The sequence below is a fragment of the Lygodium microphyllum genome, chromosome 1, assembly GCF_053477565.2.
Source record: "Lygodium microphyllum isolate KBCC chromosome 1, Lygodium_microphyllum_v1.1.10, whole genome shotgun sequence".
NCBI lineage: Eukaryota > Viridiplantae > Streptophyta > Polypodiopsida > Schizaeales > Lygodiaceae > Lygodium > Lygodium microphyllum.
The window spans coordinates 49,376,518-49,448,606 of NC_141135.1; positions in this window are offsets into that span (position 1 = coordinate 49,376,518).

Genomic DNA, 72,089 nt, shown 5'->3' on the forward strand with positions numbered 1-72,089 from the left:
GAATCTTTGTTAATATTCCCTTCGACTACACTCAAATTGAGGGCCTTGACCTTGCCCCACCGATCTGTGGAAAGCTTGGCATTCCTGAGCTGAGAGCTTGCAGACTAGTTATTGGAGTGGATGATGGGCCTCCAAAGTTGGGGGTTCATTGCTTTCATAGTACTTGAAAAAGAAAAGATCATGCACTTTTGTGGGGGTGTGCCTACCTTATTGTGTTGCATTCATGTGCTCGTGATATGGAATTGGGAGTTGGGTCGCAGCCATGGGTAAACCTAGGCATTGTCCCACAATTAAGAAATTTTTGCAGGGGAGGTGATGTGGACGTGACTTAGGGAGATAGGTCACCAAAGGTGAGCATGAGCTCCCCTTGGTGTGTCTTTCCCTTGATGTGCCCTAAGTGTGCAACGGGGGAAAACGACTAGGGTACACCCTAGATGCAATGATGGTGACTCTTAGTGGAGAAATATGGCCCTTGTTTTTTTTTTTTTGGCTCTTTCTTTTCTTCTTCTTGATTATGAACTTTGAGGGGTAGTACAAAATTGAGGATATATTCCTCAGGCTCTTGAGTGTGAGATGGGTAGGTAGGGGACTTCAATGATTTACTAAGGAAGTTACTACTTAGCATATACCCTTTTTGGCCTATCCTAACATGGAGAGGAGTGGTGGACAAAAATGGATGGCTATAGTTAGTGAAACGATTATTGTTCATATCCTCGAGGAGGGCCAAGAAAAATTACGGGAGTAGAGTAGCATGCAACATCAGTCCACTCATGGCATAACTATGTATTCCCGCATTAATATAAAAAAACAGCGGCTGAAGATGGTATTCTTGCAGGTGCGGGGTGTTGCTTGAGGAGTGTCCTAAGTAATCTAATATAGTTACATGTTGTTACAAAGGCAGGGCCTAGGTAGGAAGAGAATTCACCTAAGAAGTGGGCCATGGAGTCCCCTAAATATTTTTCCGAGAAGGTGAGTGCTTCCTTAGGCTTTGAGGCATTGACATTGTAGATCTTAAGGAAGTAGTGTTGGCCATGGATGTTAGGATCAAAATCTACTCTATCCTTCTAGGATACAATAGGTAGGTTGGATCATTTTGCTTGAAGGATAGGGAGCCCTAAAACTGTCAAGATTGTGGGAGAGAAGGAAGGAGTCTCATTTGTAGCTTTCTTGCTTGCACAATGGGGGAATACACACACAGGTGGAGGCTGAAAACAATTTTCCTCTTCTTAGTTGTGTAAGCCAAAAGAACTCAAGTACATAGAAATAGAAGAACCCTATATATGGGTCTCAAACCAAACTCAACTAACTAAGGTGGCATACTAACTGAGCCACGAACTAGAGTAGATAAGGATAGCTGTCATCTAGCTATTATTCATGGGCGGTGTACCAACTGCATCTGCAGCTAACAAGTCGGTGACATAAATGCACAACGGTCACCCTGGCATATCACGAGTGGAGCTCGATATCTCAACACTCCCCCTCGAGCTCAATCCCAATTCCTGCACACCATGCAGGTCTCTGAACTTGCGCAGCTTCTCTGCGCCCAATGCCTTAATAAATATGTCAACTACCTGATCCTCTGTGCTGATATGAACTAGATCAACAAGACCTAGTAAAACCCTCTCCCGTACATAGTGATAATGTACCTCAATGTGCTTTGTTCTAGCATGATAGACTGGGTTATTTGCCAAGTGTATACTACTCATGTTGTCACAATAAATGACAACTGGCCCATCTGTAGGCTAATGCATATCATAAAGTAGCTTATGCAACCAAGCTACCTCACATGCAGCCATTGCTGCGCCCCTGTACTCAGCCTCCATGCTCGACAAGGCAACTGTAGGCTGTTCCTTGCTACTCCAAGTGACTGTAGCACTCCCAAAAGAGAACACATATCCACTGGTAGATCGTCTATCATAAATACTACCAACCCAATCAGCATCAGTGTATCCATGCAACTGTATCTGAACCCCAGTCTCATAAAGTAGTCCATACTGCAATGTGGACTTCACATACCTGAGTATACATTTGGATCCTGCATAAACTGACTTACCAATCCAACAACATAGCTCAAATCTAGCTTGGTAATAGTCATATAAATCAAACTTCCTACTATGCGTCTGTACATAGTAGGGTCTTCAAGAAGCTCACCTGCATCTGCGCTCAGCTTCACATTCTGCTCCAAAGGAACTGAAATAGGCTTATAGCCTATTGTCCCATATTTGGACAACATGTCCAATCCATATTACCTCTGCAAGAGCCGTATCCCACTTGGTGATCTAATCACCTCAATGCCCAAGAAATAACGCAGCTCTCCCAAATCCTTCATCTCAAACTTCTGCTTCAATAGCATTTTCACATGAAGGATATTTTCATCACTATCACCTGTCATAATCAAATCATCAACATAAATGACAAGTAGCATAATACCTTTCTCTGTTTTTCTCACATAAAGTGAGAAATCTGCCTTGGAAATCTAAAAGCCAATAGTGACAAGATACTGTCCTATCTTGTCATACCATGCTCTAGGTGCTTGCTTCAAGCCATACAAGGCTTTCTTCAACCTGCAAACAAACTCATGATGAACAACATGCACATAACTTGGTGGCTGCTCCATATAGACCTCTTCTTGCAAATCACCATGCAAGAAGACATTCTTTACATCCATCTGATGTAAAGACCATCCCTTTGATGCAGCCATAGCAATGACTGCTCTTACGGTTGCCATCCTTGCAAAACCGGACTGAATGTTTCTTCATAATCAATGCCATATGTTTGTGCATACCCCTTGACTACTAATCTTGCCTTGTATCTATTCACAGAACCATCTACATTGTGTTTCACCTTATAAACCCACTTACAACCAATTGCATTCTTATCTTTAGGCAAAGGTACCAAATCCCATGTAGCATTTGCTTCCAAGGCATCCATTTCTTCATCCATGGCTTTCTCCCATTTTTCTTTTCCCATAGCTTGCTCAAAAGAAGTGGGTTCTGGTTCCTGTATTACTTTGACCATATATGCATAGTGAATGGCTGTAAATCCATCATATTTCAGCCTACCCACAGGATACCTAGCTCTGGTAAACTTGCGCAAAGTAGGTTCACTCCCAGGTGCTCTCAAAACATCCATGGTCTTCCTTACTCTAGGTGTAACAATAGAAGGAATACCCAACTCATCATCAATGCTCTGTTCTGAGCCACTGGATTCACCATCCACATAAGAGTGACCTGCATTCACATCAAACATGGGCTGATCTACCTTCTCTTTTCCTTTTCGTGATACTTGCATACCACTATCTGCATTACTTTGAGAAGATTCTCCTGATCTCAATCTGCGTGTCCATGGCGAAGAATGTGAACCATGCTAGAGGACGCTCTAGGTCCAATAATATCTTGTGAATTCTGTGAATTCTGTGCAGTATTACCATTTTGTGCATCTACATTATCAATCACATTTACTGGTTTATACCAGCTACTCATCTCATCAAAAACAACATCTCTGCTCACTGTAAACTTACGAGTAGAAGGGTTATAGCATCTATACCCTTTTTGCTGCAGAGAATAACCAATATAGATACACTTCTCAGCTTTTGGATCCAACTTGGATCTCAACTCATCTGGCACATGAACATAGGCAATGCAACCAAAAATTTTCAAATGAGAAATATCTGGTTTTCTACCAGTATACCTCTCCTCTGGAGTCATGCTATGTATTGCTGCAGTGGGAGTCCTGTTCATTATGTAGACTGCTGTAGCAACTGCCTCAGCCCAGTAAGAATCTGGCAGGTCTTTTTCATTGAGCATGGCACAAGATACCTCTCCAATATGCCTGTTTTTTCTTTCTGCAATTCCATTTTGCTATGGGATATGACTACATGAATATTGCTGCTTTATGCCATGCTCCTGCAAGAACCTTGCAAACTCATTTGAGAGGTACTCTCCCCCTCTATCTGACCTTAGGCATTTTATTTGCAGGCCTGTTTCTTTTTCAACCATAGCTTTAAGAGTTTTGAAATGCCCAAAAACTTCACTTTTCTTTTTCATAAAATACACCCAAAATTTTCTGCCTATAGTCATCAATAAAAGTGACAAAATAATGACAGCCTCCAATAGATGTAGCTTTAGTAGTCCACACATCAGAGTGGATTAATTCCAATGGCTTCTTACTCTCTTGAACATGTCTAGGAAATGGTTTCCTTGCCTGTTTTCCAAATTGACAGGCTTCACATACCTTATGCATTTCTGCAACCTTGAATTTAGGCAATCTTGCAACAATATTTTGGGCTTGCATTGATTTAAGTCGCTGTACATTAACATGACCAATGTGTTTATGCCAGATATCAATATCTGCAACTACACCGGTCCCATGTGCAAACATTGCTGCACTCAATTCAGGCATGTCTATATCCAACGTAAACATTCTGCCCTTCTTCTTTCCTTTTGCTATCAAGCAACCTTTATTTTTCATATCCTCAACAAAGCATCCATGAGAATTAAATCTGACATGTAAGCCCTGCTCAACCATTTGACCAACAGAAACCAGGTTCTTGGTGATATTCGGGACATGAAATACATTCGACATGTATTTCTTTTTCCCATCCTGCATAGACAAAGGAATTTTTCCAATCTGCACAATAGGATGTGCAGTATCATTACCATCCCCACAAATCCTGGTTTTTCCATTTTCCTTGCATCCTGCATCCATTCTGCATGACTTGTCATGTGGTTTGATGCACTTGAGTCAACATACCACACATCGATGCTTTCTTCTACACTTGTCACAGAATTGGTTATGTGCTGCACCATAAACAAATGCTCATTTCTGTCATCACCCTGTCTACTAGAAGATGCATAATTCCCTTGTTGTAATTTTCCATTCATGATGTCAATCTGCTTTTTATAGCAGTCTTTAGCCATATGACCCATTTTACCACAGTAGTAGCATTCAACATTGCTGTTTGCATTTTGGCCTCTTTGCCATCCACCATGACCTCTTTGGCTCCCCCTGCCTCTAGAGTTACCACGTCCTCCCCCATAGGACTTGTTTTCTTGAGTTTGCTACATATTCTGATTTCTATCACGGCCTCCAGATTGGCCTCCTCTACCTCTACCTCTACCTCTTCCAGCATTTGAGTAGAAGACAACTTCTTTTGAAGTTCCTCCTGAAGAAGATGCACCACCATTTCTCTGCTCCTCAAAAATTAGAAGAGCAATCAACTCCTCAAAATTAGGAAATCTTTCACAGATGGAAATCGATGTTCAGAACTGTGCATAATCCTTTCCTAGACCATTCAAGGTCACAGAAACTAAATCATCATCTTCCACTGGCGACCCAATGGAAGCAAGTGCATTTGCAATCTTCTTCACCTTCATGTGGTAGTCATTGATGCTCATACTTTCTCTTTGCACATTGTGCAACTCTTGCTTGAGCTGCATTTTCCTGGCTTGCATATTTGTGCTATACATTTTTGACAAAGTATCCCATGTCTCCTTTGGCGTACTTGCATCCTGAATATGCACAATCATAGAGTCTGAAATACTGATAGACAGCCAGTACATAACTTTTCTGGCTCTCTCATGCCATGCTTTAAATGCCTGCATTTGTTGTTGATTGGGAACATCAGGAAGAATTGGTTCTTCTTCGTTTCCTGCAATGAATTCCCAATATCCTTTTCCCATAAGGAAATTCGTCATTCTAAACTTCCATGCTTGGAAGTTGTTCTTGTCAAGCTTTTCAGTGACAATCTATGAAAGAGAATCAGACGCCATTACAGAACACTGCAAAAAATTCTGTCACTGCAAAAAACACAGCTCCAGCCTCACAAGGGCAAATGTGCAAAACTGACGAAAGTGGTATTTGACCACACAGTCACTTCCTAGTGACGATTTTGCATCAACAGGAAACAAGGATGATTCTGTAACTCCCAATGTCTCTACGCACAAGCATACAATGCAATTTCTATGGTAACTTTTCACCGACTTGTAGAACAGTGGTCGCACAGCAAAAAACTGGGCCTTTTTCTGAGTGCGTGCGGAAAACTTCCGCCTCCAAAACGGGCCCCGAAAGGGCCTTGAATCGAAAAAACAGGGCGACCTAGGGCTAAAGCCCTCTCTCGCAGTATATAATGCCTCTTGCTACACCACGAAGGATGTCTCAATGTGAGACAATGCACTCTTGCACTTTCCGGTTGTGCTACTTACAGAGACTTGCTCCCAAAACAGAAAAATGAAAGCAACACTGGTCCTCTTACCAGAACACTGTGAACTTGGTTTGCTTTCTTGAGCTCCTTACCACGAACAAGGCTCTGATACCATGTCAAGATTGTGGGAGAGAAGGAAGGAGTCTCACTTGTAGCTTTCTTGCTTGCACAATGGGAGAATACACACATAGGTGGAGGCTGAAAACAGTTTTCCTCTTCTTAGTTGTGTAAGCCAAAAGAACTCAAGTACAAAGAAATAGAAGAACCCTATATATGGGTCTCAAACCAAACTCAACTAATAAGGTGGCATACTAACTGAGCCATGAACTAGAGTAGATAAGGATAGCTGTCATCTAGCTATTATTCATGGGCGGTGTACCAACTGCATCTGCAGCTAACAAGTCGGTGACATAAATGCACAATGGTCACCCTAGCATATCACGAGTGGAGCTCGATATCTCAATAAAAACAACATCCAAGCATCTACATTACCATTCCAGACTCTTCTCCTCCATTTAGGTTGGGATTCATAGCCTTTCACCATGTGGGATACCTCCTCAACCTTATTTTCCCAGTAATTTGGAGATTCCTTCCCCCATGCAGTTGGATTCTTCTCTCTCTTTCGGCAAGCCATTGGTCACCAAGCCTTCTTTCCATGGCAATCACTTCCTTTACTACTTCGGTTGATAGCACTCTACTCAGGGTTGTTGGGTATTGGAAACTAAAATCAAAGGGCTAGTAGTGGTTTTCTCACTGCTCCCACATTGATAGCTCTGTGTTTTAGTTCATGGATAAGCAGTCTTTCTTCGATGGGATAGGAGGCTCTTGGATCGCAGGCGGTTGCGCTTTTGCTCTTTTGCGTGCCTGTTCAAGAATTCTAGCTCTTTTCTTTTTAGCCTCGACTCTGTTGTGGTATCTTGTTCTTGTTGAGGGGGTTCTGGTTGTGGCAAGGGAGGTGGTGAGATTAACTCCTCATCTCATTCTGCCCTGATCTTGCTTTTGTTTCTTGTGGCTATTCCTTTTGGAGTCTTAATGCATTCACTTCCTGTGGCATCAAACCCACTCTTGGCAAATTTTCTCATTGGTCTTGCCAAGTCAAAGTGACTCTTGTTGCCTGGACTTGGGAGCACAGCCCTTGCCTTGTCACCTTGCGAGCTCTTTTCAACTTCCTTTTAAGCATATCAATTGCATCCTCCTCTTTAGAGAGTGTGATGTCCAATATTGTCTTGAGGAAGGTACATTGCTAGGTTTCTAGACTTGCCTTAGCAGCATCTACCTTGCTTTCTGCCAGTATTCTGCTTTCTTCCGCAAGGTCCAAGCGGCTTGCTAGGTCTTTCACTTTCTTCTCGCTCTTGGCCTCCCATTCCTTTGCCTTCTTTTTCATTTCTTCCAAGCCTTCACTTTGCCTTTGTGACAGGGCCACTATTATCAGCTCTTGGCCCTTCCATTTATGTGCCATTTCTTCTTTCTCCTTTGTTAGGCACTTGATCTCTCTCTCCAATCTTCTTTGTTCTTCTATCTCCCTTTTCACTCTATACTCCACTTCTTCCCTCTCTCCTTGATGTTCCTCTTTTTCTTGTGCTCTTTGTGCATCTAGTGCAGTGAGCTCTTCCATGTCCTTTTGGATCCTTCTCATCTGTTTTCGAGCTCTACTTACTGTAGGACCAAGAGCTTGTACTCCCTTTGCATTCCTACTAGCTCATGGTTCTCTTCTTCTAGTATTTCTTGCCAATATTCCTCCTTATCTTCCTTGGCCTTGAGCTCTGCTTTTAGCTCCTTGATTTCTTTTTATTGTATGGCCACTTGGCGTGCCTTTTCTAGTTGGAAAGCAGCTGAAATTTCTCTTTCAGCTTCTAGCTTTGCCATTGTGGCTTTCTTCTCCTCCTTTGCTCTTTCCAATTGAGTGTAAATCTCCTTGACATGCTCATCATGATCAGTGGGGGCTGCGGCCCTATAGTGGTGGTAACCTCGACTCTTTGTCGCTTGGGCCCTTGCTAGGATTTGGCATCCATGGCTGCCAGTCTTTTCATTCCTATCATTGGGGTCCTTGCACTAGAGTTGGGTATTGGGGTATGTTCTTTGTCTACTAAGAACTGCACCCATGCCATGAGGTTGTTGGCATCAACTATGGTTGGGGTGCCTTGTGTCACTGCACTGGTTGGGGTAGCTGGCAATATGGTGGGTGGGATCGGGTGGAGTGCAGCCTTTTCTCTTCCTTCTGGAACGGGCGGAGGCAAGTCCTCTGGCACTTGACCACCATTGGTCCCCGTCCTTTCTTGCCTTGGTGAGCTCATTGCTACCAATTCCTCGTGTTTGCATTGCTACTCAATGGACATGTGCACAGCTCATGCCACCAAGTCCTCTTCTTCCTTCCTCCACAACTCTTCGTCTTCTTCTTCTGCCTTCCTTCTCCTTTCCTCCTCTGCCCTTTTTGATTCTTTTGCAAGTGGAGCTTGATATCTCAACACTCCCCCTCGAGCTCAATCCCAATTACTGCACACCAAGTAGGTCTCTGAACTTGCGTAGCTTCTCTACGACCAATGCCTTCGTAAATATGTCAGCTACCTGATCCTCTGTGCTGACATAAACTCGATCAATAAGACCTAGTAAAACCCTCTCCCACATATAGTGATAATGCACCTCAATGTGCTTTGTTCTAGCATGATAGACTGGGTTATTTACCAAGTGTATACTACTCATGTTGTCACAATAAATGACAACTGGCCCATCTGTAGGCTGATGCATATCATAAAGTAGCTTATGCAACCAAGCTACCTCACATGCAGCCATTGCTGCACCCCTATACTCAGCCTCTGTGCTTGACAAGGCAACTGTAGGCTGTTTCTTGCTGCTCCAAGTGACTGCAACACTCCCAAAAGAGAACACATATCCACTGGTAGATCGTCTATCAGAAATACTACCAGCCCAATCATCATCAGTGTATCCATGCAACTGTATCTGAACCCCAGTCTCATAAAATAGTCCATACTGCAATGTGGACTTCACATACTTGAGTATGCATCTAGCCGCATCCAAATGCGGCTTCCTTGGAGCCTGCATAAATTGACTTACCAATCCAACATCATAGCTCAAATCTGGCTTGGTAATAGTCATATAAATCAAACTTCCTACTATGCGTCTGTACATAGTAGGGTCTTTGAGAAGCTCACCTGCATCTGCACTCAGCTTCACATTCTGCTCCAAAGGAACTGAAATAGGCTTATAGCCTGTCATCCCATATTTGGACAGCATGTCCAATCCATACTGCCTCTGCAAGAGCTGTATCCCACTTGGTGATCTAATCACCTCAATGCCCAAGAAATAACGCAACTCTCCCAAATCCTTCATCTCAAACTTCTGCTTCAATAGCATTTTCACATGAAGGATATCTTCATCACTGTCACCTGTCATAATCAAATCATCAACATAAATGACAAGCAGCATAATACATTTCTCTATTTTTCTCACATAAAGTGAGAAATCTGCCTTGGAAATCTGAAAGCCAATAGTGACAAGATACTGTCCTATCTTGTCAGACCATGCTCTAGGTGCTTGCTTCAAGCCATACAAGGCTTTCTTCAACCTGCAAATAAACTTAGGATGAACATCATGCACATAACTTGGTGGCTGCTCCATATAGACCTCTTCTTGCAAATCACCATGGAAGAAGGCATTCTTTACATCCATCTGATGTAAAGACCATTCCTTTGATGCAGCCATAGCAATGACTGCTCTTACGGTTTCCATCCTTGCAACGGGACTAAATGTTTCTTCATAATCAATGCCATATGTTTGTGCATACCCCTTGACTACTAATCTTGCCTTGTATCTATTTACAGAACCATCTGCATTATGTTTCACCTTATAAACCCACTTACAACGAATTGCATTCTTATCTTTAGGCAAAGGTACCAATTCCCATGTGGCATTTTCTTCCAAGGCATCCATTTCTTCATCCATGGCTTTCTCCCATTTTTCTTTTTCCATGGCTTGCTCAAAAGAAGTGGGTTCTGGTTCCTATATCACTTTGATCATATAAGCATAGTGAATGGCTGTAAATCCATCATATTTCAGCCTATCCACAGGATACCTAGCTCTGGTAGACCTACGCAAAGTAGGCTCACTTCCAGATGCTCTCAAAACATCCGTGGTCTTCCTTACTCCAGGTGTAACAATAGAAGGACTACCCAACTCATCATCAATGCTCTGTTCTGAGCCACTGGATTCACCATCCACATAAGAGTGACCTGCATTCACATCAAACATGGGCTGATCTACCTTCTCTTTTCCTTTTCATGATACCTGCATACCACTATTTGCATTGCTTTGAGAAGATTCTCCTGATCTCAATCTGCCTGTCCATGGCAAAGAATGTGAACCATTGCTAGAGGACACTCCAGCTCCACTAATATCTTGTGACTGCTGCTGTGAATTCTGTGCAGCATTACCATTTTGTGCATCTACATTATCAATCACATTTATTGGTTTATACCAGCTACTCATCTCATAAAAAACAACATCTCTACTCACTGTAAACTTACGAGTAGAAGGGTTATATCATATATACCCTTTTTGCTGTAGAGAGTAACCAATAAAGATGCACTTCTCAACTTTTGGATCCAACTTGGATCTCAACTCATCTGGCATATGAACATAGGCAATGCAACCAAAAATTTTTAAATGAGAAATATCTGGTTTCCTACCAGTATACCTCTCCTCTGGAGTCATGCCATATATTGCTGCAGTGGGAGTCTTGTTGATTATGTAGACTGTTGTAGCAACTGCCTCAGCCCAGTAAAAATCTGGCAAGTCTTTTTCGTTGAGCATGGCACGAGATACCTCTCCAATATGCATGTTTTTCCTTTCTACAATTCCATTTTGTTGTGGGGTATGATTGCATGAATATTGCTGCTTTATGCCATGCTCCTGCAAGAACCATGCAAACTCATTTGAGAGGTATTCTCCCTCTCCATCTGACCTTAGGCATTTTATTTGCAGGCATGTTTCCTTTTTAACCATAGCTTTAAGAGTTTTGAAATGCCCAAAAACTTCACTTTTCTTTTTCCTAAAATACACCCAAACTTTTCTGCCTATAGTCATCAATAAAAGTGACAAAATAATGACAGCCTCCAAGAGATGCAGCTTTAGTAGTCCACACATCAGAGTGGATTAATTCGAATGGCTTCTTACTCTCTTGAACATGTCTAGGAAATGGTTTCCTTGCCTGTTTTCCAAACTGACAGGCTTCACATACCTTATGCATTTCTGCAACCTTGAATTTAGGCAATCTTGCAACAATATTTTGGGCTTGCATTGATTTAAGTCGTTGTACATTAACATGACCAATGTGTTTATGCCGGATATCAATATCTGCAACTACACCGGTTCCATGTGCAAACATTTTTGCACTCAATTTAGGCATGTCTACATCCAACGTAAACATTCTGCATTTCTTTTTTCCTTTTGCTATCAAGCGACCTTTATTTTTCATATCCTCAACAAAGCATCCATGAGAATTAAATCTGACCTGCAAGCCCTGCTCAACCATTTGACCAATAGAAACCAGGTTCTTGGTGATATTCGGGACATGAAATACATTCGACATGTATTTCTTTTTCCCATCTTACATAGACAAAGGAATATTTCCAATCTGCACAATAGGATGTGCAGTATCATCACCAGTCTCCACAAATCCTGGTTTTTCCATTTTTCTTGCATCCTGCATCCATTCTGCATGACCTGTCATGTGGTTTGATGCACTTGAGTCAACATACTACACATCGTTGCTTTCTTCTACACTTGTCACAGAATTGGTCATGTGCTGCACCATAAACAAATGCTCATTTCTGTCATCACCCTGTCTACAAGAAGATGCATAATTCTCTTGTTGCAATTTTCCATTCATGATGTCATTCTGCTTTTTATAGCAGCCTTTAGCCATATGACCCATTTTACCACAATAGTAGCATTCAACATTGCTGTTTGCATTTTGGCCTCTTTGCCATCCACCACGACCTCTTTGGCTCCCCCTACCTCTAGAGTTACCATGTCCTCCTCCATAGGACTGGTTTTCTTGAGTTTGCTGCATATTCTGATTTCTACCACGGCCTCCAGATCGGCCTTCTCTACCTCTGCCTCTACCTCTTCCAGCATTTGAGTAGAAGATAGCTTCTTTTGAAGTTCCTCCTGAAGAAGATGCACCACCATTTCTCTGCTCCTCATAAATTAGAAGAGCAATCAACTCCTCAAAATCAAGAAATCTTTCACGGGCGGAAATCGATGTTCGGAACTGTGCATAATCCTTTCCTAGACCATTCAAGGTCACAGAAACTAAATCATCATCTTCCACTGGCGACCCAATGGAAGCAAGTGCATCTGCAATCTTCTTCACCTTCATGTGGTAGTCATTGATGCTCATACTTTCTCTTTGCACATTGTGCAACTCTTGCTTGAGCTGCATTTTCCTGGCTTGCGTATTTGTGCTATACATTTTTGACAAAGTATCCCATGTCTCCTTTGGCGTACTTGCATCCTGAATATGCACAATCATAGAGTCTGAAATACTGATAGACAGCCAGTACATAACTTTTCTGGCTCTCTCATGCCATGCTTTAAATGCCTGTATTTGTTGTTGATTGGGAACATCAGGAAGAACTGGTTCTTCTTCGTTTCTTGCAACGAATTCTCAATATCCTTTTCCCATAAGGAAATTCGTCATTCTAAACTTCCATGCTTGGAAGTTGTTCTTGTCAAGCTTTTCAGTGACAATCTATGAAAGAGAATCAGACGCCATTACAAAACACTGCAAAAAATTCTGTCACTATAGAACAGTGGTCGCACAGCATAATATAGGGCCTTTTCCTAAGTGTGCGCAGAAAACTTCCGCCTCAAAAACAAGCCCCGAAATGGCCTCAAATAAAAAAAATAGAGCAACCAAGGGCTAAAGCCCAGTCCCACAGCATATACTGCCCTCTTGCTACACTGCGAAGGGCGTCTCAATCTGAGACAATGCACTCTTGCACTTTCCGGCTGTGCTACCTGCAGAGACTTGCTCCCAAAACAGAAAAATGAAAGCAATACTAGTCCTCTTACCAGAACACCGCGAACTTGGTTTGCTTTCTTGAGCTCCTTACCACGAACAAGGCTTTGATACCATGTCAAGATTGTGGGAGAGAAGGAAGGGGTCTCACTTGTAGCTTTCTTGCTTGCACAATGGGGGAATACACACAAAGGTTGAGGCTGAAAATAGTTTTCCTCTTCTTAATTGTGTAAGAAAAAAGAACTCTAGTAGATAGAAATAGAAGAACCCTATATATGGGTCTCAAACCAAACTCAACTAACTAAGGTGGCATACTAACTGAGCCATGAACTAGAGTAGATAAGGATAGCTGTCATCTAGCTATTATTCATGGGCGCTGTACCAACCGCATCTGAGCTAACAAGTCGGTGACATAAATGCACAACGGTCACCCTGGCGTATCACGAGTGGAGCTCGATATCTCAACAAACACCCTATATGAGGTTGGAGCTACGTAAGTTGGGTGATAATCCGAGGTTTTTATTGCATGTCTCTGCTTAGTGTGAGTCTTGATTTGGTAACCTCTCTATTCCCATTGAAGGCGAAGAGCATACCATTTGCTCAAGAAGAGGGAACGACTTTTAGCAAGGTGCTGCAACTCTTCTACCTCGTGATTTGTGATTGAGACTGTGCTTTTGTTGTATGAGGTGATAAGGCGTTGTTATCTAAGCGGTGAATCAAAGTGACTAAGTCATCCCTTGTATTCTTGGCCAAATCCAAGGCCAAAGCAATCGCCGTTCATAAGAGGGGATTAAGGCTTGGGGTTTGACTAGTGGGCGCTAGACAGGTCTGTAGGAGCTGGTGTTTGCAACGTTGAGAGGTCTTATAAGTGCGGCTTTGCCTCTTGGACATTAGAGGTAGTTTGTGATGTTGAGTCTCTATTTTCAAGCATTTGAGAGGGCTTGGGGACATTAGTAGTGCTAGGTTGAGGCAATTTAGGGATAGCATGCTATGGTTTTGGCCGATAGATTAGTTGAGGCTCTGCAGACTTACTGGTCTTATGTTGGATGGTGGGCTTAGTAGCTTGAGCTATTGGTGGTTTTGGTTTAGGATTTATTATTAGATCTTGCATGGTCAAGCTTGAGGGTTGTGGTTGCAGGGTGCTGTTTGCAGTTGGCTTTAGGTACCCATATCCAGGTATTACCCTCATAGTAACCTTGTGCCTACAATATGATCTTAGGGACCCATCTTGATTTGATCATTCTTTTACGCCCATAATGCCTTCTCTACCTCCTAGGTATCGAGCAGGGGTTCCTAACATTGCGATGTCATGCTTGAGTACTTCGAGGTGGTGGTCTTTGATGTTTAGAGACCCATTTGAACTTGGGTTCATGGGTCTTGGTTCCTCTCGTGGTGGTGTGTTTCCATTGAGACTCATCAGTGGTGGATTGTGACAAGTCAACACCCCCTTTTTTAGACTTAGTTGCATGTGTCTCTATTGGTGGATTTGGGGTCTTTGATAGAGAGCCGCACTACCCTTGTTGAAAGCCATCACTATGTGTACATTGCCAATGGCAAGGTGGATGTGCTATGACTCATAATCAACATGAAAGTGGGTCTGTTTTTTAAACATGCCTCCTAGCAATGATTCCTTACCCACATATTTCGCATTTATAAACAAATAAAAGATTATAGGTATGCTCTCATGCTCAATAGAGACTCCAACATTGCATTTTCCCAAAAGTGCATGTGATGGACTTCTAAAAGGACTAAGCTTTGCGTTTGTGGGTTGTAGCTATGGTCGGCCGATTTGGGTCCAATGATAGTGGGTTAAAATGTTACAGTAAGCTCAATGCATCAAACGAGGTCGTGTTCTGAGTGGTGACCATTATATGCAAGTAGGCGGGTCCTACAAATTCTTTATCCTCATCTTCTATCTCTGTGAGGATGGAAACTCTGACATTGACAGGGGGTTCATGGAGTGGATGAGTTGGAGGATAGTACCTCTTGATGTGATTATCATTGAAAAAACCTATGCCCTTGCCGTCTAGGGTTTCCAGTTCCACATTACTTGTTTCGACTGATGGCATGGACTCTAAAAGGTCATAAGCCCTTGAAATTCATCTTTTGCTTATGCCCCTTTACCGAATACAGCAGTACAAGGTCACCTTGGTCAAAGTCTCATTGTTTCAGACATGCTTGTTGTCAAACCAGCTTTTCCTAGCCTTCTCGCAAAAAAAAGGGTGTTGAGGGCAAAGAGATATGAAGGTTGGAAGCTTCAAGGGTGGCTGCCCTAATTACCTAGCCTTCTCGCAAATCAATGCATGTGTTGCGAGAAGTCGAGTCTCGGATAAGTGCTCCAACTCAGCTAGATGATTTGTCCATGCTTCCCTTTCTTCCCATCTCTCATGAATGGCTACTTTTAGAATAGGGACAAAGAATTCTATTGGTAGAATAGCTTTTGTACCGTAGGTCAATCGGAAAGGATTCTATCCCACAACCATTTTATAGGTTGTACAATAGGCCCCATAGTGCTACCATCATTTTGTTGTCCCAGTCGTTGTGCGAGGCAGAGACAACCTTGGTCAGTACATTCACTAGAATCGTGGATTTTGCTTGACCATTTTCCTAAGCATAGTAGGGTGAGGACTTTTGATGTATGATTAGGAAGGTCGATAGGAGGTGGGCAATCACTTCATTGATGAAGTGCGTGCCTTAGTCACTTACTAGCTCGATGGGACAGTCAAATCGTGAGATCACTTGTTCCCAAAGAAACTTGGCCGTGGTTCTAGCGTCATTTCATTTATGAAGTGCGTGCCTTAGTCACTTACTAGCTCGGTGGGACAGTCAAATTGTGAGATCACTCGTTCCCAAAGAAACTTGGCCGTGGTTCTAGCGTCGTTCTTTCTAGTAGCTCGAGAACTTTGGCCCACTTTGTAAGGTAATCCATAGCAACTATGATATATATGGCTTGTGAGTATTGTGCTATTGGACTAATGGGCCCAATAAAGTCTATTCCCCATTTTTTGAATGGTTTTCTTGCAGTAATAGGGGTTAGCTCCATTTTGTCCTTTCGAATAGGTACCTTGGTCCGTTGGCACTCATCACAATGCTTCATGAATCTTGCTGCATCATGAAAAAGGGTGTGCCACCATAGTTGAGACTATAGCACCTTGTGGGTTGTCATGTCTCCACTGAAATGTCCTTCTGCAATTCCAATGTGTGTCTCTGTGAGCACATCATGCATCTCATGCTCGCACACACATCTATGCAAGAAGCCGTCTTTTCCTAGCTTATAGAGTTGACCAGCTATGAGTTGATATGGTTGTATCTTGAGGATGAGACGCCGAAGTCAAAGTGGGGTTTTTTGGGGTCGGGTGAAGCGGGGTTTTTGGGAAGAGGGAGAGAGGTGTACCTTGTTGTGGGAGAGTGGGATTTTTTGGGGTTGGGTGGAGTGGGTTTTTTATAAAAGAGAGTTGGGAGGAGAGAGGGATGTGTATATGATTGTGTGATTTCATGGCGAAGTGGAGGTTGGGTATAGGGATTGTACTGTGGTTTTTGGAAAAGAGGGTATGTGTATCATATCGTGGGGAAGTGTGGTTTTTTGGGGTTGGGTGAAGTGGGGTTTTGAGGGGGGATGAGGGGGGAGGGGAGATGACATGCCATGCCTTAGATGAGAGCTAACACACTGCTTGGATGCAAGGTTTCGGCCCCTTCTGGGGCCGAAACTTCCACGAACCGTACATCTTGGCTCGTGTAGACATGCCGCTTCACAGGATCAAACAAGTGATTGGAAGTCCAAAAACACTCCCTATTCAGCTCTTGAATCCCAAAGAAGAAAGAAGAGTGTGTACCGATTTTATTGATCCAATGGCCATTGCAAATTCGGTGAAAACCATGCTTGGGCCAAACGAAATGGACAAGATTTTGCAGTCTACATGGCGAGGTTAAAACTTGCATTGCCATCTGTACCCTCACAGAGATTAAAACATAACCTTGTATCCAAGCACCACATTACCTCTCACCCAAGGCACGAGTCTTCTCAATGGGTCTCTTAGGTAGTCCATGCTCCAACACCACTTGCCCAGTACGATGTTAAATTGGCTGTAAATAAATCTTTCTCTCGCTAGACAAGTTAAAGAGGTGTGCATCCGGCAAGTTGTCCATTATATCTTGTCCAATGGTTTCTCTAGTGGCTATGTGGGACATGTGATTAGTCATGCAGTGTTGTTTCCCTCTGTGTACCACCACTAAGAAGTAAAATTCAAGAAGCAAAAGCAACCATCAAGCTATGTATCCTATAGCACATGGTTTATTCATTAGATAGAGAATGCTTGATGATCAACAAAGAAAGTGAAGGGCATGTCCAAGAGATAATGCTAGAATTTCTTCACTACAAATACCATGGCTAGTCCTTCTCTTTTTGTGGTGGAGTAGTTCATCTCCATATCTGTGAGTTGTCTGCTAGCAAAGCTCACAAGATAATCTAAGTTGTGTTCACTAGACTGGTACAACACTCCCCCCACGGCAAACTTTGAAGCATCAATATGCACATGGATGGTTATGGTCCAGTTTGGGGCTTTTAAGATAAGTGCTATTGTTAGAGCCTTTTTCAACTCCTCGTATGCGCACTGGCGTTCTTTGGTCCACTCGAATACTATGAATAGTTTGTAAAGAGGTCTATCAATCAATACATAGTTTAGCAAAAACTGCCGATAGTATCCTGTATGGCCTAAAAAGCACTGAACTCCCCTATAATTAGTTGGGGGTGGAAGGTTAAAAATTACCATGACTTTTGAGAAGTCCATGGCAATGCCATTCTTTGACACCACATGCTCTAGAATGGAGCCATGCTTTACCCAAAACTAGCACTTAAAGGGGTTTAACGAGAGACAATATAATCGACATCATTCAAAGATAGCACGGAGCTTATCTAGGCGTTCTTGCGAGTTGGAATGGACACAAAGATCATCTACAAATACTTCTAGCTCAAACCTAACCATGTCCTTGAAAATGGCATACATGAGCCATTGAAACGTGGCTGGTGGATTAGTCAGCCCGAAGGGCATGACTACATAGGTAAGGACACCCCACTCAGTAGCAAATGTAGCCTTATACCTATTGGCAGGATGCACTTGCACCTGGTTGTATCCTGAGACTTGCACCTGGTTGTATCCTAAGAAGCCATCCAGAAAACTGTAGGCTTCTTTACCTGCCACTCTTTCTAGCATGTGCTTTGTGTGTATGGTAGTGGATAATTGTCTCTCTTCATGGCAGCATTAACCTTCTTACAATTGACACACACTTTGATCTTTCCATTCTTTTTCATAACAATGACAATGGGTGAAACCTAGTCTGTGTGCTCAATTTGTTAGATGAACCTAGCTTGCATTAGCTTGTCTATTTCCCCCTTCACAGCATGCATGTGTTTGGGATTCATAGGATATGGTCTATGTTTGAGTGCGTTACATCTGGCGTCATAGGGATGTTATGAGTCACTACACTTAGATCTATCCCTTCTAGCTCATCAAGGGACTAAGTGAATACATCTATGTACTCTCTTAAGAGAGCAATGAGACTTGCTTCCTCCTCCTTGGTCAAGTCATTAGCTATAAAGATAGGTCGGGGAGTTTCCCCTTCCTTGTCTAGATCAACCTCCTTGACTCTGACTAGTCCTTCTATTAGCTCACTTGCTTTTCCTTATCATTTGGCTCCTAGCCATATCACTACCCTATCTCCCTTCTTGAATTTTGTGAATGTCTTTGTTGATAGGTCTTGTGGTTTCTTCTGCTCTTTAGCTTCTAACTCCTGGGTTTGCTTCCTCCTTTCCTCCTTTAACTACTAGTGCCTTAGGTGGACTGGCAAGTCTCCTTTGGTGCGTTTGGCTATAGGGGGTTGGGGTACTTTAGGGTTGCTATTAGAGTTTATCTTTGATTCTAAGTCAAACTCTCCAACTTTGCTAGAAGAGGGAGTCTCTCAAGGCAGTCTTAATTCAGAGATGCTATCTTGCTCATAATTGATTGCTCCTATGTGCTCCAGCCAGGCATGATCACATTTTATTCTCATCATTCCACATTCAATCACAAAAGTATTCCCTTTCTGTGGCTTGGAGTTTGTTTGTATATACTCTATTACTTGTCCATCAGTGTCATACTCAATCATATCAATGTCCTCTCTGCTTTTGTCATTGTTGAAGGATTGGTAGTCCTCATATTTGTCATTTGAACCTCCCTGGTTTGATTGCTCATTGTCTCCTAGATCTAGATCCTCATTTCCATTGGTCACCAAAGCCCAATTGTACATTAATTTTAGATTGTGCACTTTGGTCCACTTTCACTCTGGTTTGTCCAAGAGATCCCTAAGAGGTTTCAAGTTAGCAACTGGATTGCCTTCTAGCTTGCCTATGAAATATTCAATGATCTCATGGAGTTCTCCTTTGTTATTTGGGACGTGGAACATGATAGGGGTTGGTCGTCCCATTAGGAGCTCTAGCCATCATGCATAAGGGTACCAAGTACTTGTTCTGGGACTCACTTCTTGTCTTGGCAGTGGCTTGTATTCCTCATTGTCTGAGAATGGCAGATTGATAGTGGCAAGCATGTGCATCCAATCTTGCTCATCCTCCGGACATGGGATGTACTTTGTCAATGGCTGGTATGGTTCCCTAACTGGAATATTTCCTTTCAATCGAGTAGAGATGGCCTGTAAGTCAACTGGTGTAGTTTTCCCAGTGTTCATCTCCACCCTCACAACTTCTTCAATTACCTAAGAAGACTAGAATGTTACCCGAGTCTTCTATGAATTGTGCATTTTGCCTAGCGAGATATTGTAGTCCACACCTTTCATGACAATGAAGTCCACTTGGAATTGCACTCTTGCAATCTTCAATGGTCGATTCTTCAACACTCCGAATGGTTTCACCCTCATTCCATTGGCTAGTGTGATGTTGAACCTAGCATTCTTGACAGGCGGGTTACCCCAAGCCTGGAGCACTGCATGGCTAAGCACACTTACGCCTGCCCCTATATCTACAATCCCCTTTCTCGTGGCATCTCCTAGTGTCAAGATTGGTAACATAGAATGCATCTCTGTGCCTTTCCTAGAAAGCATTAACATGTAAGGATTTGGGCACCGAATGCATCGTTAGACTCGGTATTTGCGTGATTGCATCGTTGTCATGCAAGTAGGCTGTTCCTAACTCTATAGGTCCTTTTACCCCCATTCCTTTAGCTCTTGCCATAGTGTCAGATTTTGCCAAAGCAAGTTTCCTAAGCTCAAAGTTGTAGGGGTGTTGACTAGTTTTATAGGAAGGTTGCTAGCCACTTGCCTCTCTCCTAACTCTGTGTTCCCTGGCCAATAGCCTTGACCAGTTTGCTGCCTTGTTATGCTCATGCTTTGCCTAAGAGGAGCTGCTTGAGGTGCAGTATTGTCTCTTATCCCTAGGTATGTTGGTGAAATTGGTGTGCTTGCACTAGAGAGGTCATCTAGATCATCCTCCAAGATAGGCTCAACATCTTTTAGGTGATATTGGGCTTCTCTTACCCACTCATTGACCTTGTCTATTGCCTCAAGTTGGCGCCTTGGGTTAGGATGTTCACTGACTGGTGCACTCCCCTTCTGTGCCATCTTTGGAGCGAATGTCTTTGCTTTTGCATCTGTAACTTTCTTGCCCTCAGGCAACATTGTAGCACTCTCAGTCTTGAGTGCTTCAGCCTTCTTCCTTCTTTCCAGATACAGCTCTTTTTCCCTATTGAGGAGGTGTCTAAGTTACTCGGTCTTGGCAGTGATATGCCAGCTTGTTTTGTTTGGGCTCGGGTCATCACATGCAATGAGATGGGCATAGCCTCTCCATCTAGTGTTTTGACTCCAAATAGCTCCAATGGTATGATTGTTGAGCTAGTGGTTGGTTTTTGATTAGGGAAATCTATGAACAAGTGAGTGATTCCACACTCTGCGCACCTAAGGTCTGCCTTCTCTTAGTTAGCTGGCTCCCTCTCGGGGCAATGTGAAGGGATGTGGCCTAGGTGTCTACATGTCCAACAGGTAATCAGATCTTGGGATTGCTAACCCAAGCCTCTATCCCTACCTCTTTCTAACACCATCATTGGCACACTAGTCTATAATCTATAAGGATTGGATTTCCCTCTTCATTGTACAAGAGGTAAGGGTCCACGTAGGCTTCCTCCTCACTTGGCTCCTCCATGAAGTGGATTGGAGTGTCACTCGATGGATGGGTTATGATGGGTCCTGGTGACCTAGGTATACCTGTTGGATTGATCTCCATCCTAGGAATGACTGGTTTAGCATCATTAGGTGCCAGAAGAGCCAATGGGGCTCCCCTCTCAAAGAAGTTTGGCAATCGGTTCCCCAGGTATGGTTGGTTTAGGCTTGTTGGTATGGGATTCTCCTTGGTAGCCTACAATGCATGGCATCATTGGCCAAACCTACCGCAATTAGCACAAGGTCAAGACCTAGGGTCCTGACACTTGACTGGAAGGTGGTTTCTGCCACAATACACACATTGGACATGAGGCTGTGTAGGTCTCGTCACACTAATTCCTGCAATCTAGCTAGCTCCATTTTCATCTCGGCCAGCTCTTGGCTCTGGTCAATGGCATTTCCCTTATCTTGTGTGGTCTGGCCCAATTGTTTGCTAGATGTGTTGGCTCTCTCTGAAGTTCTAGACCTATCCTCATCTCAATTCATACTCATGGAGCTTCTCTCCTTTAGCCAATTTTCCACTCGTATAGATTCTTCAAAGACTTTGGCCAATACATCTCTTTGCAAACTTAAGTTGCCTACTAAGGCCTTATAGAGATCTTCCTTGTGGATTCCATTGATAAAGGCAATAGATGTAACTCTCTCCATTGGTCATTCATTGGTCAGGATCCTCTGAAAGAGACTCCACACATGAGTAATGTAGTCCCTAATGTTCTCCTTTTCCCTTCGCTTGACATTCATCAGCCTATGAGGTTGTCAGAATATCTCACCTCAGAGAATCTCTTGATGAAGAGACTCTTGAGGTCATTGAAGTTGGTCCTATCTGTTGCATCTAAGCTAGTATACCATGTTCTACCCTTATTGCCTAGGGATATGCCAAAAGCTTGTGCATGTTGAGCAAGCTCATTGAGGCCATTTGTCTTGCAGACTTGCTTGAATTGCTCTACAAAGCTATACGGGTCGTAACTAGACTGATACTTATCTAGTTGCTTCAAGATTGTGGAGATTTTTGATTGGTTCTTGGAGCCTTGGTTGATTCCTAATCTCGCTAGCAATGCAGTTGCCAAAGCTGTTCCACTCTACTCTGCAGCAGTGTTGTCTAGGAGTTGCTTTGTGAGAAGCTCGCTCAACGTAAGATCTGCTTCTAGCACTCTCTCCCTCTCTACATTTGGTCCTGTTTGGTTCCTATTGGCTAGAGCTAGTATTCGATGGGCCTCTCATATCTCCATGTCTTGCTATAAGTTCCTAACTCGCTACTCTTGATTGTATGCTGTAGTGCTTGTGGTGCTAGCTTTCTCTCTTCCTCAAGGTCGACAATGATCTCTTGGGATGGCCTACCTTCGCTTGTGGATCATATTGCCCTATCATTTTTTGGATCTTGATCGGGAAGTCCCTCATGTCTATCTCATCATTTCCAAAGTTCGTGCCCATTCCTACCATGCTAACCATTTCTTGGTCCGCTAGGCTACCTATGAGGTTAAGCAGGTTGGGGACAGTTGCGGTTCCAAGGCCACTTGCTTCTCAACCTTCTTGGTGGTCTCATGGTTCAAGGTTCCATTCTATGTTTGGGGTCATCTCCTACTGGTGGGTTCTATTAGATATGCTGAAAGCCCCACCCTCATAAGGTGCCACAAATGATCGATGGTGCTCAAAGTTGTAAGGCCCCCATTATGAGGAAAAGCTAAATGTGAGCCCGGACATTGGTTGAGTCATCCTAACTTGTATATCAGATGAGGTCTATGTGATCGGATGGAAAAAAGGTGACCATTGTGGGTCTAATCTTTGGGTTGGACTGAGTAGTTAAGATGGTAGTAACTCCAGGCACATTGCATCGAGTTGTGGGGTAAGGGAGTTAAAAGGGGCCCCTATTTTGGGATTCGAGGGTAGCACCCCCAGCCCGACAATAAAGGGAATATTCCCTGGCCGACTAGCGGAGGTAAAACTGACAAAACCTTGCTATCATACATCATTTCCAACCTCCTTTGGCTTCCCAATACATTCAAAGGTAAGCACCAATGCCTAAAATTTGAGCCCCAATGGCTTACAATCTAGTCTACCTATTTTCAAGTGGATTAATCAAAGATTAGTACCTAATTTAATATTAGACTAAGTTTTCAACTTGATGTCGACCTTGATTCAATGTGCTCCTCGATCCAAGCTTTTGATCCTACAGTCTTGCTCTAATACCAAATGTAAAAAGTAGAGAAGCATACGCAATGAAAGGAGCAATGGCAAGATATATGGAGACTCAAGATTTTTTCTTCTTCATCATCTTTATTCTTCTTCTTGTTCTCCCATTCTCAGCAACTAATGCACATCAAAAGTATCCTCTAAAGTGATGGATACCTTTTGACCTTTAGGACTCTTCATACATTGTCTCTACTTTTTTTATGCATACATCGGATATGACTTATCTTATGCTTTATTTCTCCACTTATATGCTATCCAATGTGAAATTTACTTATAGATGCCTCTTAATCCCTCTTTTCAGCAAAGTGGATAAGCTAAAATAATGGATGAAAAGAGAGATTCAAGAGAGTAAACTCAAACCTACCTCTTAATGAGTAATGAAGAGTGTTGATGGAGAACCAATCGATCAATTCCTTGCCAAATCCTTCTTCCAAATGCTTAAACTTGATGTCAAGAAGCCAATCCTTGTTGTATAAGAACTCCATTATGCTTTTTCCCAATTTGTAGTGATTCTATGTACCAAGTTTGATCATATGGACCATAGGAGCTTGATATCTTGGTTAAATTCTTCAATTCTTGTTGTAATAATCCTCTCTTGCCAAGATTAGCCTCTATCTTGATGAAGCTACCAATCCTTTAAGTGCTTTTGAATGCTATATGCTAATAGGAGAAAGCTCTAAATTTTTAATGAGATGAACCAATCTCAGTTAAATAAGTGCTATTATGCCTTAGTCACACTCCTAGGAGCATAAAAATGCTAAAATCCCCATCAAGTCCACAAGAATTGAAGAGATTTTTGAAGTTCATTGCTATCCATAGAGAAAAAAGAGAGGATATGCTTCAAATCTTATGATAATGCCTCAATCTTAGTCCAATGTTGATAGCTTAAGCTTCATCTAGATTCTCTAAAGTAAAATGAGCCAAAGTCCCCTTGATTAAACTAATATTTTGTAAAAAATTCATGCTACCCTACTATCCTCCATGGCTAGGTTTTATCGAGCTTGCTAAGGGCTCAAAAAGAAAAAGAATCTTGTTGTTGCTTTATGTAAGGTTTGAACAAGCTTGATTACCTCATTAAGACTCAAGAAATATCTTATTTTCATGATATGCATGCTTCGAAGAACATCACAAAGTGCACTAGAATGTATGCATGAAAAGTGGCCTACTATGCCAACTAAAATCATAAGGTATAAGCTTCTTTTGGTAGCTTTACAAAAGGGTAATACAAGGCTTAACAAAATAAGACTCCATACCTCTCAAAATAGAGCTTCAAATAGATTTTCATGACCTAAGGGTTGCATACATAGGCGCCTTCAAAGCTGGGATATGTTGTTGGACTACATGAATTTTGAGGCTAAACGTATGAGTTAATGCTTATCAATCGACTCCTCAAGCTTTGAAGAATCAAGATAGAGTAGTCTTTGAAGCCATGGAAGCTTGAGTGGAGGCTTGGAAAGGTAGTGAGAAACCTTGTTCTTCAAAAGTGGCCACACTTTCAATCTTCTCCAAAGTCTATGGGCCCCATTTTGTTAGAACCACCAAAATTAGACTCAAGAAGGGCCATGACCTGCTAAAATGGCAATACAACTGACATTTCTTCTAGATCCCTTCTAAGAAGCTCCAAAACAATCAAGTTTGTTGCAAAAGTCCCTAGCTAGCCACAATTTTGAAATAACCAAACCCTGTGGCAAAGACTTCAACTCCAATTACCTGTCTTTAATGTCTATGACTAGATTTAACCAGAAAATGACCTTGCAATAGGATCAAAGCCATGCTCTGATACCAATGTAATCAAGATAGCTTGTGCTAACCATGAAATACTCTTGAAGTATTACAAATGCCATGATCAAGTAGCTAATTATCATATTAATGTGTAGAAGAAATACAACAAGGAAAATGAAGATGGCAACAAGATAGGCACCTCTTGCAATGGTGGAGCAAGGTACTCACCCATTAGCTATTGTGGGAGGCTAAATAAGCATCTACAAAAGTTGAACCAAGAGGTCATTCTCAAGCATGCATAGTTCCAATGAGATTATTGAGGTAATACCACTTTAGTTGATGAGGCTATGTCCAATTAAGCTAAACCTCCCCTTTCACCTCCTACTTCCACTTGACCCTATGCAATCATACTTAGGCTTGCACTTTAGGTTTACTCTCCTTTATTCTTAGAGACACATGTTCGATCAATTTCTCAAGAGGCATCTAGCATCTCAAGAACATGGGAGGACAATCAAAACCACAAGATGTACTCAATACTAGTAGTCATCAAAACATTGTCAAACAACTCTATGGGGCAAATGCCAATTAGTTAAAGGGGCTTGAGGTCAAATTTAGGTGTAACCAAGCAAGACAACCTCTATGGATATATGGTGAAGCAATCTACCTTGTTCAAAGGGAGTTGAGAGCAAAAAAAAGCCCAATCATAGTGCTAAATGAAAGATTTTGACCACATGTGCATCATGAATTTTGTATTCATTTGAAATGTATTTTTGCAAGAAATCACCATAACTTTGCACGAAAATTGAAGACAATAAAGAAACCACAAATTATAGAAGAGTTGAGAGACAAGAGTGCAAAAGAGACAAATTGGGTAAAATCATCCCCCCATGCATTGAGAGGGCACTTACCAATGCATATATTTGTAATTATAGATTATCTTCTTGCCCAAGTTACATTGGGAGACTCGCTTTTAGGCTCTTGCCTTATACTAATGCTTTTTCCCAAAATTATGGTCCTAAAAATATCAATCTCTATTCTATGCTCATAATCTTTCAGCAAAATAATATTGTAGCCTTTTTTATGCTTGTTACATAATAATATTCTAATAAATCATTTGTGTATGTGCACATACAATAATTGTGCGCTATGGAGTACTTAAAATTTTTAATAAATCCACACTTATAAAATATCAATAAATAAATAATCATTGTGCGATAACTTATGCTCCACTTAAAAATAATAAACAAGGTGTATCATAAAACACCTTATTTAACAAACCCCCCTTTTGCGTGTTCCATAGGACTCCCTCCCTAAAATAATTAAAACTATTTCAAATTTTTTTACTCCCGCCCTGTCAATGCCGCCAACTGGTGGGAGGGAGGGGGAAGTAGAAGTGTAAGAAGAAGTCGATGATGACGTTGAAGACGATGAGGAGGAGGGGCACACGTGTGCCACCTCCCTCCCTTTACTCCCCACTATCTCTCCCCCCAACTTGCAGCGAGACGGCTGCATGTGGCATCATGCCATTTTTGGCCGCCCAAGTGGAGGGAGGGAAGAAGACCACCATCGCCCCATACCACCCCTCCTCCTCACTATAAAGACCCCCCCCCCCCCCCCCCGGGAGAAAGGAATACCTTCTGCCCCCTGTCAAACTGGGCAGAGAGAGAGAGAGAGAGAGAGAGAGAGAGAGAGAGAGAGAGAGAGAGAGAGAGAGAGAGAGAGAGAGAGAGAGAGAGAGAGAGAAGAAACTTTTGGAAGCTTCCAAAGAATCCCCATCATAGCCCTTCACACGCCTATCCTCAAGTCTATTTTGTCTATGGATATCAGGTGCTACTCACCCAAGAGTGCATAAGGACCATCATAGTGCTAGAAATTTTGCACTCCTTTTTGCAGAATTTTTCTGCAATCTAGGCCAATAGCTACCTTGCAAGAGACACGTGTGACAAGGCAAAGATTGCCTTAGGACCATGAGCAAGCTTCCATAATAGTCAGTGCTACATGCATGTGTTGAAGAAGGCCTGAGCTAAGCAATGGCTCCAAAGCAAAAGATGGTTCAAGTGAACGCTAATCCTGCATCAAATGATGGAGCTACGGGTCAAGGAACCACAACACTTAGTAACCAGGTGCATTCAATTAATTTTACTCCAATAGAAATCATCTTAAAGGAACAATAAATGTAGATCGATTATGTTAAGTAGGAAAAAATTATTCATGTTAAAATTCATGATAATAAGCCACCAATTATGTCGCATTAAAAATCATGTTGCAGATTGTACTTATATTCATCTTAGCAAAACTTATGGATTGTATTGCACTAGGGTAGGTTATATATAGAATGTAACAATTTTCATAATAGACTTCGCATCAGTGCTCACAAAAATTAGGGATTTTGTAGTGGTTTCTATTCATGGAGCATTAAATTTTATGCACTAGCATTGGCATGCATGAGAGGTAAAAGGAATTGATAGATGTTTTCACTCGAGTGCGTAGAAAAATAATACGAACTATCAAGGATTGACATTTTACATCAAAGATATCATGAAGAAGACTTGCATCTAGGAAAGTTGTGTTGTATGATTGCAAGGCACGATCCTAAGTATCTTAGTTAATAAAGAAATATTTGCATCCGTTTGCAAGAAATAAATGCATCCATGAAAAGCAATAAATTCTTGCTTCACTGCATGTGCAAAGAGTTAAGTTCTTCTTCGCTTGCATAAGTAGTGTATTCAATTTCCGCTTTCCTTGTAGAGAGGAAGGAATTGAAGGAGATAAAAGTATTCTTATATCTTTTCACAAAATTGTGTTTTACACCCCAAGATTGCAATGTGCATGAATTAGGTTACTTGCGTTCACCAAAAGCATAAAGAAAAAATGTATCTACAATAATGAATACTTGAAAGACATACAAGCTCCAATCTGCTTGAGATAATGACGCGGATAATTAGACTATTTAAAATTGTCCAAGTAAGGAAGGTCAACTCACTTAGGTTATCCAAAGGATTCCCGATCAATAAGTAAACCTTAGAGTGATAGTTGTGACCCAACTATCAAGACAATGGATCATTGTCTAAAGATGAGCTAAAGACCGAACCATAAGACCACTGAATTCTCTTTCCACACTCGTTTGGCAAGAGCATGGTTGCCCACAAACATGCGACTATTCATAGAAAACTAGGGTTTGCTATCATGGAAAATAAAACCCCATGATAATGGTGATTATCCAAACTACACTAGAGTTATTCTTATCATACATGAGGTAGTTGGTAGTGATCTCTATAAGGAAACAAAAGGAGTGAGATAATGAGAATAGGAGGGACCCTAAATAGAGCCTAGAATGATCTAAGATGACTTAATCTGACTTACGTGAAAACTCTAATCCTAGAGGATTGGGTAGGGTTTCATGGTGGGGATAATAATGGGGAGGGTAGCACCTAGTAAAGGCAAATTCCAATCCCTATTGCAAGGATAATCAAGAGATGAAGCATAGATTACTCATCCAAGAGTAAGAGGTCTTGTACCTAGAATACCTCTATCACATGAGATATATGGATGATAACATCAAGGATTCAATGCTAATGCATCATTGCCAATCTCACCGAGGCAAGAAAAATCCCAAGGTTGAATGCTAAGCATACAAAAAGGAACTCCACCTTAGCAGGTGTTTTGAGCACTCGCCCACATTATTGTTTGTGCTTGTAATTTTAGGAGCACTGTCTATGAAAGGATTGCTTGATCCAAGCTCTCATAATAATCTGGTATAATGAATCAGGTTAAATTCCTGGAGGGGTGCACCAAACTAGCCACCAACCCTATCCAAGATGGTTCTAAATAACCATGACGGGAATGTGGACCAAACCCGCCACGAGAGGTCTCTCCATGGATTATTTTGATCGTAGGAAGATGCTTGGATGCCAGGGGGGGCTCTGGCTGTAAATTCCCTACCTCCGTGTCCTACTCAAACGGTCGACATGACTCAAGATGGATTCTCGAGGCCCTATTACTAATGCAAGGGTGGAAACTTGGAGGATAATAATACGCATCCTTATGGATTCTAGGAATCATCCTATGCACGGGATTTGTATCTCAATTGAAATTTTAATATAGAGTTACTTTTCAAGAAATTTACCCGAACATTTTTCTTGTTAGTGCATAAATTGCATAAAGGAACACATGACTAACGGGCTAATTAAGGAAACTGCTTGAATTTGTTGCCACTAATGTGCCCTTAGGTAAGTAGAAAACTAAAGCTATCAAGGGAAGCGGGTGGACGGAACCTCGACAAGTCCATCCTACGGTAGGGTGGTCCTAGAGAACTGGGAGGCTTCTCAACATTCAAATTGCAATGACATATTGACCCTAGATAATGTAGGGTAGAACCTTGGCTCATATCATTTTAGGGGACCAGAATGGGACTTTACCCTGTGGGTAGAGACATCGAGTGATGCATCCCTCTCGTTTTCCATTCTCTTTGAACCAAGTGCGATATGAGTTCGCCTCAGTTTAGATGCTCTACGCAAAGTAGATCAAACAGATGCTAGAAGGCTGTAGTATGACTTGATTGTTAGAAATCCAGAAAGATTTAGGTCGATGCTAACAAGGTTAGCTGATACGCTTCGTTGCGGAGTAGACTCGGGATTTGCTATCCAAAAAACCCTGTGACATTCTATGGGAGTGCCACGCAGCGTCTTTTAGATCTGATGGACTACTAAAACGTGTAAAGGACCAGACATGTTACACCTTAATTCACTCGACATCCACCTTGCACAGTGCAACCAATGCCACGCATTCACACATGTGCAACAAGTCACAATCATGCGATAGATTCGGTCCAAATCACATGGCACCACAACTTCCATCATTGATCTAGAATAGGATCTTCCAACACCACAAACATTGGGGCCACGACAGTCCTCAACTCCATTTCAGACTTAGCAAGGGGTGTCCAGAGCTCCATTTGACCCGCAAACTGCCTGGGAGAGAAACAACATTCCCGTGGTTGGCCTTTTCACCACTCGACCTTTGGCCTGTGAATCAAGCAATGCCCTTCTCGAGTTAATCTGCATTGCAATCTTGGAGATGATCCACCCATGCAAAATATCCTTTCCTTAATTAAATCCTTTAAGAAATCAAGCACAAACAAGGCATTCAATCCATATGCTTATGTTCTTGAACCAAAATACTCAAAGAAAAAGAATTAGTGCCATCTTAAACAATGAGTACAACAAATAAAAAATACTCAAGTCAAGAACATAAGTAATTCAAGGATTTTTTTGTCAAGATATCACATATTCTAGTGTCCCATACCACTAGAATATGGAATATGCGTCATATTATGATAACCCAGAATATTATCAGCGGCCTAACTCAATAAGATTGAGTTTCTAAATTTTTTGAATTCCACAATAGATGTGGATAATTAGCCACACATCAATACTACCTCAATGTGGTGAATCTGCAACACAAATCAAATGTGCTGCCTCATGCAGCAAACCTGCATGAAGGTTACTAATGGATAGGGAAAATACTTGAAAAGATCGCGATTAAATCCACATTAAAACAAAAATAAAGTTACCTAACATAATTATTTGGCAACACAATCAAGAACAAATTAGTTGTCATTCAAGATAAAGAAATGGGTAGACTAAAGAATGCATCTTCAATGTTATTTCTGAATAGGGTATACCCTTAGAATATAGGATAATAGATGTTTAATTAAAAGTGGGTGTCGTGGTCATAAGAAATGATTTCTTCTTTGCATAGGTCCAAATTGAAAGCTTAGTTGAGGAGATAATAATTTTGGGGCTACTTGGCCGTAAATGAAGAGATAAATAATTTATGGCCATGGTGTAGGTAATAAAGACTTTGAAAAATGCCACCTTAGAGTAATAAACCTTGCAATTTTTGTAGTAACTACACCCTTGCTCAAGTACATGTATATGAAGGTATGCAGTAGTCATGCCAAAAGATAGATAACAAGAGAAACTCCTTCGAAACGCTTTGTCCATGGCATAGAAAAGAATGTGAATAAAAGCAATAAAGAGACATAAGGACCTTGTTATTGGACCTAGAAGCACAAAAACAACCTTCTAGTAATGATTCTAGAAAAAATAAATAACCAAAAAGAAGAAAACTTCCTTCTTTGTGCATATAGAGTGCACTCTCATGAATCAACCTTGGTTGGCAGAGACATAGAATTTGAAGACAATGGTCTCCCCTCATGTATCCTACAGTTTTATGTGTTCATTCATGGTTACAATTGAAAACCTGGCATAGTAACAAACTTTTCAAAAATCCAATAGAATAAATAATCTTGGAGAATAGAAACCCTCTACTAAAAAAGGCTAATAGTTATAGTACATCTTCCACAATGTGCAAAACATCCCTTTTAACATAGCCCATGGAATTGAATTTACTACATGAGAACAGAGTCTGATTTTTTGATAATATTTTGCACTTTCCATATGCATGAACAATGCTTAACAACATCCTTCCAAGTATGGGAAAATAGGTCCAAAACTTGTGCAAGAACTTCCGCATATAGGAACTACCTAAAGAGATCTAAAAGAGGGTAATGGAAAAGTGCAATAGGGCAATGTGAAAAGGATGTATTGCAAGGGAGGTTATTAAATGACACCCCCCACCACACACACACCCCCCCTTTCTTGAACATAAGCGGCCGCCAAGGGAAATATGCCTTATAGCTTTAGTTAATAAATCTCAAGCTTTATAAAAGCTTAGTAAAGCTTATCAACATTAATAGGTGCATGCCTGACGATAGAAAAAATGGCACATTCCCTACTCCCCTTTCCCAGGAGGATGAAATGATGAACACACAACAACTAAAAATTGATGGTATGTGACAGGCAACTCGCAACATTGAATAGTGTCAACCTGCCTAAAAAGGCTAACAAGCTTATTAAGCGTATTCAATGTCGACATGTGCACTGATCATTGCATTTCGATACCAATATTACAAGAAATTTGCACAAAAATTGAAGTTTGAGAAACCACAAATTACAAGAATGAAGAGTTGAGAGGCACAAGAGATGAATTGGATATAATCATCCCCCCATGCATTGACAAACCACTTTCCAATGCATGTATTTGTAATTTTAGATTATCTTTTTGCATAAGATACATTGGAAGCCTCATTTTAGATTATGTTTTTGCATAAGATACATTGAAGCCTCATTTTTAGGCTCTTGCTTTGCAAGAATCCTTTTTGTCAAAAAGTATGGTCCTAAAAATATCGATCTCTATCCTATGCTCATAAATTTTCAACAAAATAATATTGTGTCCTTTTCTAGGCTTGTTAGAAAATAATATTCTAATAAATCCTTTGCACATATGTACATATAATAATTGTGTGCCATGGAGCACTTAAAAATATAATAAGTATATACTAATAAAATATCAATAAATAAATTACATTGTGCACTAACTTGCACTCCACTCAATGATAATAATCCACCAGTCATTGTAGCATAAAACACCTTAATTTACTCAATATCCACCTTGCACAATGTGACTAGTGTCGCGCAATCATGCATGTGACAAGTCACAATCATGCAGCAGATCAACAGATAAAAATTCACATACAATATATTCTAAAAATAATCATCCGATCTATTTTTCATAACAACCCTAAGCATTTATGAGAACAAAAGGGCGTGCACAAGAACAGTAAGATGCATATTCTCATGACATGGTTGCTTTAAAATGATATTTGGTGTTGTGGTATGTATGCAAAGCCTAGGTGATCACACATAAGGAGTGTTAACACACAATGTAGTCTCTTTGATATGGTAAGCATAGGCATGTTGATGAAGCTTTGAGATACTTTGGGTGCATGTGTGAGGAGGGCTTCTCCCAAGAGATGGTCACTTTGGGTGCATGTGTGAGGACAGCTTCTCCCAAAAGATAATCACTTTTACTTCCATTTAGAAGCTTGCAAAAGCATAAAGATAAACGAATCGAATGTCAAGGTCTTTAGACTAGAGCTACAAGATGTCAAATATTGTGCTGGTAAATGTATTGCAAGTATGTATGCTATATATAGTGCACTACAAGAGTAGAAGAAGTTCTTGTTGAGCTTCCTCATGGGATACTCTCCTAAACTACTAATTGCTAAATATATTGAGAGGGAAACAATGATAAAGCCTTGGAATTCCTTGAACACATTCATCAAGAGGTGGAAGCCTCCCCAAATTTAGTCTTATTTATTTTCATTTGAAAGCTTGTGGCATCATAACAACAATCAAGAAGGGAAAATAGATATATGTCGAGGTCTAAAGGCTAGAGTTTGGCAAACTTCTAGCATTAAATATAGAAATTTGAAGCTTCAGTGAGGGAAAATATAGTGATTTCAAGCTTCAATTTTTTGAATTGGAATCTCTAAAGATTCATTAGATCTCCCTTATCTAAGGTACAAGCCATCAATCACACTATGGCCAACATGAAGTGTTTCTGATGACTATGCTCTTAGACCACTTCCCATGCGTGATGTGAATGGATAGGTTGAATATGGTGACTCTACCCCCCATGGTATGCTACTCAGTAAATGTTCCACGTGAAAGATCCGCCAAAACATAACATGTTAACAACAAGCAATCCCCATAGTAGCCCTGGACTAACATCAAGAGGAAATTGTAAAAGCCCCTCAGGACCACAGTTAATAAAGACGTCTTCAACAAATGTATACCTAGCCAAGGAGTTTGCAAAGCGATTCCACTACATCGGGAAATTAACTACTAGCAAGTCACTACCTCAAATATTTCAAGGGTGTCCAAGCTTGCATGATGATACATCCTTAAAATGGGAGCCCTCACACTATAGGTCCCATTCAATTGGTTGATTACTAACTATGAGTTGTCTTTCACCAATAATCAATGAATGCCACTGTGTCTAGCTAGAGTTAACCCCATAAGCAAGGCCTTATATTCTGCCATGTTATTCGTAAAAGCAATGCTTAAATACACTCCTATTTTTAAAATCACTTGACGATGAGGGTCTTTAATGATAATCACTACACTTTCATGCTTAGCAAGTCCTTGAGAAGCTCCATCACAATATAATATGTAAACTAGGCTTCATTGTTGTAGCCTGCCATGGCAATCAACCTATTCATACTAATGATAATCAAAGCTTAAAATCAAGAGAGGGGGTGTAAGATAGGTTCAATCCCTCCTTCATTGAACTTAATAGGGACACTAGTAAGAACCCTATGACAATGGTGGCAATAGACTTAAATGTTCCACGTGAAAGATCCACCTTTCAACTAGTAGCAAAGCTTTGATCCTTCTCTCTTGCTCTCCCGCCATAGTTCTCCCGTGCAAAGCTTTGATCCTTCTCACCTTTCAACTAGTATCAGAGCATGATTGCTTGATCATTTGAGCTTGGTCTGTGACTCCTTCAGTATTCATTCGAATCCCTACACTATTGATTCTCACTCTTGGCAGGCATATCCGACTCCTTCAAGCTTCGATCACTCCTTGACTTCCCGAGCACTTATCTGGCCCATTTGGGCACCCTCAAGGCATTCCTTCAGAGGTATTGGAGCTCTCTTTTGTTATTTCACTTCAGTTCAAAGATTTTGTGAAGTAGGGCAGCCATGTCCTCTTGCTTCTTGTGATGCCTACACTCTACCAAGTGACTTTGCCCTTCAAAAGGGAGCTCCTGGGGATCCTTGACTACCCCTCCAACCTTGCCTTGACCTTGCCCAGCCCTTCCATAGGTCCTAGATCAGTTTGCACCATCACATGACCTACAAGAGTATCTTCCTCAACTTGACATTGATCTTCTCCATCTACTGCAACCATTGGGCACTTGGATAGGTCTCATTTGATGCCTAGAAGCATACTTGGAGCCTGGCATTGAAGCATTGAGCATTGGTATTGATTTGGGTCTAATTTAGCACTATTTTGGGACTGTCATAACAATCCATAGGCTATTATAAATAGTGTTACACTGACATTTGATGCTATAGCTTGGTTGGCATTGACATTTGATGCCCGGGTGGTCCCGAATGGTCCCCGAATGTTAGGGGAATGTATGCCTATTGGTTGGCCTGAAATACTTAGTTTTACACAATAAATCACTATTGTACACTCCATGGCTGAAGCTTATTTAGTCACTTTATGCTTTGCCTATTGGTCACACGAGTGCTTCCTGGGTATTTCATATGACTATTGGAATGCAAATGAAGGTTGGCAAATGCTTTGGATGGGTCTAGAATGTATTTTGAGACTTTTTTGAGCTCTATATTGGTTGACATTTACTTGACATTAGTATATATTGGCATGCTTTGTGATAGAGGTTATACCTATGGTCTATGTAGGACCCGTTGGAACATGCTTGATGCTTATCTTACCTACACATTCTAGTTACATTATTTGGACTTGAATGCTACTAGAGCTTCATTTGGGCTTAACTTTGGATATTCTAGAGCTTATTTTGGTCTTGCTTTGGCTTGTCAGAGATTGATTGGGATTGTCTTGATGACATTGGATACTTGACCACTCATATTATGCTCTGGATGTCTTACTGATGTATGATCTAGGATACTCCATCACTGGTGCTCTTACATGCTTTGTTTGAGCTTATTTGCTTGACACTTATGGCTTTTGTGCCAGTGGGAGTGTCTTTGTATGTTTATCAGACATTGAGCAGTGCAGGTTATGCATATTGAGCTTTTGGATTCGTCGATGATGTATGATTGATATACCTTGGTCCATGTAGATGTACTTGGGCTAATTTAGCTTTGTATTCATTGAGCAGACATTGACTTGTGTCAAGTCTTAGCAATGGTATGTACATTTTGCCCTATTGATTTGGGGGGTATACCGACTTTACTAGCGGACTTTGTTTGACATGCTTGGGTGTTGGCTCATGTCAATTTGATTGTTACATGCTTGTTTAAGCCCGATTGATGTTGGTTTTGCATTGACAATCAATGATTGACTTTGAATATTCAATTTTGCCTACTGTCAGCTCTCATTGTACACTATCGTCATAAATTACAGCAAGCATATATCTTCAGACTTTCATGTAATTGTCATGCTAAATAATCCTGATTTGATGTAATTTTGATGGTACTTGGTGAGCAACATCATTAAATACTTGTTTCTTGCCATTTTGCCTTGGTTTTGGTGGTTTTTTTATCATTTTCTGCAGTTTACAACAAGCAATTTTGAACTGTCTACATTGTTTTAGCTTGCAGTATAGCATCTTCTTCCACTGACAGTGCTATCTTCAACATCACTAAGCTTGATTGTACGAATTATGCCTATTGGAAGAGCCAATTTTGGAAGGTATTGGTACATAAATCACAGATAAAGCCACTAAGGTTGAGTGGGCAGCAACCTGAAACTTTGACTAATGTGACAATGAATGGAGCTTGATGAGTTATGCAAGTCCACCCACCCTTATCTTGTCTCTCACTGAACAGGTGCATTACAATGTGGTTGAGAAAGCATAGAGTGCTTGGCAACTTTGGGATAAGATCAAGGACCTTTATGACAAGCAAAGTCCTGCAAGTCAAATGTATTAGAGATGAAATAGCTTATGGATCTCAGCATGAAAGAGAATGTGACCATGTCAGCTCATCTGAGCCAGTTTCATGCTATTCTTAAGAACTTGGTTTCGCAGGGCATTGATTTCAAAGAGGATGTCACTCCATTGTTCTTACTTGGAACTCTTAATGAGGCTTGGGATGCATTCGGCACTGCCTTATGTGCTTTTTCCACTACTCTAAAGCTATCTAATGTTGAGATCTCTCTTATGTAGGAAGAGATAAAGTGTAAGAATTTGGAGGCCTCTCATGTGTCTCATGCTTTGACAGTTAGAGGCCGACATGATGAAAATGCAAAGAATGACCGTGGTAATGGCCGTGTATGGGGATTTACAAAAATCTTAGTCCAAATCGCATGCCAAGTCATGCAGTAAGTCTCGTGGGATAAATGCAAATCTGACTAGTCATCATTGTGGGAAGAAAGGCCACATAAGATCATAGTGTCATAAATTGCGCAATGAAAGGCGCAAAGACAAGGGGAAAGAGAAAGTGCAAGAAAAGTCTTCTAATCGCAACATAGAACCTGCTAAGTCAAGTGTTAAAATTGAAGAGATCAATGTTATACAGCCCAAGGATAGTGATGGGGATTATATCCTTGCTGCAGCTTCATCTAGTGCTTTGCAGATGACAGAGATACACTCTATGTATGCACATTGTTGGCTCTTGGACTTAGGTGTGTCCTTTCATGTGACACCTTGCCGAGAGTGGTTCCATTCATACCATTCTGTTTCGGGTTCTGTGCACTTGGGTGATGACAGGTCTCTTGAGATTTTTGGCATTGGTGATGTTAGACTACAATTTCCTTTTGGCAGCAATTTTATTATGCACAATGTACATCATGTACCTACATTGACACGCAGTCTCATGTCCGCTAGATAGCTTGATGACACAGGATATCATGTATCTTTTGGAGACTCTGCATGGAAGATTACTCATGGCAGGCTTGTGCTTACGATAGGTGCCAAGGCTTGCAACCTCTACCCCTTAGTTGTTTCTAGATCTATAGTTGATCATGCTTTGTCTGTGGGGTCTTTACCTCATGTATCTCTTTGACATGCCCATTTGGGGCACATGTCCGTTAAGTGAATGAAAATGCTTTCTAGTTTGTAGTACTTACCACCCCTCGACTATTCTCATTTTGACTCTTGTGATCATTGTCTTTATGGTTGGCAAACTAGGTCTACATATACGAAGTTTGGTATGTCACGCATGAGTGAGCCTTTAGCTTTGATTCATTCTAATGTCTATGAGCCCATGCCCTGCCAATCTATGGGTGGTGTGAAGTATTTTATTACTTCCATATATGATTTTTCACATAAATTATGGGCTTATCCCATAAAGCAAAACTCTGATGTATTGGCAATTTTTCAGAGATGGCTTGCTTTGGCAGAAAACTAGTCTGGGCATTGGCTAAAACGCCTAAGGATACATAATGGGGGTGAGTATGTCTCACGTGCTTTTAAGAAATTATGTGATGAGAGGGCTATCCAGCGTCAGTTGATCGCCCCCTACACCCCTCCCCAGAATGGTAGGGTTGAGTTGTAAGGTGCCCGCCCATTAGTTGTCTAGGCATGCTTTTAGTGGTCTATCGAGAAACGAATCTAAGCGTCGCTGCTCGGCACTCCCATGGAATGTTTCAAGTTTTGTCACCTAGGGTTTCCCGAATCCGCCTCGCAATGGAACGTTCACGACCGAACCCACTAGAATCGACCTGAATTTTGGATTCCTAGTTGTCAAGGTCTCCTGATAGCATTCTAGCATCGAGTTTTGGACATCCTACTTTACCCAGAGATACCCAATTTGAAGCAGACCCATGCCGCACTTGGTTCAAAGAGAATGAAAAACAAGACGGATGCGTTGCTCAACCTCTCTGCCCGTAGGGCATACTTCCATTCCAGTCCCCTAAAACGGCATGAATCGAGATTCTATCCTAACAATTTCTAAGGTCAAAGATGGTAAACCTTGTGAGAAGCCTCTCAATTCTCTGGGACCACCCTGCCGTAGGACGGACCTGTCGGAGGTTCTGCTGTGGGAGCTTTCACTCAACCGCCAAGACCCACGGACTGCTTATTGTTCAAGCGTTCCAAGCCAATCACTAATGGCTACCTCTCACATAGCCGACGCGCCATCCATATCTACGGGTGTAGTGAGCTTACCTCCATGCCGATCGAGTTACCTCCTCTCTCGCGCACTCCGGTAGCTCCACGATCCAAGTGCAAGCTTCAAGCGAGCTCCATTCCCAAGCTCCATGCTCCAAGCTCCATTTCCGCGAGCAAGAGAAGAGAAGAGAAGAGAAGAGAAGAGGAGAGGAGAAGATGGAGAGCTTCTCCTCCCCGGTCCCTCACCCTCACACACTCACTCCCTCACACTCTCACACTCCCTCTCTCAAGCACAAGCTCAAGCAAGCAAGAACAAGAAGAAGAAGAAGAAGAGGAGTGCTACTTTTGGCCACACACAAGAACGAGCTTTTCATTCACTTTTCAACTTTATATACAAAACCCTAAATCCCTTTTGGGTAGTCATCCCCTTTTTCCCTTTCTTTACATGGCCGGCCGTAGCCTAGGCCCCTTTTTCCCATTGTCCTTCTTCCTAGCTTCCTTTCCATCGCCCGTCTACATTTACAAATTGCACGGGTGAGAGCCTGACGCTCCTTGAATTAAACCATGATGCGCTTGCGCTCTTTTACAAAAGTTTTGACTTGCGCTTTTCCTTGTGTGCCTTTCTCCCTTATTTAGGACTCTTCTCCTTGTGCGTCTTTGTCTTTCGTTTCTCTTTTCCTTGGCCTTTGTCTTTGTCTTCTGCTTTAGCTTTTCCAAATTTTCCACCTTCGTTCATTTGGGGTTAACATTACCCCCCTCCCAAACGAGTGCGAGTCCCATGGCACTCACCATCGTAGGTAGCAAGCGTTTAGCATGCACTGAAGACGTGGGGGGCAAGGACATCTGTGGTTGCCCTGGTAGTGGTGGGGAGGAAGGTTGTTGGGGGCACGTTGTTGGGTTAAGTGGTAGGTGGTAGGGCAATGGGAGTTGGTGGTAGGACTGTTCTTTGAGGGGGTTGCACTGATGGAGTACAAGTGGCGGTTTGTATAGGGATTCTGTACATGATGAATCTTGCAGGCTTACAGGGTGATAAGGATAGGAATTCAGAGTTGAGTGTTGATGAAGAGTGAACAACACCTTTGTTGGAGTCTTCAATACCTGCAATTGGAAAACCTCTCATGTGATCTCTCCTTAAGGGGTAGTGCTAGTCTTCTTATCGTGCACAAGACATATTTTGATTAGTTTGGGAGACAGGTCGAAAACTCTAAGCAAGCCTGGAGTATTGTCCTGCACTTGAGGACCCAAACTGTGTATATACTTTAGTGCAGATATTATGTGAGTGCTCGTGTATACTTAGATATTACGTAGTTAGAAGACCACGGGCTAGTTTCTCGTAACAATGCGTGGATGAAGCAAAGTTGTCCATGTTGAGAAGAAGTACATGTGAAGGTATATGAGACATCCTTTGCATTGTGACTGCACGATGTAGCATAATTGAATACAGGGACACTGCACTTTTGGTAGCTGGAAGCTATTGGACTCGCTTGATGAGAACAGTGTACTTTTCATGGCCAATCGTGCAGTGTTACCACCACTAATTGCAATGGTACTAAGGCAGAGTGCAAGAGAGAATTGTGCAAGTGGGTCAGGGTGACAGGTCTAGCGAGACAAGCTCCCTAGGTATGTCCTGTGCGTGATGTGCCCTGAACAATTGTGGGTGATGCTAAAGGGCTAGGGGACTAGGGACGGAGCCAGTCGACCAAGGTCACTGGATGTACCTAATTTGAGGACCCCTAGGTGCTGTGATGTGATCGTGGGTGCTTCTTATCTTTTCGTTCGTTTCTTTTTTCTTTCTTTCTTTCTTTCTTTCTCTTTTTTTTTTCTTTCTTTCTTTTTCTTGTGCTTTTTTTCTTTCTTTCTTTCTTTCTTTCTTTCTGTTCTCCTTTTTTTTTTTTGGGACTTGCCTGAGTACAACCATTACAATATGTTGAGGCTATCATCCTTTCAATGGGTTGGAAAATGTCAAGCTTCGAAGGCTCAAGAAATGGATATTACAGTGATGATTGTGCCCTAGCCTCGTTGTTAGAGAAGCAGTTGTTGAGATGGGGAGATATGCTTGAGATATTGCAAACCTCCTTGCGACACACGCGATGTTGGTACAATTGAGGTAACGACTGCCGTGAGCCAACTATAGAGCTTGACCCAGAAAGAGAGCGTAGCCCATGAATATGCTTTGGGCCATGCGATGTGGGCAGTCGGCAAGGGTGATTTTTGCTTTCGGCAGCGTGGCTTTGCCGCGGCTCTTTGTGGGGTCGATGGTCTTGCGGTGATCTGGGCATTGAATACTTTCGCACAAAGACATGTATCATCCTGCATCCACTCGTCACTTCATGAGAGTACATGCATGGTATATGCCGCAACTATAATAAACTAGTGCAACGCAAGGAGATATCACTTATCTAAATTCTATGGTGTTGACTTAGATATTTATCACCTGCACTTGATTAGCTTTTTCATTTGCTAAAGACGTGAAATACATTAAACGCAGATATGAAAACTTCGTACAATTGGGGAACATGTCAACACTTAACCATTTGAAGACAAAGAGTCCTGGCCAGGTAGCTTTTAATAAGACTTCATACAACATGGGGCTACTCTATTTGTACAAGGCGGGGCAAGTCTGGGTGGTCGGGCGATTGGGGCTCTACTGGTGCGGGGTTCCCGTGGGGTTGGGCAGGGAACATGTCGGTCGGGACATGAATGGTGTAGTCTCGGGCCACCACCATTTCCAAAATGCCTTTAAATAGTTCATTGAATTCTTCCCTGTCCCGAGTTGCCCTTTCTACCCTTGAGCATCTGGTGCCCAAGCGTACGTTGGGGGTTTGTGCCACTGGTGTTGCCACATTGTGTGCGCCTCCTTGAGCGTCCGCTCCCCTGGCCCGTGGCTTCTTCAGCCTTTGTCTGGGGTAGTGTCGCTTAGGGCCGCGTTTCTTGGCGTACCTTTTAAGAGTGGGCACGTAGCGCACCAGCGGAGGGGCACGTGCTGCATGTTCCCGTCGGTTGTGGAGAGCATCTTTGCAAGCTAGCTGCCCTTGGTTCTCCATGTTTTCCTCGCGGGGGGCCTATAAGATGCGAATCAAGGATTAGGATTTGTCACATGATAAGACCATTCATATGTAAGGGATTATAGTGCAGGTTATCAAGTGCATAGGACGAGAAGGGGAGGGGTGGGGCATGCAGTGTTGTTGTAGAGGGATGGCCCCCGTGATGTATATTTAGCCTCCTATCATTAGCAGATCTTGGTTCACGCCGAGTTACGTCGGATGGCGGCCATGGATTTAGGTAGGGCTCCTCCTCGGAAGGATAGACCGGAAAGGGAAGAATATGTATAGAAAAGGGGTTGCACCCTGTCTACACCATCAGAGTTGTTGGTCAAGGCTTCCTATGGCAGTAATGTGGGTTGCATGCCCTTCACTTGGAGGTGGGGATGGTCACACAGCTTTTAAATGCGTGATGAGAGAAGGACTTGAGGAGCTTAGCCTGTCAGACCCAATTCTTCTCCCTGCGCTTGACTATCATTGCTTGTGTGGGTGGATATTGTTTATACACGCTGACACAAAGATTAGTGTTTATTTATATACATATTTATGAATCCATGTCACTTCACGAGGATAAGAACCAATTGTAGAACTCGGGTTGTACTGGAGCGTGGCACACGCATCCAGCACTCGTGGCAGCTTACTTAGTACCGATAGATATTTTGCGACATCGAGTAGCATGGACCCTTGTCCGAGTCTACTGGAAACATGTAACTCCTCCTCAGTGAGAACCTTATCAAACAGAGAGTTTTCTTGGCTAGGTTCAGCCAAGTCCGTACCTCGAATGGCAGTCAGCACCACTCGAAGGGAAGTTGGTGTCACATAGTTTGGGTCTCTTTGAGATCACCATTTGGCCAATCGCTCCTCAGATACTGTCATGATTTGAGCTCCTAGTTCGGCCATTGCAATGCAGTGTTTGCACCAATGCTGCTCAAATTGACTCTGGCCTGCTGGGACAGTCGCTTTAGTTGCTCTATGTCTACGAGATTCGGTCAGCAGAGCACTTCATTGAATGTGACAGTTAAGCGCAGTTCGTCAGCCTCCTTGTCAGAGATGAGTCGCATGCGTTCATGTAAGAGCTTGTTCTAGTGCTCGTCAAGATGTTCTTTCTCTTCCCAAGATAAGGGGAATGGCAAGTATTCTTCAAGCTGCTCCTTAGGAAATGCGCCCATGTCCGCCGCAAGGATGTAGACACGTGCGAATACTTTGAGCTTAGCATCCAACTCAGTTAAGCATTCTGTGACACTTCTATGTTCACCGAGGGCTTTCTCGGTTGCTATCTCATGCAAAGTTCTAAGAGTTTCCTTAGGCTTTAGCATAGCTGGGGGCTCAGGCCTAGATGAGCAAGATTATTCAATGCTAGGATTGCTTATGCTCTCAGGGATTGTGCATTTTTCCTGAGGTTTTGCTGCTATTTTGTCATGGTTCTTCTCGGATGTGACTGGAATAGATTTGTCACCCTGTTGTGACAACGTTGTATCCACTCTTGATTGGTCAATGTGAGTCCTATTGTCGGTGGATTGAGTGTTGAAAGCAACTGTTGATGGCAACGGCTGCTTTGATTTTTCAGAGCACACGGATGTGACTGAGGTTTCACTGCTATTAGGAGAGACATCAATGGCTTCATTGGTGGATGGACTTGATGCTTTATTCCCCAGCTCTTCATCGCTCTTGGTCTCAATGCTCTTGGGGTCCACAACCACCTGTGATTGCTGTTGTCTTCGTTGTTTTCTCCTCTTTTTCCTGGTCAGTGAAGGTGCATCTCTCAATGACTCAGAACCCTAGACTAGGTCAACCGTTGATGTGCTTGGTTGGGCCTCAGCATTCTCTTTCTCTAGTATGTCCTTATGGGACATGGCTGTGGCCTGCTGAATAGCCTCGCTAGGTTGTGAGGGCACAACTACCTCCCTTTTCGGAGAGTCTAGCTCTTCAGCCAACTCCCTTGAGTTTAACTCCTCCAGCCTAGGCTTTAGGCACTTTGAAAGTGCTGGAGTTGTCGAGGAAGTTGGTTGCGACACCTCCTCCACAGGTAAACTACTAAGGACATATTCCACAAGGGGCATTGTCACGGCCAAGGGCTATGACCACTGTGATCCCTAATTGGAAGTAGTAGCAGCTAGTTTAGTGGGCTGGCTACCCTTGGTGGATTGCGGTGTCAAGTCCCTAGGGCGATCGGAAGTGGTCATGTCTTTTGTTGCTCGTTGAGCACTCATCTATGTAGATCGCACATTAGGTTGCTTAGGCATATCCTTGGGTCGAGAACTACAGATGGCGTCATGTCCCACCTCTTAGACATTTGGAAGCTTTAATGGAGACATAGGTTGGGAGTGAGCAGCTGCCATCAACGATCGCTGTTGTGCTTCCTGTGTCTGTTTGGAAAAAGAGGATGTAGGAGATCTAGGACTCATAGGTGGCCGTGGCACTAGCTGAATGATTTGCTCAAGGCTATTAGACGATTGTGCCATTTGCTTTGTTGAGCAAGCAGCCTTGCCATGAGCAATGTTGTGCCTATGATGCTTGTTCTCCCCTTGGGAAATCAAAGGCTCCTTAGGCACTAGCGGCTTTTGCGTATCCTCAATGATTACATCTGGCATCTGCTTGTCAAGCACGCTAGGTTGAGTATCTACCCTCCGATTGGTCCCATTTGGTTTCTTGATTTCGACCATGACGGGCTCGGTCACTCCACTGTTGTTGACTCGAGACTTGGTTTTTTGTTTAGATCTCCTCCTACGCTTCTTTGCTCTTGATACGATATGGCCTTCAGTTGACCATGGAGGTTTAGCAAGGGGTTTTGGCACCCAAATCCATGGGTTACCTATGTAATACCCTTGAGCAAGTAGCAATGCTTTGGACACCCATCGTGGCGTTGTGCTGACCCTCCATCGATGCCTTCGTCTATAAGGCTTCGGCTTCTTTTAGGGTCTTCTACGATATTTGTAAGTCCAAAGCCCGTCTTTGGCATTGTCTCTTGACCTTCTTGTTCCAAGCATGGCCTCACTCACTCGTTCTCGTTGTTTGACCTGTGCTTGTATCAGTTTTTTCAACAAGTCCTTACTCTCGTTAGTAGGCTTGACTGTTATGTCAACACCTTCCTTGCCTTTCCCTCGAGGTTCGTTGAGGTCACTCTTGCTAAAGGTTGTGACTATCCTCACACCCGATAGTGTCAGGTGTATCCTCTGTGCTACATAGTTGGCCTCACACTTGGTCGCCCTTTTGAAGGGTCTTCTTAGGAGGGTTTCTTTCCCGCAGCTAACACTATTTGGAGGAACATGAAATAGGATAGGCAAGCTTTCCATTTCAATTGTCGCAAGGATTTTGCACTTCCCTATGAGTGCTTGTGGGTGTCCCCCATAAGGGCTAAGAGTTGCACTAGTCGGTGTGAGCTCTGGTTGGCCTAGTAGGGTCCATGATTCATAGGTCAAGATGTTAAAATCTACTCCTTCGTCAATCAGAGCATCGATAGTATGCTCTCTTTTCACGGTGAGTTTGACCCTAAGATAAGCAGGTGGTACTATGTCTTCATCTTCCGGGTCTTGGCTTGTAAATTTAACCCTTCCGATAGATGCCTTTGAGTCCCTAACTGCACAGTCAGACGTGGATTCGCTACTGAGGTCTTGGGTCATTTGTGCAGTGCTACTCAAGGTACATCTATCGTCAGGACTGTCATGTCTAGTCATCCTCGCATTGATATCTTGATGATGTTGCATTTTTCTTCGACTAAACACAGTTTGAACACAATGTACATGTGTTCTTGTGGTGTGGCCTTTTTGCCCTGGATGGCTAGATTGGCCCGTTGAGGTTCTAGGGTCTCTGTTTCTCTCTGTTTGGGTATGGGCTTTTGGTTGCTCTTTTACAAGTGAGGATCCATGCTTGTGTAGAGCCATTACTACACTAGGGTCCAATTTGAGGACCTGTCATGACACGCGTTTTCCCTCCAACCTACTTGGGATAAAAGCCATGCACAATTTGGAGGACCGTTTATAGCCAAATTTTGAACCACGTGCTCTAAATTTTAGCCCAGTGATGGATCTGTGATGTGCCTTTAGCTCTACGTAGCCTTTGGGGTCAATCTCGGGGTTTAGATGTGTCAAAATTTGTGTTCTAGATATCTATCCGATTTTGACACTTTTCTGTCCGATTCTCAGATGTTCGATTTTCAGGACTCTGATTATCAGAATCGGACGTCCGATTCTGGGTGATCCGATTGGCCCAATGGTCCGATTTTGGTCACGTCCGATTCTGGGAGTCGGATCAAAAGAGTGGTCCGATTTTCAGAGTGGTCCGATTCTAGAAATCGGATCGGACAGGGTGGTTCGATTTCCAAAATTGGACGGGTTGGTCCGAGTGGTCCGATCGGACAAGATGGTCCGTCCGATCGGACGAGCGTCCGATTATGGACTGGTCCGATTCTGGGACTCGGATGGCCTGGTCCGATTTTGGACTAGTCCAATTCTGCATTGGTCCAATTCTGGGACTCGGATGGCCTAGTCCGACGGCGCGGACGGCGGCCCGCAAGTTGTGCGCAATGTCTCTAGGTCAACGTCTACTCCACCGAATCATCCAGCGCCTTCCAAATAGGTACAAAACACTACAAGGAAACGCTAGACATGCCTGGAATCACTATGGTGCTCGAATCAAACGCCACTCCAAGGATCTGTGCCCCTATTTCCCTATTTTAGCCTGTTATACAGCAACAGAATACCCTACTGTTTGCTTCTTTTTCTTTGTTTTTTCCTATCCTAAATGCATATAAATCACAAAGCAATCACCTACACTTCTCCAACATGCTTTTCCAAATCCAAAAAACCAAAAACCTACTTGCCAAGGAGATCGAATACCTCTTCAAACTCCCTCGCTTCCTACCTATCTACCTCAAGCACCAGTTCGAGGAAAACCCTACTCCAATGCTCAATTCGAAGCGCGCAAGTGCTCAAGGCTTGAATCCATTGGTCCCGGCCAATGGAACCAAAATGTGGGAGCTTTCACTCAACCGCCAAGACCCACGGACCGCTTATTGTTCAAGTGTTCCAAGCCGAGCACTAATGGCTACCTCTCACATAGCCGATGCGCCATCCATATCTACGGGTGTAGTGAGCTTACCTCCATGCCGATCGAGTTACCTCCTCTCTCACGCACTCCGGTAGCTCCACGATCCAAGTGCAAGCTTCAAGTAAGCTCCATCCCCAAGCTCCACGCTCCAAGCTCCATTTCCGCGAGCAAGAGAAGAGAAGAGAAGAGAAGAGGAGAGGAGAGGAGAAGATGGAGAAATTCTCCTCCCCGGTCCCTCACCCTCGCAGACTCACTCCTTCACACTCTCACACTCCCTCTCTCAAGCACAAGCTCAAGCAAGCAAGAACAAGAAGAAGAAGAAGAAGAAGAGGAGAGCTACTGTTGGCCACACACAATAATGACTTTTTCATTCACTTTTCAACTTTATATACAAAACCCTAAATCCCTTTTGGGCGGTCATCCCCCTTTCCCCTTTCTTTACATGGCCGGCCGTAGCCTACGCCCTTTTTCCCATTGTCATTCTATCTTCCTAGCTTCCTTTCCACCGCCCGTTGTCGTCGCGTTAAGGGTTGAAGGTCTACCACCGAGGCTTTAGTGCAGAAGAGGACTTTAGGATTCAAGGTTCAGGAAGGGGAAGTAGATTGGGGTTTAATAAGATCCGGGATTTAGAAATGATTTAGGTACAGAAGAAGTGTTTAAGCTTTTTCACTATGTACTTAGCATACATGAACGGAAGAAATAAGTCTATCTTGATTACATCAAATGCCTTTGGATACATACATCATATCATAAAGGGTATTTTCAGATTCTCAATTCAATTATGAATATCAAATGTAAGATCTAATGGCATTTATTTCAAGTACATAGATGGATTTCAACCCTTTGGAACAAGTATTTTGTTGATAGATTCAAATGCATTCAAGATTTGGGCCAAAGATACATGAAATAAATTGAAGATGCATAATTTTAGCTTCAGCCCTGTTTTAAAACAGAAAATTCCAGCCCATAATCAAGCTCAAAATGAGTGCATAAACTCAAGAAGAAGCACTTCTGATCATTCATGAACAATGTCCTGAAGAAAAGAGGTCGTTTCCTTCCATTACAACTACATAAATCCCATGTTTGCTCATAAAAATGGACCATTATAGTGGGCTGCCCTGTTTATGACTGGTTATTTCAGCCCATAACAGCCCGTATGCCTTCAATATCCTCACCCTTTGCTTGCCCCGAAGTCACTCAAGTACTTGGGTACAAGTCGGGCTTCATTGGACCAAGAATAAGGTAGACAAAATGAGAGAAGTCGTGCATAAGAGCAGGCTGGATACTTTTCTCTCAGATTTCCCTCTTTTATAGACTGTTTCAGCATGCATTTTCGTCAAACCAAAGGGGCAGAGAAGTGGAGTTCTCACCATGTTTACATCTTCAGTAGTTGGGCATATTGATCTTCAGTTTGCATGCTCCAAATCATGCACCATAGCTCCAGCTCTCTCCAGTTTGCTTTAGACTGTGCAGCCCGTATTTTGCATCGAAAAATGCAGGCTGCTCCCTGCTCAGCCCCTGGTCACTTTTTGACCTACCTAGGTCACTTGCTGGTCACTTAAGTCTATTACTCCAGGTCCCATGTGGACCTAGTGGACTTTTGGCAACTTTTGGCATTCTTCTTGGGTTCTAACCATATTTTTGCACTTGAATCAATGTGATTTATCCTGCAGACTGTCAATTACTTCCAGTTGACCAAGTTGAAGGTTCCCATAGACTTATTTTTCATAAATATACATGGTATAACTGAAAATTATATGCTAAATACAAAAGAACTTGTGTAACTAAGGTGGTTATTGGATAACAATGTCTGAATTTTGTATGCAAATTCCTCATATAACTTCCAGTGAAGCTTTTCTGTGTTCATAAGAATCCCATGATTTATATTATGAATAGTAAACTCTTTGACATTCACCCCCTCCTAACCTGCACATCCTCCGGCGTGCCATTTCATAAGATTACAGGTCAAGGAGGGTCTTCTTCTTCATCTTCATTCTCTAATTCTTTTTCTTCCTACATGTCTTCAAGTAGAGGGCTCATATCTAAGTCATCAAGTTCATAAGTTGAAGATTCTCTTCATTTGAAGAGTTTGATTCATTTCCCAGCTATTAGAATCTTAATCATGATCCCATCCATTTTAGCCAAAGAGTAAGTAGCATTATTATGTACTACTTTTACAGCATATGGTCCAAACCATCGCATGGCTAACTTCCTATGAGCACTATATTGATTGTCCAGGCTGCTATCATAGACAAGAACCCAATCATTCTCTTGAATAGCTCTTGGACGGAGTCGATGATGCTTGTCAAACCTCTTCTTATTCTTTAATCTTGCTGTTTTTAGCCTTTCAATGGCTGTTTTGACATCTTTTGGCCTTCTTTCAAGTTGCCTTATGCGTAAAGACGGCAATTCTTCTCTATTCATGCCTTCATCCAAGGCAAGATACTCCATGTGACAATGGATTCCTCAATAGGCATAACAGGTGGCTGTCCATATATGAGTTCAGCTGGCATATATCCTGTCACTGCACTATGGGTAGTTCTATCAGCCCATAATGCGAATGGTAGCATTTTAGGCCATTCCCTCAACTTTCCTTTGCATGATTTTGCTAAAGCTTTAAGAATTGGTTGATGATCTCTTTCACTCTTACCATTGCCTTCAAGATTGTAGGCCGAAGTAAGAGATAGCTTAATTCCCAATTGAGCAAAGAAATGGCAAGCCTCATCGGCATCCAATTCCCCTCTATCAGCAGTTACTTTAGCAACACATCCCTAGCAAGTACTAGATATCTCATGTTCCAAATTCCTGTAGGCATGGTTACTAAATCAATAACCCATCTATAGTGAATGGATAAAGGATAGGTAGGCTGAAGCCCATCTCTATGCTTTACCATAGAATACATTTGACAAGCATGACAAGACTCAACAAAATGCTCAATGTCTTTATACATGTTTTGCCACCAAAATTTCTCTTTTATTTTGGCAAAAGTGCCCCATATGCCTCTATGACCAGCCAATAGGCTTTCATGGAATTCTTGCATGACCTGTCTTTGTGTCTTTTTATCTCCTAAGACACAAACAGGCGCCCTTCCTTTGTTTTTCGCATGCCTCCAGAGGTATCCATCTTTAAGAAAAAAACCATAGGCTTTTCTCTTAATTCTCTTGAAGTCTTCATTAGTCCAATCGTCCTTCTTTGTCATAGTGCTCAAAAATTGGCCAATTTTTAGCCAATCATCTGCATAATATTCTTCTTTAAAGTGTGAACAAACCATAACAAAACATTGAATATGTTGTTTACTAGCTGTCCATTGTCCTTCTTTGGTTGATTCATCCTTCCTTGCTGATGTAAAGTTTGTTTTAATAGCTGAACCTATTGTTCTTGTTGTAATTTGTGTTGTACTTGCATTAACAGCATCATTTATAAACTCTGATTCTTCTTCATCCATCATTTCTTCTTTATCCATATATCTGGCACGTGAAAGCATGTCAACAACTGGATTATCTCTACCTGCAATATGTTTCAAATCAGGATTTAAGGATTTAATATAGGCTATCCATCTTAGCATGGCTATGTTAGGAGTGGAACAGTTGGTGATCATGCCCAAGAGTGGAATGCAATCTGTCTCAACTATAACATGTGCGCCCATGAAGTACTCCCTGTCACATTTTAATGCAGTTACTACTCCCCAAAGTTCTCTTTTAATTTGAGCATACCTTCTTTGTTGTTCATTAAGAACCTTCGCTCTAAAGCGAATTACATATCTGTTGCTTTCAAGGTCGTCTTGACCAACTGCCCATCTTATTCCAATAGGACTTGTGTCCACTGTGAGTATAATGGGCTGTTCATTAGAGTAATTAGCCCTCTTTAAAGTGGGGGCTGAAGTTAGCATTTTCTTGAGTTTCCGAATAGCCTGAGTGTGTTCTTTTTCCCATATAAACCTTTGGCCCTTTCTTAGAAGCTGATAAAGACTTTCAGCAACATGGGCAAAATGTAGTATCCAAATAAGGTAGAAGACACATGCACCAAGAAATCTTCTCACTTCTAAAACATTTGTACATTCTTCTTGCATGTTGCTCATAGCATTTATTTTGGATGGAGAAGGCTTTCGGCCATATGGACCACACATATGACCGACCACAAGGACTTCTTCAACTCCAAAAACAGATTTAGCTCCTGAAAGAGTAAGATGGACTTCTTCTAATTTAGACAGGATTTGAGCACAATCATTAATATGTTCAGAAACAAACTTTCAACATCCAAGCTCATTGAGTTCTTCATTTTTCTTATGAACTTCACATCCTTTGATTGGAACATCATCAAGAAAAGGAAGAGTCAATTGAGGAATATAATCCCTCAATACTTTATGCATAGCATTCATCATGTGAGCTACTGAATTCGTAGCCCCTTGAGGTAGAGTACACATGCGGACTAGGCCAAGAGGCGTCTTCATTGTGGTAATGTCTCAGCTTTCCAAAGCAAGCTGAAATTGATTGTAGCCTGAATATAAATCACCCATGGAATAGATTGCCCTACCTGCAAAAGCTTCAACAAACTTATCCACAATTGGACCTGATCCAACATTTCTAATAGTAACTTTATTGGCGGGTTGTAAATCTTGAATGAATCGTAAAGATCCATTCTTCTTAGGTACAGTAAACCATCGGTTGGAATATGGAGCTGAAGATGGCTCCAATATTCGCATTTTTATCTTTTCATTTAGAAATTCCAATAACTTAGGCAAATGAGCTCTTGGAACCGGAATTGGTTTAAGATTCCAAGGAACATGTGGGACCGTAAAAATTACCATTGGTGCCACAATGCTTGGATCCACACAGCCAATTTCATGTGGCTGAAATGAAAAGGCTTTATCATAGTTCTTTAACATCTGCATGAAGATTTGCTTTTCAGCCCCAGCAAGAGAAAAGAGTCTTCACCAATTTTCAGCTTTTGTAGACTTTCTGCTGTAAATTGGTGACCAATATCTTTAGGATCACGAAGGCTTGGTTGTTTGGATACCCTTTCTGCCAGTCCTTCGCTTTCAGGTGGTAGAGGAGTAGCTACCGGCTTGACCTTCTTATCAACTATTTTATACTTTGTTTCTACTCTTGCTTCATTCTTGTTTGGCTGTCCAAAAGCTTCATAATCTACAAATTCTTGAATTATGTCATACATATCCAATGTACATACCTCTATGGACTGATTTTCAGCTTGATTTTCTGCATGAACGACTGTATAAATTTCAGCCATTGTATCATTATAATTTAGCCCATAAAATAGTCCTGAAATTTCTTCATCTTTAGGTAAAAAATCAATTTGTTTCAGCTCTTGCTCCATATGACTCAAATACTTTCTTTCAGCCCTGTTCATGGCTGAAAACTGTTTATAACAACCCACACCATTGGCTGAAAAAACCTGCAAATCAGCTTTTGGCCTTGCCTTCTTCATATGTGGAGGCAATTTTTTGTGACATGATGCACTGCCATAGCCTCCACTTATAGCAGCGCTACTTGAAAACCCTTAAATTCTCGGGCATTAGGAGGAACAGGATGATCTCTCAATCGATTTCTATTCCGGTGGTGATTAACACAGACAGTTAGGAATTGAACAGCTTTGTCATTATCCTTGCTTCTTATCCGAGCATATGATGAACCATCATCAAGAGCCTTTGTCTCTAAACGAGACTCGGAAATAAATGGTTGTCCAAGAATGATAGGATAACTGCAGGAATCTTGAACAAAGAAATGAAATTCATCTTTTACATTACCAATAGTAACTTGTACATAAGGACATGCAGCATAAAGATCGCCAGAAGAGTTATTGGCTGCCTTCATGCGCCATCCTGGGTCCACATCAATGGGCCATCCACCACTCTCATAGAGACTTCTTGACATAACATTAATTTCCGAACCATGGTCTATAAGGGCAATGCATGGAGTTTCTTTTTCACCGATTTTAACAACAGTTTCAGTAGTCGCCCTTGCCCAATGGGTACGGGAATAGTGACTACAAGGAATAAAGTGAGCTTCACTTTCTTCTTGCATGTTGTGAAGAAGAGTCTCTTTCTTACACATGGGCTGCACTTTAGATTGAGAAGTCCCCACCATTATGGCTTCTTCAGCTTCTGCTTCATAAATATCTTCATCTTTGGCTTCTATGGCTGCAATCAATTCTTTAATTGCCTCCAATCGAATCCCTTGAGTTTTCAGCTTCTCTTCATCTTGTAAATACACATGAAGTACTTGCAAAAAAGCATGTATAGATTCTTCAGTTTCCTCGCCAACATATTGTCTTTTTCGTTTAATTACATCAATTATTACATCACGAAATCCTCATTTTGCAATACCGAGAATTTCACCTAATGTAAATTCAATTCTACTTCCAAGAATCCTTTCTTCTAGGATCCGTTTAAGATCCGTTGCGGTCTCTATGTCAGACTGCAACTTGTAACTGAGATGTTTGCTTTTTCTTTTTCCTTCTATTTTCTTTGCTTGAGGGGATCTCCCATGTCAAATTCTGGTGGCGGCGGATTTTCAGTAGCCTTCTGTTGGTCTGGTTTACTTCTTGTTATGCGTTTAGTCGATCCTGAAGAAGAAGGACCGGTAACATGTTCTTCTCTTTTCTTCTATCATGGCTTCTTGATTATTAATTTCAGCTAACCGAGCAAAAGCTGAAAATGAATCTACAGGCTCGGACCATCCGGTTCTCCCTCGAATACATTGACTGGCAGTGGTTAAATCATCCTTAGTTGCCTTGCCTTGCTCCATGTGTTCCAAGGCCTGCGTCCACACTTTAGATTTTGCATTCGTTTTACATGTTTTAACAATTTTATTAGTTGGCTCAATTTGCAGCCCATAGGTTGCAGTATCAACAGCTGCATAGGCCATTCTTGTTGCCAAATCCTCTAATCTTTTCTTCATGCCACCATTGCCGAAGTTTGGCTCAAGAGGAAGCCCGGTTTCGGTTGCATGAATTTTACCATCCTTTCAAAAGACTAATTTTTGTGCTTCAGCTTCACGGAATGCACCGCACTCCCTCTTGTCATGCTGAAGGCTATCACACCAAATGCAGCGTCTTTTGAAGCCTTCTCGTGCACGCCTTTGGGTAGTTGACCAACCCCTTTCTTCTACTTTTACATCAAGCCTTTCTACTTTAGAATTAATTTCCGTTAGATTAAGATGGAGATCCCGCATGCTTTTAATTAGCTCTCGTCCATGACATCCTTCTTTGGTGAAGGAACAGCAGAATTTCTTGGTTGCTCGGCCATAGAGACAGGAGGCCGAGAAACTGGGACAGGCTCCTTCATAGATTTAGTTGTTGCAGGGGTTGATCCTCATCTTAGGCGCAATCGCTCTCTTCGAGCAATCATATTAACTGCTTCAGTGACATCACTCCAAGCAATCTTCAATCCCGACTCAGAGTCAGGCTCTTCAAGTCGGTCAGTTAATTTCTCCTGAAGAGAAGAATCTGTAGCCTTTAAAAATAATTCAATCTTTTGACTTTCCATACCTTGTTGGTCATCAGGATCTAGTTGGGCAAATTTGCTTTCAAATTCTCGATGAAGAGCAGTAGTAGCGGTTAGACCCTTATTGGGCCTTTCGACCCATTCGGTGAAGACTTTCTTTGTCATAAGGCTAGAATCTTCAAGGAAAAATTCTTCTCGAAGAGCCGTCTTGAACACAGTCCATCCTGCATCTTTTTGGAAAAGACCATGAATTCGGTCCTAGAGACCATGCACAGCCAGGCGGGCAAAGTAACGGCTCCAGGCATGTTGAGGAACTCCAAAGAAGACCATCTTGTTAGTGTAGAGGCGGATAAAAGAGGACACATTTTTCCCATTAAGTTGCTTGAGCTCTTGTCCAACTGCTTCTAAGGCTTTAATGGCAGCAGCATCAATTTGCCCTTCTTCTTGTCTCCGTTGTTGTTGCAATTGCAACTGCTGCTGAAATTGCAGCTATTGTTGTTGGCTTTCTTGCATTAGACAAACCAACTGTTGCAAGGCATCTCCTCCTGAACTTGATGATTCTCCCATTGGACTTCTTCTTCCGTAGCGGACCTTCACGTCGGGTTCACCACTCTCGTCGCGTTAAGGGTTGAAGGTCTACCACCGGGGCTTTAGTGCAGAAGAGGAGTTTCGGATTCAAGGTTCAGGAAGGGGAAGTAGATTGGGGTTTAATAAGATCCGGGATTTAGAAATGATTTAGGTACGGAAGAAGTATTTAAGCTTTTTCATTATGTACTTAGCATACATGAACGGAAGAAATAAGTCTATCTTGATTACATCAAATGCCTTTGGATACATACATCATATCATAAAGGGTATTTTCAGATTCTCAATTCAATTATGAATATCAAATGCAAGATCTAATGGCATTTATTTCAAGTACATAGATGGATTTCAACCCTTTGGAACAAGTATTTTGTTGATAGATTCAAATGCATTCAAGATTTGGGCCAAAGATACATGAAATAAATTGAAGATGCATAATTTTAGCTTCAGCCCTGTTTTAAAACAGAAAATTCCAGCCCATAATCAAGCTCAAAATGAGTGCATAACTCAAGAAGAAGCACTTCTGATCATTCATGAACAATGTCCTGAAGAAAAGAGGTTGTTTCCTTCCATTACAACTACATAAATCCCATGTTTGCTCATAAAAATGGACCATTACAGTGGGCGGCCCTGTTTATGACTGGTTATTTCAGCCCATAACAACCCGTATGCCTTCAATATCCTCGCCCTTTGCTTGCCCCGAAGTCACTCAAGTACTTGGGTACAAGTCGGGCTTCATTGGACCAAGAATAAGGTAGACAAAATAAGAGAAGTCGTGCATAAGAGCAGGCTGAATACTTTTCTCTCAGATTTCCCTCTTTTATAGACTGTTTCAGCATGCATTTTCGTCAAATCAAAGGGGCAGAGAAGTGGAGTTCTCACCATGTTTACATCTTCAGTAGTGGCTGCTCCTTGCTCAGCCCCTGGTCACTTTTTGACCTACCCAGGTCACTTGCTGGTCACTTAAGTCTATTACTCCAGGTCCCATGTGGACCTAGTGGACTTTTGGCAACTTTTGGCATTCTTCTTGGGTTCTAACCATATTTTTGCACTTGAATCAATGTGATTTATCCTGCAGACTGTCAATTACTTCCAGTTGACCAAGTTGAAGGTTCCCATAGACTTATTTTTCATAAATATACATGGTATAACTGAAAATTATATGCTAAATACAAAAGAACTTGTGTAACTAAGGTGGTTATTGGATAACAATGTTTGAATTTTGTATGCAAATTCCTCATATAACTTCCAGTGAAGCTTTTTTGTGTTCATAAGAATCCCATGATTTATATTATGAATAGTAAACTCTTTGACACCGTCTACATTTACAAATTGTACGGGTGATGCGCTTGCGCTCTTTTACAAAAGTTTTGACTTGCCCTTTTCCTTGTGCGCCTTTCTCCCTTATTTAGGACTCTTCTCCTTGTGCGTCTTTGTCTTCCGTTTCTCTTTGCCTTGGCCTTTGTCTTTGTCTTCTGCTTTAGCTTTTCTGGATTTTCCACCTTCGTTCATTTGAGGGTTAACATCTGCCCACCCACTTCCCTTAATAGCTTTAGTTTTCTAATTAGGTCCTACCACATTTATGTGTGATACTTAAAGTCAGCTTTATTAATTAAGCCTTTTAGGGAATAGGGTTCGTTCGCATTACTTATAGCACAGACACAAAAACATAGCAAAACAATCTATTGACAAACAAGTTCAAACAAGTTCCTTAACTTATCTTCAAGTTAATCTTTGTCTCCCACCCATACATGAGAAATTATGTATCCCTTCTGTCAAGCAAGCTCCATCCTCAAGCTCCACGCTCCAAGCTCCATTGCTGCGGGCAAGACAAGAGAAGAGAAGAGAAGAGAAGAAGAGAGGAGAAGATGGAGAGCTTCTCCTCCTCGGTCCCTCACCCTCACACACTCACTCCCTCACACTCTTACACTCCCTCTCTCAAGCACAAGCTCAAGCAAGCAAGAACAAGAAGAAGAAGAAGAAGAAGAGAGCTACTTTTGGCCACACACAAGAATGAGCTTCTCATTCACTTTTCAACTTTATATACAAAACCCTAAATCCCTTTTGGGCGGTCATCCCCTTTTCCCCTTTTTACATGGCCGGCCATAGCCTAGGCCCTTTTTCCCATTGTCCTTCTATCTTCCTAGCTTCCTTTCCACCGCCCGTCTACCTTTACAAATTGCACGGGTGAGAGCCCGGCACTCTTTTACAAGATTTTAGGGTGCGCCTTTTTATTTTAAAATGCGCCTTTCCCCTTTTGCCTTTGCCTTGGACTTTTAAGGTTGCCCTTGCGCTTTTGGCCTTTTCTCCTTTTCTTTCTTCAGTCGGGCTACCTTTTTCCGCCTTTGCCCTGCGTCTTTTCCACTTCTTTTTGCTTTCTTCATGTTGGGGTTAACATTACCCCCCTCCTAGACGAGTGCCAGTCCCATGGCACTCACCGTCGTAGGTAGCAGGCTGTAGCATGCACCGAAAACGTGGGTGACAAGGACGCCTATGGTTTCCGTGGAGGCGTGTTGGTGGTGGTGTGGCAGAAGGTCCTGGGGGCGTGTTGGTGGTCAAGGTGGCTGGTGGAAGGTTGTTGGAGTTGGTGGTAGGGCTATGCTGTGTTGGGGATTGCATTGATGGTTAACACACATGTTGGCTTGTTGGGGATTCTGCACATGTCGATTCTTTGCGGGCTTGTCGGATGGTAAGGGATAAGCATTCAGAGTTGGGTGTTGATGAAGATCGAGCGACACTTTCTGTGGAGCCTTCAACACCTGCAATTTGAAAACCTCTCGTGTGGTCTCTCCCTAAGGGGTAGTGCTAGTCTTCTCATCGTGCACAAGACATAGTTTGTTTAGTTTGGGAGACAGGTCGAACTCTAAGCAAGCCTAGAGTATTGTCCTGCATTTGAGGACCCAAACTGTGGATATACTTTGGTGCAAATATTATGTGATTGCTCGTGCATACTTAGATATTACATAGTTAGAAGACCGTGGGCTAGTTTCTCATAACAATTCGTGGATGAAGCAAAGTTGGCCATGTGGAGAAGGAGTACGTGTGAAGGCATATGAGACATCCTTTGCATTGCAACTGCACGCTGTAGCATAATGGAATACAAGGACACCGCACTTTCAGTAGCTGGGAACTATTGGACTTGCTTGATGAGTACAGTGTACTTTTCGTGGCCAATCGTGCGGTGCTTATCACCACTGATTGCAATGGTACGAAGGCAGAGTGCAAAAGAAAATTGTGCAAGTGGGTCAGGGTGACAGGTCTAACCCTAGGCAAGACAAACTCCCCAGGTATGTCCTGCCCTTGATGTGCCCTGACAAATGTGGGTGATTGTAGGGGGCTAGGGGACTAGGGACGAAGCCGGTCGACCAAGGTCACCAGACGTACCTAATTTGAGGACCCCTAGGTGCTGTGCTGTGATCGTGGGTGCTCTTTATTTTTCCATTCAATTCTTTTTCTTTTCTTTCCGTCTCTTTTTTTTTTTTTTTTGCCTGAGTACAATCATTACAATATGTTGAGGCTGTCAGCCTTTCAATGGGTTGAAAATTGTCAAGCTTCGAAGGCTCAGAAAAATGACTAGTACAATGATGATGGTGCCCTAGCCTTGTTGTTAGAGAAGCAGTTGGCGAAAGGGGGAGATACACTTGAGCTATTGCAGCCCTCCTTGCGGCACATGCGATGTGGGTACAATTGAGGTAGCGGCTGTCGTGAGTCAACTATAGAGCTTGTCCCAAAAGGTGGCGTGGTCCAGGAATGTTTTGTGGGCCATGCCATGTGGGCAGTTGGCAAGGGTGCTTTTTGGCAGCGTGGCTTTGCCGCGGCTCGTTGTGGGGTTGTGGGTGTTGCGGTGATTGGATATGAACATTTTCGCACAAGGCCCTGTATTATCCTGCATCCACTTGTCCTTCATGAGAGCATATGCATTGTGTATGCCGCAACTATAATAAACCAGTGCAATGCAAGGAGACATCACTTATTTGAATTCTATGGTGTTGACCAGACATTTATCACCTGCACTTGATTAGCTTTTTCTTTTGCTAAAGGCGTAGCATATATTAAACGCAGATATGATAAGTTCATACAAGTCAGGAACATGTCAACACTTAACAAGTCGGGAACACTCAACCATTTAAAAACAAAAAAGTCATGGCCAGTTATCATTTGATAAGCCCCCTATGCATTATGGGCTACTCGATTTGTACGAGGCGGGGTGAGTCTGGATGGCCGGGTGATTGGGGCTCTGCTGGTGTGGGACTCCCGCGGGGGTGAGCAGGGAACATGTCGGCCGGGATATGAATGGTGTAATCCCGGCTCGCTACCGTCTCCAAAATTTCTTTAAATAATTCATTAAATTCTTCTCGTTCCCGAGCTGCCTTTTCTGCCTTAGAGCGTCTGGGGCCCGTGCGGGAGCTGGGAGTGCGTACCACTAGTGCTGCGGCCTGTTGCGGGTTTCGAGTCTCTACTTTCTTGACTCAAGTATTATGCGGCCTTCGCCCTGGGCAATGTCTCTTGGGGCCTCGCTTCTTGGCATACCTCTTGATGGTGGGCACATAGCGCTCTGGCGGAGGGGCGCGTGCCACATGCTCCCGTCTTTTGCAAAGAGCGTCCTTGCATGCAAGATCCCCAGGATTCTCCATGCGTTCTGCTGCCAAAGGAAACCTGTAGGATGCAATCCAAGGGTTAGACCTTGATACAGGAGGCAACTGTTTGCATGGAAGGGATTTTAATGTGGTTTATGAAGCACACATGACAAGTAAATGTGTGATGAGAAGAGGGCTTGAGGAGGTTAGCCTGTTAGAACCAACTCTTCTCCCTGCACTTGACTATCATTACTTGTGTGTGTTGATATTGCTTATACAAGGTGACACAAAAATCAGTGTTTATTTATATACATATCTATGAATCCATGTCACTTCACGAGGATAAGAACCAAGTGTAGAACTCGGGGTTGTACCGGAGCATGGCACACGCATCTAGTATTCGTGGCAGCTGACTTAATACTGATAGATATTTTGCCACGTCGAGTAGCATGGAACCTTGACCGAGTCTACTGGCAATATGTAACTCCTCTTCGGTGAGAACCTTATCAATCAAAGGGCCCTGTAGCCTAGTCCCAGCCAAGTCCACACCCCGAATGTCAGTGAGCACTCGAAGGGAAGTTGGTGCCACGTAGGTTGGGTCTCTTTGAGACCGCCATTTGGCCAATCGCTCTTCTGAGATCGTCATGATCTGAGCCCCTACTTCGGCCATTACGACGCGGCTTTCGCACCAACGCCGCTCAAATTGACTCTGGCCTGCTGACAGTCGCTTTAGTAGCTCTATGTCTATGAGATTCGGTCGACAGAGCACTTCATTGAACGTGACGGTTAAGCGTAGTTCGTCAGGGATGAGTCGCATCTGTTGATGCAGGAACCTGTCATAGTGCCCATTAAGATGTTCTTGTTCTTCCCATGATAGAGGAAAGGTCAAGTACTCTCCAAGCTGCTCCTTGGGGATCGTGCCCACATCCGCAAGGACGTAGACACGTGCGACCACTTTGAGCTTAGCCTCCAACTCAGTTAAGCATTCTGCGACATTTCTATGTTCAACGAGGGCTTGCTCGGTTGCTATCTCATGCAAAGTTCTAAGAGTTTCCTTAGGCTTTAGCATGGCTGGGGGCTCAGGCCTAGATGAGCAAGATTGGTCAACGCTAGGATTTCTTATGCTCTTGGGGTTCTCACGTTTCTCCTGAGGTTTTGCTACCATTTCGTCATGGTTTTTCTCGGATGTGACTGGTATAGATTTGTCACCCTGTTGTGACAGCTTTCTATCCAATGTTGATTGATCAATGTGAGTTCTATTTCAGTGGATATGGTGTTGCAAGCAACTGTTGATGGCAACTGTTGCTTTGGTTTGTCAGAGCACACAGGTGTGTCTGAGGTTTCACCGAGGCATCAATGGGCTCATTGGTGGATGGACTTGAGGCTTTATTCATCGGCTCTTCGGTGCTCTTCGTCTCAATGTTCTTGGGGTCCACAACCACCTGCAACTGTTGCTGTTTTCTCTGCTTTCTCCTCTTTTTCTTGGTCAATGAAGGTGCCTCTCTCGACGACTCAGGACCCTGGGCTATATCGACCGTTGATGTGCTTGGTCGGGCCTCAGCATTCCCCTTCTCTAGTGTGTCCTTATGGGACATAGCCGCGGTTTGCTGAATAGCCTTGCCCGGTTGTGAGGGCACAACTGCCGCTCTTTTTGGAGGGTCTAGCTTTTCAACCAACTCCCTAGCATTTAACTCCTCCAACCTAGGCTTCAGGCACTTTGAAAGTGCTGGAGTTGTTGAGGGATTTGGTTGCGACACCTCCCCCACAGGTAAACTACTAAGGACACGTTCCACATAGGATATTGTCACGGCCAAGGGCTGTGACTGCCGTGATCCCGGATTGGAAGTAGTAGCAACCAGTTCAGTGGGCTGGCTACCCTTGGTGGATTGTGGTGTCAAGTCCCTAGGGCAACCAGAAGTGGTTGTGTCTTTCGTTGGCCTTTGAGCACTCATTTGTGTAGATCGAATAGGAGCTGATCTAGTCACATTAAGTGGCTCATGCATATCCTTGGGTTGAGCGGTACAAGTGGCATCATGTCCCGCCTGTTTGACGGTTGGAAGCTTAGATGGAGGTAGAGATTGGAATTGAGCAGTCACCCTTGACAACTGTTGTGGTGCTTCCTGTGTCTGTTTGGGAGAAGAGGGAGTAGGAGATCTAGGACTCCTAGGTGGACGTGGCACTAGCTGAATGATTTTCTCAAGGCTATTAGATGATTGTGCCATTTGCTTTGTTGAGCGAGTAGCCTTGCCTTGAGCAATGTTGTGCCCTTGATGCTTGTTCTCCCCTTGGGGAATCAAAGGCTCCTTGGTCGCTAACGATTTTTGTGCCCGCTCAATGGCTACGTATGCCATCTGTCTATTTATCATGCTAGGCTGGGGCTCCTTCCTTCGAACAGCCATGTCCGGTTTCTTGCCTTGAGACCTAGGGTTTCTCTGAGATTTCCTCCTGTGCCATGCTTTTGAGGCACTCTGGCCTTCAACTGATAGAGGCGGTTTAGCAGGGGGTTTTGGTACCCAAATCCATTGGTTGCCTGCATAATACCCTTGCGCACGAAGCAACGCTTTGGATATCCATCGCGGCGTTGTGCTAGCTCTCCATCGACGCCTCCGTCTATAAGGCTTGGGCTTCTTTCATGGTCTTCTACGATATTTGTGAGTCCAAACCCCGTCCTTGGCCTTGTCTCTTGACCTTCTTGTTTCCGGCATGGCCTCACTCACTGGTTCTCGTTGTTTGACCTGTGCTTGTATCAACTCTTCCAACAAGTCCTTGCCCTCATTTGTAGGCTTGACTGTTATCTCATCACCTTCCTTGCCTTTCCCTTGAGGTTCGATGTGGTCACCCTTGCTAAAGGTGGTGACTATCCTCACACCCGGTAGTGTCAGGTGTATCCTCTGTGCTACATAGTCCGCCTCACATTTGGTCGCCCTTTTGAAGGGTCTTCCTAGGAGGGTTTCTTTCCTGCAGCTAGCACTTTTTGGAGGAACATGAAATAGGATAGGCAAGCTTTCCGTTTCAATTGTTGCAAGGATTTTGCACTTCCCTATGAGTGCTTGTGGGTGTCCCCCATAAGGGCGAAGAGTTGCACTGGTCGGTGTGAGCTCTGGTTGGCCTAGTTGGGTCCATGATTCATAGGTCAAGATATTAAAATCTGCTCCTTCATCAATTAGAGCATCTATAGTATGCTCTCTTTTTGCGGTAAGTTTGACCCTAAGACAAGCAGGTGGTACCATGTCTTCATCTTCCGGGTCCTGGCTTGTAAATTTAAGCCTTCTGACAGATGCCCTTGAGTTCTCGATTGCACGACCAGATGTGGATTCTCCACTGCTGTCTTAGGTTGTATGTGCAGTGTTGCTCAAGGTACATCTCTCGTCAAGAGTGTCATGTCTAGTCATCTTGGCCTTTGTAGTTTGCTGATGTTGCATTTCGCTCCGACTAGACACGGTGTGAACACAATGTCTTTGTGTTCTCGTGGTGTGGCCTTTTTGCCGTTGATGGCTAGATTGGCCCGTTGAGGTTCTAGGGTCTCTGTTTGTCTCTGTTCGGGTATGGGCTTTTGGCTGCTCTTTTGCACCTGAGAATCCATGCTCGTGTAGAGCCATTGCTACACTAGGGTCCAATTTGGAAGACCTGTCACGGCGCGGGTTTTCTCTCCAACCTACTCGGGGGAGGTGCGGAGGGGGCAGAGCCCCCTCTGCGGGGGTCCGAGGGGGCAGTCCCCCCGGCCCGCAAGGCCGTTACAGTAGACGCCATATGCAATTTGGAGGACCGTTTATAGACAAATTTTGAACTACGTGCTCTAAATTTTAGCCTAGTGAGGATCTGTGATGTGCCTTTAGCTCTACGTAGCCTTTGGGGTCAATTTCGAGGTTTAGATGCGTCAGAACTTGTGTTCTGGATACCTGTCCGATTTTGACAGTTTTTTGGTCCGATTCCAAGATGTTCGATTCTCAAGAGTCCGATTATCAGAATCGGACGTCCGATTTTGGGTTGGTCCGATCGGACCAGTGGTCCGATTTTGGTCACGTCCGATTCTGGGAATCGGATCGGACAGGGTGGTCCGATTCTGGCTGGTCCGAGTTTGGGACTCGGACGGCCTGGTCCGATTGTGAGTGGTCCGATTATGGACTCATCCAAGTGTTCGAGTGTCCGAGTCTGACGGGTTAGTCCGATCAGACGGTTGTCCGAGCGTCCGAGTCCGAGCGTCCGATTCTCAAAATCGGACGGGTTGGTCCGAGTGCCACGTGGCACGTCCGATCGGTCTGGTCCGATTCTGGGAATCGGACGGTCCGACTCCCGAACTCGGGTGGTCCGATTCTGGGAATCGGACCACAGCGAGTTGGTCCGAGTGTGTCGACGGCGGACGCGATTCCCGCGCATTTGTCCCCTCCTCACTGTCTGGTGTACAAAATCACCATAGACTTTCTGGATCTAACAAGAGCACTTGTTGGAAAACACCAGACTCACCTGAAGTAGCACGAATCACCGGCGCCTAGAAGTCGGGGCAGCGCTTCCTCGTCTTGTGAACAAGAAGTTCTCTCTCTCTCTCTCTCTCGCACAAGGCAAACCAAGGAAATGAGGTCTGTCCTGGCCTCCCAGGCCTTTTAAGGTCCTTCCCCAGCACTGCAAAACCTCACAGCCAGTTCCTTGTCACTGTCTCACCCAGGAACTCGAGTCTGGTCCCCTTGTTTAGCCTGTTATACAGAACAGAGAACCCTACTGTTTGCTTGTTTTTTTCTTCTTCGTTTTCTTTGTTTTTTCCTACCCTAAATGCATCCAAATCACAAACTAAACACCTATACTACTCCATTCCACAACATAAATCTCAGAAAGCAGCAAACCTACTTGCCAAGGAGATCGAATACCATCTTCAACACCCTCACTTCCTACCTATCTACCTCAAGCGCCGGTTGGGGGGAAACCCCTTACTTTGATGCTCGATTCGAAGCGCACAAGCGCTCAAGGCTTGAATCCGTTTGTCCCGACAACGGAACCAAAATGTGGGAGCTTTCACTCAACCGCCAAGACCCTCGGACCGCTTATTGTTTCAAGCGTTCCAAGCCGAGCACTAATGGCTACCTTTCACATAGCCGACGTTCCATCCATATCTACGGGTATAGTGAGCTTACCTCCGTGCCAGTTGAGTTACCTCCTCTCCCGCACACTCTGGTAGCTCCACGATCCAAGTGCAAGCTTCAAGCAAGCTCCATCCTCAAGCTCCACGCTCCAAGCTCCATTGCCGCGAGCAAGACAAGACAAGAGAAGAGAAGAGAAGAAGAGAGGAGAAGATGGAGAGCTTCTCCTCCTCGGTCCCTCACCCTCACACACTCACTCCCTCACACTCTCACACTCCCTCTCTTAAGCACAAGCTCAAGCAAGCAAGAACAATAAGAAGAAGAAGAAGAAGAGAGCTACTTTTGGCCACACACAAGAATGAGCTTCTCATTCACTTTTCAACTTTATATACAAAACCCTAAATCCCTTTTGGGCAGTCATCCCCTTTTCCCCTTTTTACATGGCCGGCCATAGCCTAGGCCCTTTTTCCCATTGTCCTTCTATCTTCCTAGCTTCCTTTCCACCGCCCATCTACCTTTACAAATTGCACGGGTGAGAGCCCGGCGCTTTTTTACAAGATTTTAGGGTGCGCCTTTTTATTTTAAAACGCGCCTTTCCCCTTTTGCCTTTGCCTTGGACTTTTAAGGTTGCCCGTGCGCTTTTGGCCTTTTCTCCTTTTCTTTCTTCTGCCGGGCTACCTTTTTCCGCCTTTGCCCTGCGTCTTTTCCACTTCTTTTTGCTTTCTTCGTGTTGGGGTTAACACAAGTTCTTTAAATTATCTTCAAGTTAATCTTTGTCTCCCCTCCATACACGAGAAATTATATATCCCTTCTGTCCAACAGAAGTATCCCTTCTTCCCTGCAGAAGTAACTGGTCCAAATCTCATGGCACCACAAACTCAATCCTTTATCTAGAATAGGATCTCCCAACATGCCCAGACATTAGGGGCCAAGGAGGTCTTCAACTCCATTCTAGACCTAGCAAGGGGTGTCCAGAGCTCCAACTAACCCGCAAGCTGTCTAGGAGCGAAACATAATTCACATGGTTAGCCTTTTCACCACTCAACCTTCGGCCCATGAATCGAGCAGTGCCCTCTTTGGGTTAATCTGTGGTGCGATCATGGAGGTGATCCACCCGTGCAAAATATCCTTCCTTAATTAAATCCTTTAAGAATCAAGCACAAACAATGCATTCAGCCCTAATATCATTTTCCAAGAAAACATTTCTTTATTTCCATGGCGACTTGTCATCACAAACCCTTGCCATGCATTTATCATAAATCACAAGCACTTGGAATAATTATCCAAACAACAACCAACCAGTTAAATGTAAAAGCATTTAGAATGTTATTCGATCAACCAACAAAACCAATTGCATTATTCCCAAACAATGCAAGAATAGTCACGATAACATTTCCATCACATATCTACTCTCCCCCTTGGGATCAACGAGCGATTCTATATAAAATTTACTTAACACATATGCACAATTTTTAATGTCGTGATTATGCCATTCATAAGCCTTGACCAATTCTTCCTTGTAATTGCTCTATCAACGAATAAGCCACATGCAACTAAATGCAAATAACTTTCCTTGATATATGCACTTCACAAGCTCCATCTTACAAATATGTGAGATGAAATGATCTATACTCATGCATCATAGTATGGGGCCTAACGTATCTCATATGAGAATTAAAATAAGCATCTATCAATTTGGAAATACATTACTTACGATCGAAACCGCAGTTGGATTGATAGTGATGCCTTTGCCCGAAGCTTCATTGTTGGTTATGGGATTGCCATCCACACGTGACATTCTTCGCTTGGGGGCCATCGTCCACAAGTAGACTCAAGAGATTAGGAAGGTGGAATAGATTCAAGATGGGAGAGCATAAGAGAAGATGGTTAAGTCGATGATCGAGATAGAGGGGATAGTACAGCCTCTTGGGATGACTCCTCTCTCTCTCTCTCTCTCTCTCTCTCTCTCTCTCTCTCTCTCTCTCTCTCTCTCTCTCTCTCTCTCTCTCTCTCTCTCTCTCTCTCTCTCTCTCTCTCTCTCTCAATCTCTTGGAGGGGTATCCTTCTCTCTACCTCTCTCTCACAGCCTCTCGAGGTCTCCCTATGCTTTCTTATGCCTACCCATGCCTCATATTTATAGTGAATTAGAGAAGAGGGCTTGTGGTGGCTGAGAAGTGGAGCTCTTTGTGGAGGGGGATCTTGGAAAGATCAGTGATATCATGCTCAGATCATAAATCTTATGGTTCCATTGGCTCCGAAAGGGAGGTAAAACTGTGAGACACTTGGTTAGAAAGCTCTTAGTTCACTCCTTCTTTTCTCTGTTCGAAGTGCTGTCTACTACCTGTAGACTGCAATCATGGCGTGCGCGATTTCGCAAATCCTCTCTTTATTTTTTTATTTTTATAAAATCTCCAAAACTAACTAAAATATCACTTGTATTTTCTTTAAATGACATCCAGTTCTAGAAATCTCCATATCTTTTTTTGGACAATATCTAAAATATCTAAAATATAATAGTTTTGCCCAAAATCTAATATTTTTAGACCATCCAAACTATACACATTAATAATAGTGATTAATATAGCTCATAAGTCTCGTTCATGTTGTAACTTACGTGAAGGGTAGCCAGGGTCCTTATTAATCCAAGAAAAATATCAGATTTATGACTCTTAATTTTTCTAAATAAAATATTTTTAATTAAATAAAAATCCTTAATTATTAATATTAGTTAGTTTTTACCTTAATTAGTCTTTAGTTAGTAACCTTACTAACTTATTAATTGACTAACTAACTTTCAAACTAACCAACTAACTTTTACTGTGTGAAAATATTACATGAGTGGATGAAGAGGACCATTCAGGAGAGGATTCGCAATATGCTTAGCCATGCAGGCCTACCCCAGCACTTTTGGACTGAGGCAGTTACGACTTTCGTGCATATCATTAATAGATTGCCTTGTAGTGCCATTGATTTCAAGGTTAGAGAGGAGGTATGGACATGAAACCCTCCCTCTTATGTGCATTTACGTGTCTTTGGATGTGAGGCATTTTTCCATGTACCTAAGGACAACCATAACAAGCTAGATCCTAAGAGCATTAAATGCATATTCCTTGGCTATGGAGATGCAGGAGAGATGGGTACCGTCTATGGGATCTGTAGGCACAGAAAGTCGTCCACAACTGTAACGTAGTCTTCCATGAAGACAAGATGCATAGGCAGCCTGAGAAGATAATGGAGATATGTAGGGTTATAATTCAGGAGGAGCCACAAGCTCCTGTACAGTCAGCTAGACAGCCTGTAGTAGCAGCAGGTACTCGTGGCGGCATTCTACTAGAGATAGATGCCCCCCTGACAGATTTCGGCCCTCAATGCATTATGTCTTGGTTACAGATGCAGGAGAGCCTTTCACTTATGAATGAGGCTATGCACAGGGGTGACAGTCACTCCTGGGAGAAGGCTATGCAGTCTGAGATAGACTCCTTGCATAAGAATGAGACTTGGGATTTGGTTTCCTTGCCTAGTGGCAAGAAGGCTCTGCCATGCAAATGGGTGTACAAGTTGAAGAGTACCTCTGAACATCCCAAGCTGGATTATAAGGCAAGACTTGTTGCTAAGGGTTTTAAATAGGAGCATGGAGTTGACTTTGATGAATTCTTTTCTCATGTGGTCACACAGCTTGACTTGAACTTGTATCAAATGGATGTCAAGATGGAATTTTTAGATGGGAATTTTCATGATGAGATTTACATGGAGCAGCCTAAGGGCTTAAGGGCTTTGTAGAGCCTAGCAGCGAGCACCTAGTGTGCAGGTTAAAAGTTTTTATGGCTTGAAGCAGGCACCTAGGGAATGGTACCATAAGTTTGATGCTTTTATACACTCACAGGGCTACAACCGGCTACAGCCATAGTGCTATGGATCCATGCTTCTGCACAAAGAAAGCTCATGATGGATCTTTTCTTATTTTGGTACTCTATGTGGATGAGATGTTATTAGTAGGGAAAGCTCATGATGAGCTAGATGCTCTTAAGGCTCAGCTCAAGAAGAGCTTTCAGATGAAGGATTTGGGACAGGGCTTCTCACATACTTGGTATGCGCACTAGACGTGATAGGCATCAGGGACTCCTCTACTTGTCACAAAGGGAGTACATTCATAAAGTCCTTGAGCGCTTCTGCATGTAGGATGTAAAGCCTATTGGCTGTTCATTGCCTTCTTATGTAAAGGTATCACAAGAGATTATCCACAGACATATGAGCAGAGGGCCAAGATGGCTAAGATTCCCTATGCATCCGCAATGGGAAATCTTATGTATGCCATGATAGCCACTCTTCCAGATATTACCTTTGCAATTGGTGTTGTGGCACACTATATGGCTACACCTGGCAAGAAGCATTGGGATGCCATTCGTGAAGGGTATTATGAGGTACCTAAAGGGCACTGCAGATATGTGCATATGCTACGGTAGCCAGAATGATACAGGAGTCATGGGATACACTAACTCTAATTATGCAAGACGTGTAAATAGTAGGAAGTCCACTTTTGGCTATGTGTTTACTTATGCTGGAGGTGCTGTCTCTTGGATGTTCAGGGTGCAGAAGTGTACGGCTCTTTCCACCACTGAGGCCAAGTATGTTGCAGCCACCACTGAGGCTTGCAAGAAGGCCATATGGTTAGTCTGTTTGGTTCATGACCTTGGTATTGATGCTATTCCTACACTGCATTCGGATTCTATGAGTGCTATTCAGTTAGCCAAGAATCCTATCTTCCATGCGAAGATGAAATACATTGAGGTGAGGTATCACTTCATACGTAGGGTCGTTGAGGACAAGTCTGTTGACCTTGTCAAGATCTCGACTAACCAAAATCCTACAGATCTACTCACCAAAAGCCTATCTATGGAGCGCTTTGCCTTCCTCAAGAGATTGATGGGCATGGGATGAGATGACATCTTTCCTCATCCTGTTGTACATGTTTACATGTTGTACTATCTTTTCTTTTTCTTTTTCTTTGTCACTCATTTCATTGGGGTGAATTCACATTTAAGTGGGAATTTGTTGGGGGTAAAGGTGCCTCCACCTAGCTACATGTGTATTATTACACTGACATTCCCCACGCTTGCATACTACAGGCGGCAAGCACCCGTCATCGTCACTTTATTCTTTATTATTTTAGTGACATATGAATAAAGGGAAGGCCAGTCACACATTGTGACTATTGGAGTTCCCACATTGTGAGTCTCTCTCTCTCTTGCTCTATGAAAATGTAGTATTTAATATGAAGGCAAAGGGACTGAGGCTATTGTTAAATAAGTTGCAGTCACTTGACTGCCCAGTGAAGTGGTTCTAGGAGTAAGCCACCAAAGTTGTAGGGCATCATAGAATGTCTAATAGATTTCGGGGAATCGAAGGAAGTCTTGGCTGAAAATAGTGACCTCAAAGGTCTATTCAAAATCGATACAGACTTCATTCCATCCTGGTATGCTGCCATAATGCACTATCTATCCACAAGAGAGGCTAGAGCCACTTTGTCAAAGGTTGAAAGAGAAAAATTAGGTAGCAAGCCTTGAAATTTTCCTTGATCGCACGAACACTATACTGGTAAGGGGTTGATGATATTTATCGCCAATGTGTCATGCCTGATGAGATGCCATTTATTGTGGAAGACTCCACTTGTGGAGGGCACTTTACTAGATGGTTAACTGCACAGAAAGCTTTGAGAGGAGCCATATATTGGTGGCTATCCTTTTTCTAGAACGTATTTGTGTATATCAAGAGAGATACGCTATATGTCAGAGACATGATAATAGGGAGAATAGGAAGCGCCCACTGACTCTTATCATGGTAATACTACCATTCGAGAAGCATGACATTGATTTTGTTGGACCTATACATCCTTTGTCAACTACACAAAAGCGTTACATCATTGTGGTGACACATTATTTCATGAAGTGGTTTGAAGTCTGCACTACAATGAAGAATAATGCCAAGCAAATGGCTAGTTTTATTTTGGAACATATTATTTGCTTTTTTGGTCCACCTAAGGAGCTTATGTCTGATTGTGGGACAGATTTTTTGAATAAATTGATTGAGGCTTTGATAGAAGCTCTGAAGATTAAACATAATAAGGCCATGCCTTACAACCGCCAAGCTAATGGGCAAGTAGAGAGTACTAATAAGCAGCTTGTCGGGATTTTCTCCACAAGACTGTATTCGAAGGTTAACGTGATTGGGATAAGAAGTTGTGCATGGCTGTTTGGGCTTACAAGCCATATCCCTTTAAATTAGTATATGGGGACGAATGTGTTTAACATTTTGGAGATTGAGATACCTACAGTAAGGTTTTCTCTAAACCATTCTTTGGGTGAAGAGGAAGCATTGCAAAAAAGGCTAACTTCCCTTGTACATCTTGAGGAGATTTGGTTGCAAGCCTTGTTACATCAAGAAGTAGGGAAGTAGTAAATGAAATAGCTTCCCAACCTTCAAGCTAAGAAGTATAAATTTGCTAAGGGTCAATTGGTCCTAAATTATAATGTGTGTCATAAGCTCTTTCTTCCAGGCAAGTTGGAACCCAAATGGGACGGTCCTTATAAGATTATCCATATAGAAAAGAATGGGTCTACTGCTCTTTTGAAAGGTGAGAAGGCTCAAAGCTTTGCATAGGAGAGCTATGACAGGAGAGTAAGGATGTAGTGCTTGAATTTTTTTATTGTAAAGACCATCCCAATGCATAGTTTCTCCATATATGTATAACTAATCTCGAACACTCCCAATTTGTGGACTAGCATACGCAATCGAATGGTACCACTTCTCCTCCCAAATCCGGGCTAAATAGTAGCAGTTGATACTATACATTGTAGCCATTGAAAATATATAAAATATCTCACCCCTTTTAGGTGCTTTCAAGACTGGTGCTTTTGTCGATACTTGCTTCACATCCTTGAAGGATACTTGACACAGATCACTCTAAACAAATAGACAATTAAAGGATAATAGATTCGTCAATGGCAAGGTCCTCTTAAGAACTAGATTTTGGGACCCGTTTTTGAAGTGAAAAAGTGGCCTAAGAGGCGTAAGAGTCCAATTTTAAAAGTGGCCTAAGAGGCGTGAAAGTCCAATTTTTGCATGCAAAATGAAACGGTTGTGCGGATCAATGAGCTGGAGTTTTCCTAGATGGAGTTCGATGCCAAGAACCCAACACAAGTATTAGTTCATTGATTGAGGTCCGTTTGACCTCCCTATGTAAATTTCAATGCCACAAAGTCGGCCGTCCAATCCATTTGCAAATCGGA